The sequence below is a fragment of the Notolepis coatsorum genome (genome assembly GCF_963971535.1).
Source record: "Notolepis coatsorum genome assembly, chromosome: 15".
NCBI classification, from domain to species: domain Eukaryota; kingdom Metazoa; phylum Chordata; class Actinopteri; order Aulopiformes; family Paralepididae; genus Notolepis; species Notolepis coatsorum.
Genome location: NC_140179.1, coordinates 82,736,052 through 82,788,512, shown reverse-complemented (window position 1 = coordinate 82,788,512; position 52,461 = coordinate 82,736,052). Strand labels below are relative to the sequence as shown.

At 43.2% G+C, this 52,461-nt stretch overlaps 1 protein-coding gene across 1 annotated transcript; it reads right to left on the bottom strand.

The window, feature by feature from the left end:
* Positions 1-3,399: 3,399 nt before the first annotated feature.
* Positions 3,400-46,123, bottom strand: LOC311241898 (uncharacterized protein). The gene is made up of 9 exons (XM_084330843.1): positions 45,955-46,123; positions 32,364-32,566; positions 31,254-31,358; positions 29,087-29,179; positions 28,571-28,681; positions 24,759-24,879; positions 22,435-22,539; positions 15,154-15,393; positions 3,400-8,389 (listed from the first exon to the last, which is right to left on the bottom strand). The coding sequence occupies exons 1-9, from the start codon at positions 45,962-45,964 to the stop codon at positions 7,521-7,523; spliced, it is 1,857 nt and encodes a 618-aa protein (XP_084186969.1). The 5' UTR covers positions 45,965-46,123; the 3' UTR covers positions 3,400-7,520.
* Positions 46,124-52,461: the final 6,338 nt, after the last annotated feature.

Genomic DNA, 52,461 nt, shown 5'->3' with positions numbered 1-52,461 from the left:
GGTGGGTTCTAGGAGTCAGGTCAAGCAGTAGTCTGACTAGTTTGTTTTGAGATGTTTGTAATTTGGTTTTTAGTGTCTTTGAGGTGCTTTGGTACCATGAGGTGCAAGCATAGTCGTAGTACCCTTGAATGAGTGCTCCTGCCAGAGTCTTCAGGGTATTCTTGTTTACCAGGGAGGAGATCCGGTACAAGAATCGAGTTCGTTGATTGACTTTTTTTATTACATTGGATGCCATTTTGTCACAGGAAAGATTAGCCTCTAGGATGGAACCCAGGTAGGTAATTTCATCTTTCCTTGTGACAATATTGTCACCCACTGTAACTGAGAAGCCGTCTGTTTTGCTGAGTTTGTTATTTGAACCAAAGAGAATGGACTCTGTTTTGCCCATGTGTAATGATAGTTTGTTGTCGGCGAGCCATATGCAGATTTTGCCTAGTTCCGAGCTGAGGGTTTTTTCAACCTGTAACTTGTTCTTGTCAGAGACCAGCAGGGCTGAGTCGTCCGCAAACAGGAACAAGTTGCAGTCACAAGCTGACGACATGTCATTTGCATAAATTAGGAACAGTAGTGGTCCTAGTATGCTTCCTTGTGGAACACCACAGTTCACTGTGAGGGGGGGGGATAGGGTACCGTTTACCTCCACCATCTGTTCTCTCCCCTCCAGGTAGGATTGTATCCAGCTCACTGATAAACTATCAAAACCAATTGCTTTTAGCTTGTCAATCAGAATGGTGTGATTGACAGTGTCGAAGGCCTTTTGTAGGTCTAGCATGACCATGCCGCAGTATTTGCCCGCGTCCACCTCTTGCTTGATGTGGTCGTTCAAATAAGAAGAAAGGGAATGGGTCAGTGGAGTGGGATGTTCTGAAGCCAGATTGGAATTCGTAGATTAGATTTTTATCCGTAAGGTACTTTTCGACCTGTTCGTATACTATTTTTTCCATGACTTTCGAGATGGATGTAAGGATAGAAACAGGGCGGTAGTTGCCTGGGTCTAATTTGCTGCCCTTTTTGTGCAGGGGTGTTACTCTCGCTATTTTGAAGTCCTTGGGGACGTGTCCCTGTTTTATGGAGAGGTTTATTATGTGTGTGATGACTGGGGTGATGGCGGCTGCTGAGTCTCTGAGGAATTTGGAGGGGATGTTGTCATGGCCAGTGGCCTTGTTCGGTTGGAGGGCGCTCAGTTTATTGAGTACCTCATCTGTAGTTACCATTTCCAGTTTGAAATCGTCTTTGTGGACGCCTAGGTTCTTGTAGTATGCTACTATGTGTTCTACCCCATACTGCCCTGAGTGGGAGGGTAGTTTGTTTACCAGTGTTGTGGCTATGTTTGTGAAGAAAGTGTTTAAGTAATTGGCTACATCCAGTTTGTCTGTGATGAGCGTGTTGTCCGTCTTTATGTTTATGTTTGAGAACCTGGTTAAGTTTTTTACTGCAGCCTAGTTGATTATTGAGTAATTTCCAAAGTTCCCGTGGTTTATTTTTGTTTTCCTCAGTTTTGTCATTGATGAAATTTTTTTTTGCAGTTTTTATCATGGAGTTTACGTCATTTCTTAGTCTGTTTCTTTCTAGTTTGAGTTCAGTCACGTGGGCTTGGAGTTCACTGCTCGTGCTTTTGGTAAGCTTTGACTGACTTTTATGAAATTCAGAGAATTTTTTGTCTCTGGCTTTCATAGCGGTCAGTATTTCAGTGTGCATCCACGGCTCAGCGCGATTTTTTACCCTGGTGGTTCTTAGGGGGGCCATGTTGTTTAGTATTGTTGAGAATTTGGTTTTGAAGCCAAGCCAGGTTTCTTCAACCAGTGTACCATTGAGTTCATCTGACCAGTCCAGGCTCTTCAGTTCAAGGTTAATAAAGGCCTCGCTAGAGTACGTTTTGAGTTAGTTAGTTATATGATTAGTACTAAAAGGGGGACCCTGATGTAAACAAGACAAAAGTCTTTCTCTGGTCTGCATCCCCTTAACAATTGTATGTATTGAGCTGTACTGTACTGTACCCATTCTGCAATCTGTTAATAAACTTTTCAATCAATCAATCAATCAATCAATGGCAAGCGTCTTGCTCTGCCTACTGAACAGCTCGTTCATACCTAATCATGTCATACATTAAAAGTATTTCTCATGCACAAGCATCCAGCCACGCCCACTCCCGGTCACAACCCTGTGGCGTGGCTGTGCTCCTCCTTCTGAGTCTGAATTTAATTCGAAAGACAGTCAGGGGTCCTCAGGGCCGCAAAGCAAGACGCTTGCCAGTAATCATATGATATAACTAGGGTTATAGGATCACCTTTGTTCCTTGTGACAGTGCATGAGCAAGTATTGCCACCTTGTGTCTACTTGTTGTGATTACACATTGTATGCATTCGTTATATTTCTTACTGGTCACGCGTCTTGCTCTGCCTACTGGACCCCCTAGCTCCGCCCCTGGTACTAGGGGGCCCTCAAGCTGGCAGATTCCTTAGCAAGAGCAGAGCTCGACTGCCGCCTGGCGGAGACGTACTCCCTCCTGTCTGACCACATACACGCTGTTATGCTGTTCGGACAGACCAGAGCGTGCCGCTCCCCAAGACAACGTGTGTATTTATTCCTCGTCACCCAGCCTATGGTGATTGCTTTGCTTTGTATTAATCTTTTGTTTTGCACACAGGGACATTGAGGACAGGAAGATACCCTGGGTCTACATTTTGCATCACGTAGGTGACCTACTGTTAAAGACACCAGCTTTAGAAGTGAGCACCACCACCTGTACTTTGGGGCGTCCGCGCCTGTAAGGGGGGGTGGGCTTTTATTTCTTTTTGATATTTCATTTGGTGCTCACTGGTAAGTCCTCTTTGCTCTCTGTGTTGCCAAGTTTTGTGTTTGTAAAATAAATATTATTATTTTGCAATTTGTCTCTTGCGTTTTGTGTCACTGCACCCTCACCTACCCTGTCTGTGGCCTTGTGTTGCGTATCCCCACTGGGGTACGTAACAGTTACCATTTGTAATAATTACATTACCTCCACTCTGTCTGCAGCAGGTCTCTCCACTCATTTCTTGAGAACGTGTTATGGTACAGGATGTGTTCTTTGGGTTTGGGTCCATGTACTGTAGCACAACTAACATTAACGGTTAAGCTAGTCACAACTTCAGCGCGTCCATATTAATGGTATATGAACACTACGCAAAGTGGGTGACATGTTGTTGGCACAATTTGGAAATGCACAAACATTTGATCTTTTAGATATGGTAACGTTACTCGTTTCCAACTCTGTCTTCCTGCAACAACTCACACCTTGCAGGATTTCAGAGTGAGATTTCTGTTTCAGTGGCAAAAACAAGCACTTTTAGTGGTAACCAACTTAAAAATACAAAAAAGGACAGTTAAAAGTAGAGGTAGAATCTTTATTAGAGTACCTTTTACATATACCTGAAGTTTGTCCTCTGCATTCAACCATCCTAACTACTTACTAACTAGCAGTGGGCAGCCACAGTCTGGCACCCGGGGACCAACTCCAGATCTAATACCCAGCATGCATGTCTTTACATTGTTTTACACTGTGATCTGAAACTTATAATTCTACACTACAACCACTTTTTATACTCAAAAGGGCCATAAGGATAGTTTACATTGCAGGTTATCGTGATCACACAAACATATTATTTTTAAAGTAAAAAACATTAAGGTTAAATGATCTTGTGGAATTTAAAACGGCACAATGTATAAAGCAAAAGGTAATGTACTTCCAGGAAACATTCAAGAACTGTTCTTTGATAGAGAGGGGGAGAGAGGGGGGTTATAATCTGAGGGGAGAACTCAATTTAAAAGTTCTTAGTGTACGCACTACCATGAGAAGACACTGCATCTCAATATGTGGAGTGAAACTGTGGAACAGTCTGAATGTGGTGCTAAAACAATGTCCAAATATGAGACAATTCAAACTGATTTATAAGGAAATGATGTTCACGAGGTACAGGGATGAGGAAGGGACTTGATATTCATGGGTGTTTAAAATTTTATTTTATTTCTTATATATAGTTTTTGGTTTTTTTGTTTTGCATACATTTGTTTTGAAATGTTTTAAATTAGTACACTCATTTGAGTAGTGGAAAAGGGGTAGGATTAAATAAGTGTATACTTCTTCCTACTCCTTTTCGAACATGTAAATTGAGTTATGTTTTACTTTTGTTTAGATATTTATTTTGTTTGTATTTGTATTTATTTACATATTCGATATAAAGATTTCAAATCAATCAAATCAAACTTCCTCCACAGTAAACACTAAATTAGCTTGTCCCCATTAGTTTGTGGCTAACTAAGTTATCCAGTGTGAAGAACAGGATTGTGCTGAGAAAGGACTCTATTGACAACATTATTGGCTACTGGGCTAGGGTTCCAAAACTGTAAACTATGCCTTTAACACTTTCCGTGCCAGCCATGCGGTGCCTAGGAACCCCGTTGCGTGCCACCACCCACTTCAATGACAGAGCTCTCATATATGCATAAACTATATCTTAAATTATGGCTATGTATCTAATATGGCCGCCGCTTATCAATGACTTGTTTGCAGTCAACATTGTCGAAACGGATTGTTTTTTTTAATCGGTTCATTTCCGTTTTATACCATTTTGGATACATTTTGATAAACGCCCTTTAATGGAATACACAAAACATGTTGTCATTTTTCAGCCTATTTATGAATCGTTTTCTAATAAACGCTAGATTATCGATAGTATATGTGTACTTATGCACGCGGGGGGGGGAGAAGAACACATCCCATCAGAATGGAAGGAGTGCCAACCTCGTCAAAATACCAAACAAAGGAGATATGAGCCAATGTGCAAACTACAGAGGGATCACACTACTCTCCATCCCAGGAAAAGTATTCAACAGGATTATACTGGACAGGATGAAGGACGCCGTCGACCCACAGCTACGAGACCACCAGGCGGGCTTCCGCAAAAACAGATCCTGCACAGACCAGATTGCAACACTGCGGATAATACTGGAGCACCATTAGAGTGGAATTCACCCCTATTCATTAATTTAATTGACTACGAAAAGGCTTTCGACAGCGTGAATAGAGAGACCCTCTGGAAGCTACTCAGACACTACGGAGTGCCAGAGAAGTACAGAAATATCATCAGGAACTCCTATAAGGGGATGACCTGCAGGGTGATTCATGGCGGTCAACCCACCGACGCCTTCCAGGTAAAAACTGGAGTGAGACAGGGCTGTTTGTTGTCACCATTTCTGTTTCTGCTGGCAATAGACTGGGTCGCGTGAATACTTTCCCTAAGCCAGTTGTACTTCCGCGTTCGGTTTGCGCGATCTGATAGGCCACTGACTCCTAACAATCGCGCCTAGCTTTCAGTTCCACAGCCCAAGTCCTTCAGTCCGACATCACATCAATATAAATAACGTATTGTTTTCATCTTTATATTAACGTAACTAGCTATTCATATCAATCGAAATAACGTATTGTATTGTTTTCATCTCTCTATATTAACGTGATTCCATTAACACAACATAAATGTTCAAAACACAACTTCATTATTGCTTATCTCTGCAAAAGCGACTTCATTATTGCTTGTCTCTGCTCTGTTTACGTTGGGTGGACGAGCAGTGAGTTTTAATATTGAGCACGGCATAAGAAGTAGGTAATATGCTCTTGCGCGTGACGCGACTTTGGGCTTCATTATTCAGCCACAGGCAGGAGTTTTTAGATCACAGGCTGGTCATGCATAATCTCGCCCACCACTCTTCTATCGAATTGACTAGGTAGCGCAAATAGATGCACGGCGGTAGCAGTATCGCGATGCACGGCGGTAGCAGTATATTGATGCACGCCGTATAATGATGCGCGGCGGTAGCGCGTTAGTTAGTATATTGATGTGCTAGTTAGTTAGTATATTGATGCACGGCGGTAGCGAGTTAGTTGATAGTTAGTAGTATATTGATGCAGGTAGGTAGCTGATGCAGGTAGGTAGCTGATGCGACGGACGTGTGGAACTGAAAGTTCTGAAAGTTAGGCCGCGATTGGGCGCTGAGAGAAACGTCAGTGGCCAATCAGATCGCGCAAACCGAACGCGGAAGTACAACTGGCTTAGGGAAAGTATTCACGTGACTGGGTCATCAAGCAATCCACAGCAGAGAAACGAAATGGCATACAATGGACATTATGGACGCAGTTAGAAAACCTCAACTTTGCAGAAGACCTGGCCCTTCTCTCTCACACCCAGCAGCAGATGCAGGAAAAGACAAGTACCATCGCTGACAACTCTACTCGGCTTGGGCTTAACATCCACAGAGGGAAGAGCAAGGTCATGAGAATCAATGCTGACAACACATCACCCATCATTATGGAAGGAGAAGCGTTGGAAGAGGTAGACAACTTCACCTACCTGGGCAGCATGGTTAATAAGCAAGGTGGAACAGATGCTGATGTGAGAGCCAGGATTGGCAAGGCCAGAGAAGCCTTTCTCCAACTAAAAAACATCTGGAGCTCAAGAGACATTTCCATCACAACCAAGATCAGGATCTTTAACACCAACGTGAAGTCAGTCCTACTCTATGGCGCTGAGACCTGGAGGACCACTGTCACCACAACCAATAAACTACAAGTTTTCCTAAACACCTGTGTGCGCCGAATCCTCCAGATTCGCTGGCCTAACACCATCAGCAACAAAGACCTGTGGCAACGAACACAACAACAGCCAGCAGAGAAAGAGATTCTCCAACGGCGTTGGAGATGGATTGGCCATACACTCCGTAAACCATCCCTGAGCATCACAAGACAATCTCTCAGGTGGAACCCCCAAGGGAAAAGAAAAGAGAGGCCGACCACGGAACACCTGGCGCCGAGACTTGGAAGATGATGCCAAGAAGATGGGACACACCTGGGTCCAGCTTGAGAGGTTGGCTCAGGATCGGGATGCTTGGAGAACCCTTGTTGACGGCCTATGCCCCAAACGGGGTAAAAGGCGTAAGTAAGTATGCACGCTATAGAAGCGGGCTGAAAAATCGATTATCTTATTTCCTGATCACACACACGTCACACACACATGGCACACGCTGATATATAGGTGAAAATAGCTCTGATTATCCCGAGACTGGTAAAATAGATTCCTTACCTCAGATCAGATGTTCTCCAAAAAGATTATTCCAATTCCTGATCGCCATTCCAAATATCGATCGCGTTTATTGATCCAATGCTGGGTACTGGAAACACATATTCTCAGCTGTTCTGGTGGTGGGCAATGACTTGGATCGTCTCCGGTTACTTGTCTGACAAGTAAAATGTTTCATTCAATCCAAAGGGGTGCAGTACCATCCGGAGAGACTATAGGGGGCGGTATTTTCCCTGTTCGAGTTCAGACCGATCCCTACTGGTAACGTGAGGCTAGATTGATGAAAAATGAATGGAAATTGATAAAAAAAAATAATAACGATTAAAAACGAGATCTCTGTCGGCTGGCACTCAACGGTTGGAATGAACTAACGAGAAATCTCGTTGTTGGCACTGAAAGTGTTAATGCTGGTTATCTGTGACTGTGCAAATGGACTCTCATGTTATCCTTTCGTGCAAATCTCTTGTTGCACTTAAGACACTGGAAGGGTTTCTCTCCCGTGTGAGTTAGACTGTGGCCTTTCAGCCCACTCTGACTATGGAAGCATTTCTCACAGTCAGGACAGGGGTACGGACGTTCTCTGGCTGTGTGATATCGCTGATGTGTTTTCAGTCTATGTGATGTTATGCAACGCTTTCCACAAACATCACAATGATAAGGCCGCTCCCCTGTGTGCTGGCGTGAGTGAACCAACAAGGCCCCGGCGTGACTGAAGCCCTTCCCACAGTCACTACACAGATATGGTCTCTCTCCTTTATGCATCCTGAGGTGCATTTGTAATGTGCTATTAACTGTAAACTTCTTTTCACATAATGTACAGGCATATGGACACTCCCCAGTGTGAGTGCGTTCATGAACTTTTACATTAGCTTTAGTTCTAAAGGCTTTGCCACAATAGGAGCAGAGATGAGGCTTATGGCCAGTATGAATCTGGAGATGAATCTTAAGATAATAAGATGATTTGAATTTCTCCTCACACTGGTCACACTTGAACTTCACCAAGCTGTGAACAGTCTTTTCATGTTTTTTCATATTCGATCTGCTTCCAAAACTCTTCCCACACTGAGGACAGGAGTGTTTCTTGGTTATCTTGGTAGAACAGCTGTTGGGTCTACAGGATGGTAGGAGGTCTTCAGCTCCATCTCCTGTAGAGTCCTGGATCCTTTCAGACCCTGGATTTCTGTCCTTTCTCCTGAGGTGGCATTTCACCTTCCTCTCATTATTAATAACTGGGACCTCCGAGCAGATGTTCTCCAGGACGAGAAGGTCCACTGGCATTTCTAAAGACAGACAACACCACAAGAGAAACAGGGTTACTTATTGTTTCTCCAGTGTCATGTACAGACTAACAGTGTCATGTACAGACTAAAACAGAAATGCTCCATCTTGTTGATCCTGGGACCTAAACAGAGCTAACTTGAGTTCACTAGCCCTCTTGTCATGAGGGAGGAACCTACCAGAAAAAAGACCTGCTACTGTACACATTTTCTGTCTGGATCATAGAGATATATAGAGTGTGCACTTCTAGAAAATCCTCTTCTTCAATGAGGATTATTTGTGCCAATGTTTTTATGGTGGTAAGGCTTGGCATTGCCTTCCATCAAGCCAAACCACATGCAAATGTAGGCATTTATGACCAATGTAAATGGATGTTATCTCTGGCATTTTTTTTAACTGGTCTGCAAACTTATGGTGTCCTTGTACCCGTCTAACAGCTGGTATATCAGCTGGTCTATCAGCTGGTCTATCATCATGCTAACAAATAAACAAACAAATAAAAAGTGACCCATGCATTGGGGTAAATGTGGCGGAAGCTGAAAACCAACAGTTTATAATAAATATATTATTCTCACCAGTGTAATAATAAATAGTTATTCTGTATTATAATAATATGAAGTGTTATTATGTATAATAATAATAATAATAATAATAATAATAATAATAATAATAATAATAATAATAATAATAATACATTTGTTATTATGTATTATTATAATGATTAAAGGTGGCATTCTGTATTATAATAACTAATGTGTTATTCGCAGGGGTGTCAAACTCATTTTCACAGAGGGCCACATCAGCATTATGGTTGCCCTCAAAGGGCCAAAGACCGTATAAATGTTAATGTAATGTCAAATAAATGTAGCTACTCGTTTACATATTGTTAAACATGTTGTTTCTGTATTTATTACTTATTCAAGTTATACATATTGCATATGCATAGATGTAAAAATATGTTAGCTTATGTTATTTTAACAAATACTTTTAGTTTATCAGAACCCCATATTACTCCATCAATCAATGATCAAACCATTCAAGTAAATAACAAAGAAGAATATCATCAAATACAAGCTATGACATTAAGTTTGTTCAAAACCTTTTTGTCACAGTCAAGAGGGGCAAAACTAACAACTGTGAGCTGCCAAGAACACGTGGGACAGATGTAGCAGATGTTACAAAAACAAATGGCTGCACACAACCTTGCAGAGGCCATACATCCAACTAATGGAAGATAGTTTAATTAACTTTAATTAACAGATTGCAGAATGGGTACAGTACAGTACGGCTCAATACACACAATTGTTAAGGGGATGCAGACCAGAGAAAGACTTTCGACTTGTTTACATCAGGGTCCCCCATTTTCAATTCGTAATGAAATTGCTATTATGTGTCTGCATGAACACACAACTGTAACTGTACTCAAAAATAACAAAATAAGGGTTGTCTCAGTTCACAACTATATTGGTCAAGTTTTGGGTGGGACTTGTTTGCGTCCCTACAGCTTCTTATTCAATTGAGCGAGATGCTCGGTTATGTCACACAGCCAGTTTGCATCTGACAGTTCAGACAATATTTCTTCAACCCTTTGTTACCTATTCCGCCTGGATCTTTTTTGTATTTTGGGCTGTAAAATTGTCAAAGAATGTCTGAGGAGTAAGTGCTTTTGGCTTTTTTCCTTTGTTACTTCATCAATACCTCAGATGTTCAACATACATGTATGTGTAAGAATGTGTAATAACTAAGGCTGTCAAAGTTAAAGCTTTATTACCGCATTAACCCACAATTATTTTAACGCCGCAATTTTTTAACCCAAGATTAATGTTTAAAAAAAAAAAAAATTATTTGCCAGAGCTCTTGGGGGCCACATCAAATTTGGCCCGCGGGCCATGAGTTTGACACCTATGTGTTATTGTGTATTATTACTAGGGATGCACGATATTGATTTTTTGACACCGATAACTTTATGCTCCTCAAGCCGATACCGATACCGATAACCGATATTTATTGTATTATAATATTTTTTTTAACTGTATATATATATATATATATTTTTTTATCAATTTTTTTTTTTTTAGTATTTATAAGCTCCGACGTCATCGGTACTGCTATCGGTACTCGAGAAATTATAGAGTTTTTTTTTGAGGAATTTAAACGTCGCAAACTAATCTTGTTGGCAGTTGTCTATATCTCTCCTGCCTCTGTGTCTCTGCCTGCGCGGGGAGCTCTGTGCTCTCTGCCTGCTGTGCTCTCTCCTCTCTTCCCCTCCCACACACACACACACTCACTCACTCACACACACACACACACATACACGGGTGCTGCGCTGCCGAGTACAGACAGCTCTGCTGTCATAATGGCGGACAGAACGAAATGTTCAAAAGTCTGGGTCTATTTTACTAAAGTCGATGCTGACAACGCTCGTTGCCACAAGTGCAACAAGACATTTGCAAGTAAGCGCTGGTACTTGTCAATGTGGCTGGCGGGGAGATAACGTTAGCTCCGAGTAGAGTAATGGCTGACAATCCGGAGGTAAATAAACGAACGAGAGCTTCTGATTGGTGGTAAGAAGAAGAGGTGGGTGCAAGCCGTGGGACGTAATTGGCAGATCGACTGTCTGTCTCCGAATGTAACGTGACTACGTCACAGCCAAGAAAGGGAGCGCTGGATTTGTGAAAAACTCCCTGTTCCTAAACCACACGCTATCAGTTTTACCACAGTAATGGCAAAACGGGAGGAGGCTATAATAAAAACAAGCGCCCTTCATCCAAATCCACCCACACCGGATTTCTTTTAACCAAAAAATGTATTATATGTTATCGGAGCTATCAATAACGTTATCGAGTTTATCGGGATGACGTCATAATTGCTGATATCGGCCCGATAATTATCGGCCCGATAATTATCGTGCATCCCTAATTATTACATGGCGTTTTCACATTCGCCGAAATGCTTGCTTGTGATTGGTCAATAGCGCGCGTCAGAGGTCAGTTATCAGACAATAATGACCGCTGTGGGACAATAATGACCGCTGTGCGCAGCTGTTCGCAATCAAGCCCACTGACACACACTGTTTCAGTGCAATTAGACACTGCCGGTGTTCTGCTGCCGGGGAAGCTGCCGGCGATGACAGGGGGCGGAGCGACGAGCGGAGCCAGAACCAGTGTTGCGAGTCGATGTAAAATGAATTAGGTATATTGTTAGTAAGTTAGCCATGTAATAAGCGGGATAATGTATAGCTATACTCGATCATTGTCGCAAAATAATTGACCTTCACTGACGTTTAAAACACCTCGCCGAGGCGGCTCGGTATTTTAAACTCTGTGTCGGTAAATTATTTTGCGACAATGACCTCGTAGGCGTAGCTATACATTATCCCTTACTTATAATAATAATAATGGTAATAATAATAAAAAATGTGTTATGCATTATTATTATTATTATTATTTATATATATTTTTTTGATATTTCCCCCCCTCCTTTTTCCTCCGTTTTTCTCCCATCCCAATGTTAGTCGTTATGCCAATTTCCAATCCCCTTCCTGGTCGCTGCGCACCTACCCCCTACAGTCGGTCTGGGAGAGTGGAGGCTATCACATGCTTCCTCCGACACATGTGTAGCCAATCAACCGCTTCTTTTCACCTGGCAGCGCGGACTCTCACTGAGAGGGTGTAACATGTGGAAGGATCACACTACCCCCCTTAGATCCTTTCCTCGCTGAGCAGGCGCCCCGACCGAACTGTAGGAGTCGCTGTTTACAACGACCAGGACCCACCCACCGGCTTTCCCACCCTTTAACACTGCCAATTGTGTTAGTACGACGACCGGCCAAGCCGGAAGCAACGCAGAGAGCTGGGCTCGATACCAGTATCTCCTGCGTTGGTGGCGAGCGCATTGCCCACTGCGCCACCCGGCCGCCCGTTATGCATTATTATAATGATTAACACATAAAGTGTGCATGAAATAATAGGGGAAAGAAAACGTTAGGAACTCGTTACATTCACCCACACAAGGGCTGATTAATCACACACCCCCCCCTCTCTCTCACACACACTCTCCCAGCTCTCTCTCTTGCCCCTTCCTCATCTCTCTCACCCCCCTCTTTCTATATATATATATATCACACACACACACACTTCAGAAACAAACATAGTATCAATGAGAGCATCAATAATCAAAAAAAAAAAAAAAAAAAGTAAAAAAATGATTTATATATTTAAAAAAAAAAAAGATTTAAAGTTAATCGTGAGTTAAAAGAAATAGTGGCGTTAATAGAATCGGGCGATAACGCGTTAATACTGCGTTAACTTTGACAGCCTTAAATAATACATGTGTTATTATTAGGGGTGTAACGGTACACAGAAGCCACGGTTCGGTACGTACCTCGGTATTGCAGTCACTGTTCGGTACAAGTTCGGTACAACAGAATTCTTTTTTATAATTATTATATATTTATGATAATTATTATAATTATTATTATTAAATAGAATAATTTTCTATAGGCTTGCCGTGGTAGTCAGTGATACTGGTGGCATTCTGTGTTCAGGCATCCACTGAGTAAATTAATTGCCTACTGCCCCTTTAACAACTTATCCTTGTTAACATTTACATTTACATTTAGTCATTTAGCTGACGCTTTTATCCAAAGCGACTTACAAGTTCTGTACGACAAGCCATCAGGAAGAGCACAACTCTATCAGCTGAGTAACAATGTTCATCAAAGTGTTGAGTGCTACAGTGTAGGTTAGTTTATTAGGACAAGTGCATGACAGTATGGTTAGTTAGGGTTAGATTTTTTTTTTCTTTTTTTTTAATTCAGATAATGGTTGAAGAAGTGAGTCTTTAGTCGACGGCGAAAGATTGGACGTGTTTCGGCTGTCCTAACTGGGGTGGGTAGTTCATTCCACCATTGTGGGGCAAGGACTGAGAATAGGCGACTTCTCTTTGATGACCCTCCCGGAGCTTGGATAGGAGTAGGTCTGAGGCGGCCAGAAGATGCAGAGTGTAGGGGTCTTGAGGGTGTGTAGTTAGAGACCATTGACCGGAGGTAGGCGGGAGCAGTTCCCTTTGCCGCACGGTATGCTAGGTCAAGGGCCTTGAAGCGGATTCGTGCAGCAATGGGGAGCCAGTGCAGGTCCCTAAGAAGTGGGGTGACATGGGCCGACTTCGGTAGGTTTGAGATCAGGCGGGCCGCTGCGTTCTGAATGAGTTGAAGAGGCTTAGTGGCAGTGGCCGGGAGGCCAGCGAGCAGTGCGTTGCAGTAGTCGAGGCGGGAGATGACTGTTGATTGGACGAGGAGTTGGGTGGCTTCTTTTGTCAGGAAGGGGCGTATCCTTCTGACGTTGCTCAGGAGGAATCGGCAGGTTCTGGTTGTCGCTGCGATGTGAGCAGAGAAGTTCAACTGGTCGTCGAGGACAACACCAAGGTTCTTGGCGGTCGGGGACGCGGTCACAGCTGCATTCTCGACTGTGATGGAAAGGTCGGTCAGGGGGGAGGATTTGGCCGGCAGGTGGAGCAATTCTGTTTTGCTTAGGTTCAGTTTGAGGTGGTTGGTCGTCATCCAGGCGGAGATGTCGGACAGACAGGCCGAGATCCGCTCATTGTTGCGTAATGTTAAGTTTCAGTTTCACTTGTAGAGAGGATTTAACTTCACGAGACTGAATACTAGAGAACAGATGACATGTTACAACAATGGCAGAGGATTATTTGGATATAAACACAGTAGCAGTTCAACTGGAGAGGAGCTCAGATGATCAGTCCGGAAAAGTACGTTTTTTTTTTTTTTTTCTGTTAGAGTCCGGCGGGGGAGAATGTTGGTGTGTGTGTTGGCGACGCGTGTGTGTGACTTTCCATTGGTTTCATTTGGTTAACATTATTGGGCGAACAAGAAAACGAAAGAAAACTGTACAATTGTAATGACCCTGCAGCTGTTCCAATGTAAATGTGCCTTCCTCCATGCACTTTCGCCCGCTCTGAAGTTGGACTCGGTGTGCCCGGCCACGCGTGCTGTTCTCGCACGGAACCCGCGAGTGCCTGCATGCGCGACTGGTGTGTTTGCGCTGTGAGGCGTATTCATCGTATGGCTGCACGTACCGCACCGTGACGGCCGTACCGTAAATTTGCGGGACGAATACACGTACCGTTACACCCCTAGTTATTATGTATTATTAAAGGTGATATTTTGTATTATTATTATTTTTTTTTATTGGTCTTTTTCCCCCTCCATTTTTTCCTCCGATTTTCTCCCATCCCAATGTTAGTCGTATGCCAATTCCCAGTCCCTTCCTGGTCGCTGCGCTTTACCCCCCACAGTCAGATCATTTTGGGAGAGTGGAGGCTACCACGTGCTTCCTCCGACACACGTCCAGCCAATCACCGCTTCTTTTCACCTGACAGCGCGGATTCTCATTGAGAGGGCGTAGCGTGTGGGAGGACCACACTATCCCCCTCACGTCCAATCCGCGCTTAGCAGGCGCCCCGACCGAACTGTAGGAGTCGCTGTTTACAACGACCCGGACCCACCCCGCCAGCTTCTCCCACCCTCTGATACAGCCAATTGTATCAGTGCAGACGGCCAGCCAAGCTGGTGACAACCCCGGAGCTGTGAGCTGGATTCGAACAGGCGAACCAAGCTCACAGCTCCGGGGCTGGTGACGAACGCAATCTCCGCTCGACCACCTAACCGCCTATTTTGTATTATTATTAATAATACATGTGTTATTATTATTAAGTATTATAAAAATAATAATAAATGTGTTATTCTCACCAGTGTCAGTTTCTGGAGAAGACAGAGGTGCCCTCAGTGGAGACGGTTCTTCCTCCTGCTGTTGCTGGAAGTTTGATCCCACAGCCTCATTAGACCCTTCATCAGTCCCCTCCTCCTCTTCTTCATGGGTATCTCTCTCAGACGGCTTGTTTTCTTCCTGCCACGTCTTTCTCTCTTCCTTCTCTCTCCGTCTTTGCAATGATCCCTCAGCTCCCTCATTTAGCTGGTTTTCCTCTAGAGCTGTGGGATATAGAAGAAATGTAATCAGAATCATAATCATAAGCTATTTTAGTTAATGTTCAAATGCCCAACCTCTTTAACATCAGGTCTATTAGAGCACTTCAACACATACTGTAAGAGGCTGGTTTTCCAGGAATTCCAGCACTTTAACTTGAAATGTTAAGCACTTTGTTCTTTAAAGCCACAATTGGCTACATCATAAAGTCATTTTAGGAAGCTTACTACAACAACATGAACGTAAAAATTACAAAATTGTTGTTATGGTTTGGTCTATTGGGGCACTGCCCCTCGCTCACTGAAAGCTAGAGAGGACAAAGTTAATTTTGGAGTTCTAAACTAGCTAGCTTGATTAGCGTAATGACTTTCCTAGGGTTAAAGTTAATTTCAGAGTTGTAAGCATTGACTAGCTAGCTTACCTAGCTTGATTAGCATAATTACTTACCTAAGGTTAGGGTTACGGTTAGGGTTAGAATTAGCTCTGGTTGAGCTAGCTCGCCTAGCGCAGCGAAGTAGCCAAGTGCGGCTTTAAGAATCTTCAATGAACCCTGTATTTACTTAGACTTGGGTCATACATTTTGGGTCACTGGACAAAAACTATTGACATGTAAATTAATAAATTGTTCTCATTCTAAATGCATAAAATGAAGATACTTTTGTTCAAGTTCAAGTTCTTTATTTGTCAAATACACAACAATACAGGGGGCATTGCAGGCAATGAAATTCTTCATGTAAATTATTTACAGAAAGTGTCTTGCATGTATGGTAAGGTGCAGTGCAGTGCAGGGTGCGTGTGTGTCCAATAACAATAAGTAGTACGATAAATAAAATATAAAAATGATAGGATAAAATAAAATACTACATTTCTACAGAAAGGGTCTTGCATAAAAGTGTATGTGCATCTTAACTCATTGGGTGCCATACCCGAGATAAGTCGGGTTATCTCGCCATGCGTTGAGTGCCAAAACCCGAGATTTCTCGGGTTTTGATCCTTTGATATTTTTCCTTTGATCCCTGTTCTATACGGTCAGCCGGAGCCCTCTAGGTCTCCCTGGCTCATCTGCCTACGTTGGAATTGCAATGACAATCAAATCTCACCAGGTGGCAGTATCGCCTACCTTTTGAACTGGAATGGCTTGGTGTGGATACACCTATTCTCTTTTAATTTTTTTTGCAAGGGCCTCTCCTCCTCGGAGCGACAGAGCAAGCTATAACACTGAAGAAGGAATATGTAATTCCGAAACATGTTTGTTTCAGGCTGCCATTAAATTTTGAACCTGAGAGTGCTGGTCTGGCTTCACTGCTTCTTTTATATAATACTTAATGGGATTTCAGCACCCAGTGTTGTATCTTGAGAGCGCGGTCTAACTTGACATTTAATATAAAGTTTGCCAATAGGGATGTATAAGTAGTATTGGCAGTGGTAGTAGTCGTAATAGTAATCCAGTATATTTTTTTATTTTCTAAAAAATAAACCAGTTCAACACAGGTAACCACTTTTGCTTCAATTCAAGTCAAGTCAAGTCAAGAGTTTTAATTGTCACGGCATACAAGTATACCTTTGTATTCTTTGATGGCTCAAAAGTATGCTCTAGTCCAGTGGTTCCCAATCCTCTCCTCGAGGCACCCCAGCCGTTCAATGTATTTGTTAAATTCCACCACCAGTACCACACCTGATTCAACTAATAAAGGGCTAGTTATGTTGGTGTGCTGGTGGTGGAATTTAACAAATACATTGAACGGCTGGGGTGCTTCGAGGACAGTACCAAACCTGAAACATGTTTTTGTAACGATCACAGTGTCGTGTTTTACCGGACGTAAAACATGCTCGACAAACGCGATCACAGTTTCTAGTTAGAACGACCCCCCCCCCTCCTTGATGATTTTGTGAAGACACATGTGTACATGGTATATACCTTTGATTTGGGAGTATTTGGGGTTTCAGGCGATCAACCACAACGATTTGGGCTTATTGCATATAACGCGTCATATCTCACAATCTATGAAAAAAGACTGGATTATTTTGGAAACGGGCGATGTTTAGCATGTAATAGTCACACAAACTACATTGTGTAGAAATGAACTGATTAGTCAGTAATGGACTGTGAACAATGCCTGTCAAATGAGCCATACTATTGTCTCCATAGCTATAATACAGAAGACATGATGGGTCTGCAAATATCACTAAAATGGTCAATAACGCTGGCGCCAGGCAGTACAGATATGGAAAGGGCGTGGCACTCAAAGAGTTAAGGTGCAGTGCAGGGTGCATGTGTCTTATATGCGTGTGTGTGTGTGTTCAATCGTTTTTTTTTTTAAGATGTGTGTGTTCAAGAGTTTTTTTTAATAGGGCCATCTCCTGTTCTTGTCCTTGTTCAGGAGTCTTGTGGCTTGTGGGAAAAAGCTGTCCCTGAACCTGCTGGTTCTTGTGCAGATGCTCCGGTACCATTTGCCAGTAGCAGAGTGAAACGTTTGTGACTGGGGTGACTGTGGTCTCTGAGAATGTTCCGGGTTTTCCTTCTGCACCTCTGTGTGTAAGGGTCGTCCATGGCTGGCAGCTCAGTCCTTGTGATGTGTTGTGCTGACTTCACCACCCTTTGCAAAGCCTTAGGTGGCTGAGTAGTTGCCATACCAAGCAGTGATGCAGCTAGTCAGGATACTCTATGGTGCACCGGTAAAAGTTGCACAGTATCCTGGAGTCCATGCCGAATCTCCTCAGCCTACGGAGGAAGAAGAGCCGTTGTCTCGCTGTCTTGACAATGATGCCGGTGTGATGAGACCAGGACAGGTCCTCGCTGATGTTGACCCAGAGGAACCTGAAGCTGCTGACTCTCTCCACCGCTGTCCCGCCGATGAATGGGGCCGTGCTCTCCCCCCTGAGACTTCCTGTAGTCCGCGATGAGCTCCCTCGTTTTGCTGACGTTGAGGTGGAGGTTGTTATCCTCATAGATATATATAGATCACTAGATAGCTTACCCGCGCTGCCGGCCAATGGAGAGCGACGTCGTCGTAGGGCGGCCATCTTGCTCCAGGCAGCTCAGCTACTGATAACATTAATGTCTACTTTTTTACTTAAAGGCCGTTTTTTTACAAACCGCTTGAATCATAGCCACGTTAATACTGCTTGTAATAAACCAAACCGTTTGTAAATCCGTCAATATTTCAGCGAGTTATGAGTATTTTTGTCTGTGCAGCTCACTCACCCTCACTCAAGGCTGACTGGAGCAAGATGGCGGCGGTTCAGCGACGCTGGTGACTCCGCCTTAAGCTATCTAGTGTTCTATATATATCTATGGTTATCCTGGCACCATGCTGCCAGTGCACTCACTTCCTCTCTGTACTTCGACTTGTCATTGCCGGTGATCAGGCCAGCAAACTTGATGCGTCGTCGTGTCGTCAGCAAACTTGATGATGGTGTTGGAGCTCTGTGTGACCACACAGTCCCTCTGGTCCAGGTGGGAGAGGGCAGTGTGGAGGGTGAGGGCGATGGTGTCGTCTGTAGACCCGTTTGGTCTGTAGGCAAACTGTAGTGGGTCCAATGTGTCCGGTAGTGAGGAGGTGATGTGGGTTTTGACCATCCGCTCAAAGCACTTCATGAGGGTGGAAGTGAGAGCTACAGGGCGGTAGTCATTCAGGCAGAGGGCTTTTGCTTTCTTGGGGACAGGGACAATGGTGGTCTTCTTGAAATATGTGGAGACTATGGACAGTAGCAGGGATGTGTTGAAGATGTCCGTGAAGACATCTGCCTGCTCGTCTGCACATGTCCGGAGTTCTGCCAGGGTTACCATCCGGGCCAGGACCTTTTAAAGGTTTTACACACCTGTGCCCTAGCTAGTTCCAGTGGGCAGGAGTCCTGGGCCCTGTTCCTGAGTTAGCCGGATAATTTTCAGGATAACTTGACTTAAACTAGACCTTTCGGTTCCCTGACGTGCGATTTTCTAAATCACTATGGCAACAGATCAAAAAGTTTGAACCTGGTCTAGTTTAGTTTAGGTTTAGTTCAGTTAGCTGGATAAACCATGGCCACGCCCCCTCGCAAAGAAATTCCAGCTCCCTTCCTGAAATAATTCTCACAGTCTAGAACCCATTATACCATTCTGAATTATGTTTGTGCTTCGTTTTTCTAGAGGGGGCTTTTGAAATGTAAAATAATATACCTAAAATGCTGATAATAAATCATATTCAGCCTATGGATTTACTTTGTTCTAAATAATGCACGTCATATATACGGCGCTCGCGAGGTGCGATATACACACTATGTGGTTATTTTAATAACGTCGGAGCATTGCAAATGTGAATCCCACAGGGATGTTTTTAATGAATGAAACCTATCGGGCATTTGGCTCTGATTAGTTTCATATTCTCGGCTGTGGATGTATTTGCGCCCGGATTGTGTTTCATTAAAGCAAAAATTGAAGCGTCTTCATGCGTGGATTGAATTACGACTAATCTGAATATGTGGATTGTTGAATTGTGTCACGCACACGTTATTGTGATATTGTAACTGGGATTAAAATGTTTGAGGAGATGCGCTGTTTGACGGATTTGATGACGTGGATGTGACTTGAGAAAATGAATGAGCAATTGCAAGCCTTTGACGTTTTGATGAATGCATTTGAGAAAATGCATTTATCTGTTCAAGCACTGTTAGTGTTATCTGATGATGAACAAGAAGGTGATTAACATGACTGGTGTCACTGGTATAAACCAAAGGTTAATCAATTCAATGCATGTATGGATGATGTCCGAAACAGATTAAAACCTGATTAATAGTGAAACTGTATAGCCTCCAAGCCTCTGACACGTTATTTCGGGGGTCGCGCCTTGAAAACTTTGGGAACCATGTATTTATATAGTACATGATACCTAAGCACATACAGTACAGATATCCTCATAAGTATCTATTAATTCGTATCAATTAGATACTCTTTGGCTTATTTTTGTCTACTTATTCTGAAAGACGTTGAGACGTTTTTTCGCTAGCAAGATCTCATTCAATTATTCATTCCATTAAGCCTACTGCCAGCAGGCACATTTAAAGAAATATAATCTGATTGATTGGGGTAATGAGGGACTTAAAATTAGCCTATAGATTATGCATTTTAACTCGTCGGCGAGGTTATTGAGCCGTACTGTATTGTACCCATTCTGCAATCTGTTAATAAAGTTTTCAATCAATCAATCAATCAATCAATGCCGTTAGGATTTCAGCGATCGACACCTGTTGTCTTTTCAGGTGAGGCGGCCACGCGCAATTATCCTGAGTATCAAGTCTGGTTAGAATTAACGAGACTGAATCAGCGTTCGAGGAACAGGGAAAGCCTGGATTCAAACATCGGGTTAATTGAATCTGGATAATGGGACTTTTGACCGACTTAGTTGAACCAGGTACGGGGAATAGGGCCCTGGTCTGGTGTGATATCCACAGCAGGGGTGTTGTCCTCAAACCGCGCATAGAAGGTGTTAAGCTGCGGCTGGGTGGCGCAGCGGACATTGCGCTCGTCACCAACGCAAGAGACACTGGGTTCGACTCCGGCTGTCGGCGTTGCGTCCGGCTTGGGCCAGCCGTCATACTAATTCAATTGGCAGAATTAGCGGGTGGAAGTCGATGGGTGGTAATCTGGACGTTGTGGACAGCGACTCCTACAGGTCGGTTGGGGACGCCTGCACAGCAGAGACAGGAAATGGCGGGGGTAGTGTGAGCCTCCCACACGTTACACCTCGCCAATGAGAGTCCACGCTGGCAGGTGAAAAGATGCCACAGGCTGCCTCCTCGTGTACCGGAGGGGACACGTGATGCAAGGCTTCTATCCTCCCTACAACCGGCCAGTGGGGGGCATATGCGAGCAACGTTCAAGACAGGGGAGGGAAAAATTGGCACAGTGGAATTGGGATAGGAGAAAAATAGAAAAATAGGAGAAAGAGTGGATCAAAAAAAGAAGGTGTTAAGCTCCTCTGGGAAGGAAGCAGACACCTCGACGGAACTGTTATTTTCATATTTCATTTATAGTCTGTGGTTGTTTTTAGTCCAGACCACATGTTTCTAGTGTTAGAGCCATGGTAGTTTGACTCTACCTTGTCCCTGTATTGTCTCTTTGCAGCCTTGATTGCCTTTTGGAGCTGTGATTATTATTATTATTATTATTATTATTATTATTATTATTATTATTATTATTATTATTATTATTATTATTATTATTATTATTATTATTATTATAATAATTGGGGTTTAGTATTATATTATTATTATTATTATTGGGGTTTAGTATTACATTATTATTAATTATTATTATTATTGGGGTTTAGTATTACATTATTATTATTATTAGGGTTTAGTATTATATTATTATTATTATTATTGAGGTTTAGTATTTTATTATTATTATTATTATTGGGGTTTAGTATTACATTATTATTATTATTATTATTTGGGTTTAGTATTATAATTATTATTATTATTATTATTGTTGAGGTTTAGTATTTTAATATTATTATTATTATTGAGGTTTAGTATTTTATTATTATTATTATTATTATTATTATTATTATTATTATTATTATTATTATTGGGGTTTAGTATTACATTATTATTATTATTATTATTGGGGTTTAGTATTATATTATTATTATTATTATTATTGAGGTTTAGTATTATATTATTTTTATTGTTATTATTATTATTATTATTATTATTATTATTATTATTATTATTATTATTATTATTATTATTATATTGGGGAAATTCTCCTAGAGTAATCCTATGTTAGCCTGCATCAGTATTGTTCAATGCAATACTACATCAATGCATGACACATGTTAAATGATCCATGGAACCCGAACTGCATTGTAATATGGTCCTTTTCAAATAATATTCCCCCAAATAATTAGGTGATAAATGCATATTTGATGTCGTCATTCATTTAGACAACACACTTGTGTATCACATTGTCACAACACATTTAAAAAACATTTCATCTCTATATAATCCCATGGAAATACAATTACATAGAATATTGGCTTATTGTCCAACTCCATCCTTCATACCTGTTGTATTCTCCATAGTGTGTTCATCTTGATCTTTACACATATCTGAAGTCAGTTTAGATGCAAGTGTTGACAGGATGGTGTCTGACTGGAAGGAGAACTGATCTGATGAACAGAAAGCTGTGGTGTTAGTAACACAATTCTGTTTAAGAGAACTAATAGTTACGCATACTTAAGTCCTGTGCCAACCAGCTAGCCCCTGTGTTCACCGCCATATTTAATCAATCCCTGGCGGAGTCAGTGGTCCCCGCCTGCTTCAAGATGTCTACCATCATCCCTGTACCGAAGAAACCCTCCCCAACATGTCACAATGACTACAGACCGGTGGCACTCACCTCTGTGGTCATGAAATGTTTCGAGAGGCTGGTCGAGGATCACATTTGTGCCTCCCTCCCCAGTGATATGGACCCTATGCAATTTGCATAAAGGACAAACAGGTCCACCGACGACGCGGTCTCCCAGGTACTGCACAGCACCCTCTCTCACCTTGACCGCCAGAAGGGGGGCTATGTGAGACTGTTGTTCATTGACTACAGCTCAGCGTTCAACACCATAGTCCCCACCAGACTGGTGGACAAGCTGATCGAGCTGGGTCTGAGCTCCGCCCTGAGCGCCTGGACTTTCTGAGTGAAAGACCCCAGGCGGTCAGGGTGGGGGGTCAGACCTCCAACACCATCACCCTGAGCATCGGGTCCCCCCAGGGCTGTGTTCTGAGCCCCCTGCTGTACTCACTCTACACACACGATTGTGTGGCCAAGTTCAGCTCCAACTCCATAGTGAAGTTTGCAGACGACACGGTGGTGGTGGGGCTGATCTCGGACAACGACGAGAAGGCCTACCGGGAGGAGGTTGAGGTACTGGAACGCTGGTGCCAGGACAACAGCCTGCTCCTGAACATTGGTAAAACCAAGGAGCTGATCGTGGATTATAGGAGAGGACAGCAGGAGACACACACACCACTGATGATAAACGGGGCTACCGTGGACAGGGTGAGCAGCTTTAAGTACCTGGGGGTCCACATCTCAGAGGATCTGACATGGTCAACACACATAGACACAGTCGTAAAAAAGGCGAAGCAGCGCCTCTACCACCTGAGACAGTTAAGGAAGTTCAGAGTATCGGGGAAGATACTCCAGTCCTTCTACTCCGGAGCTGTAGAGAGCATCTTGACTGGAAACATCACTGCCTGGTATAGAAACAGCACGGCACAGGACAAGAAGGCCCTACAGAGAGTGGTGCGCTCAGCCGAGCGTACCACGGGTATTGCACTACAGGTTCTATACAACAAGAGGTGCAAAGCCAGAGCCTGCAGAATAATGAAAGACCCTTACCACCCCAATAACAGCCTGTTCCAGCTGCTGAGGTCAGGCAGACGCCTGCGCACCCCAGCTACTAGGACAGAGAGGCTTCGGCTCAGCTTCTTCCCCCAGGCCATCAGAGCCTTGAACACTGAACACTGAGTGCCACAGAACACTGAACTCTCCACACACAAGCACACATGAGCACACACACGACATGCACGCTGTGCACGCTCGCACACTAGCAGCCACTTTAACATGAGCAGGCACACACTCATGCTGCACACGCCCACACTTATGGCCACAAAGGAAAGGTCACTTTAAAAATAGTATAGCAACAGTAACAGTGTATTGCACTACCAAAGGACCTTGCATGTCCTACATGCTCTGTAAATAACTATGTACAGATAGCGAGATGTCCCACTATGTTACCTGTTTATTGCACAATGTTGTTTTTATTGGATTCTATTATATGTTGTACTACTGTATTGCACATCTTTGCGGGCAAGACCACCCGCATTTCATTGTATACTTGTATGCCGTGACAAATAAAACTCTTGACTCGACTTGAATAGTACTGGTGTTGCTTCTGAATGAAAGACAGTTCAGTTCAGTTCATTTTTATTTTGGATATTGGACAGATAACAATGGTCATTCCATAAATCGCCAACGTTTTACCAGCTGCTATTCATATTGTCACAATATGAAACAATGTTATATCCTATAGTGATATATGGATAGTCATTGAATTGACTACACATTAATGAAAAGTTATCACTATATTCTGTAGTTGCCCCCAGAGTCAGCAGGCAGTGAGTGGGCTGAGAGCTGACCATTCCTGGCTACAGTATCACTCTCACACAGAGGAGGAAGCAAGAGGTGCAGGAGCCAGTGAGACAAAAGCCTGGTGAGGCTGGATTTCTGCCAACCCTGCAACCTATACAGCAACATTAAGTTTTTAGCTGCATGTGTTAATTTCCTCCAGGTAAGAGTTATTTTTAAATTAAACAGGGAAAAGGTTCTTACTTTTTTTCAGCTTTTTATGTCGTCTATGATCCTGCAAAATCATCTTCAGATCTTCAGGGTCTGAGAAACATTGCTCAACTTCATCGGATTCGAGAAGAACGGGGGAGGAACTGGACACTATCTGAAAAAGATGGAATGATGTTATTAATATAATTCTGGGATGGCCGAAAGGCTGCGCTGATGTTATTAATATAATCCTGGGACGGCCGAAAAACTGTGCTGATGTTATTAATATTGTAGCGACCCTGGTTGGGACCAACTGTTCACTGAGTGGGGGTGTTTAACTGTCAATCTCAAACATCTCAAAACAAGCTAGTCAGACTACTGCTTGACCTGACTCCTAGAACCCACCTCACCCCTGCCCACTTTGACAACCTAGGATGGCTTAGAGTAGACGACAGAGTACAGCAACTTGCAATGGGCCTGGTCTACAAGATACACTACGCGACCAAGGTACCCATGTACATGTCAAAATACTTCCCAAAGGTCAGTGAATACCACGATCACAACACCAGAGGGAGCTCCACAAATCATGTTAAACCCAGATTCGGCTCAAACAAGGGACTAAACACGTTTCGCAATTATGCCACATCAATGTGAAACGTGCTACCCAAAGCTGTAAAGGAATGTGAATCACTACCCACTTTCAAAAACACTCTGAAAGAACACCTACGGGAGACTGCAATTCAAAACTGGCCCCTTCAAATGTCCTAACCCAGTTGTACAGTAAATTACCAAGTATGGCTTTGTCAGTATTCCAATGTACAGTGTACAGTGTCCCACAACCCCCCTACCCAACAAACAGTACTGTATCACAGTATCAGTACTGTGTATCACAAACAGTACTGTATTTGCAAATCTGATATGTCATAAATGTATAGATGTAGCAGTACTGTCTATCTGTATGTCATGTATGTCATATATGTTATGATGAATTGAAAATGGGGGACCCTGATGTAAACAAGACGAAAGTCTTTCTCTGGTCTGCATCCCCTTAACAATTGTATGTATTGAGCTGTACTGTACTGTACCCATTCTGCAATCTGTTAATAAACTTTTCAATCAATCAATCAATCAATCAATCAATCAATCAATCACTCATGGCCCACTAAGCTTGGGGCTGCTTGTGGTCAAGTCCAAGGTGCCCTGGGGTTGGCGGGTCCATGGGTGAAGGGCAGGGGCTAAGGGTATAAGAGAGTGGTACACTTGAGAGCGTGGTCTCTTGGTGGGAATGGCGTCTCTTGGTGTCGGACTGTGAACGGAGCAACACGTCTCTTGGTGTCGGACGGAGGAAAGAAGCAACACTTCTCTTGGTGGTTGGCGTCTCTTGGTGTCGGACTGTTAAACAGGGCCTGACAGAGAGCGAAGCAACCAACGGAGCAACATGTAGCTTCGCATAGCTAACCGTAGCCTAGCGTAGCTAACCGGTATGGTGTTACTGGAGAACGGAGTACATGCTAACTGTAGCTTAGTGTAGTAATATAATCCTAGGATGGCCGAAAGGCTGCACTGATGTTATTAATAATCCTGGGACGGCCAAAAAACTGTGCTGATGTTATTAATATAATCCTGGGACGGCCACAAAGCTGATGTTATTAGGAAAAAGAGTGGAGGAGAGGAGAGGAGAGAAACTAGCGTGACCGTAAATTACAGAAGACGCAGTAGAGACTCTTCATTTTCACACTGAGATGAAATTAAACAAATGCACATAAATTAGGAAAATAACAAATAAAATATTTATGGCGTGGTGTCCCATTGGGGGGGGCGGGCAATGGTAGGGAAAACACCGGGTCTACCTTTCAGCCCTACAATGTGCAATCAGTAAGACATTTTTATTATGACATTGTTCTATACACAACTTGCAACTTGTGATATGTATATTTTCAACTAGTGTCCTGGTTCCACTCATCTTTCAACTGCACAATTCTGATGTATTTTAAACACAGCTCACAGGAATTGAGTGACCTCAGTTCCTTTGGTTCGTTACCTGTGAAATGTCTGGTCTTTGTGAAACCGGTCTTATTTGACATGCCCTGAGTGGGAGTCGAACCTCGGTCTCCCGCGCCGCGGGCGACATCGCAGACCACTATACCAAGAGGTGAATTCACTTCTTGGTAATGTGTCTGTATGCCTTTTAACAGCTTCAGTGCCAGCCTCCGTGTCCTATTTACCCCCTTGAGTGCCACCACCCACTTCAATGATAGCGCTCTCATTTGCGAACGCATAAACTACATCTTAAATTATGTGTCTAATCTGGCCGTCGCTTATCAATGACTTGTTTGCAGTCAACATTGTCGAAACGGATTGTTTTTTTAATCTGTTCATTTCCGTTTTATACCATTTTGAAAAACGCTCGTTTCTTGAAACTTCCAGAAGATTTCAGAAGATTCTGTGATAAACGCCCTTTACTGTAATACACAAAACACGTTGTCATTTTTCGGCCTATTTATGAATCGTTTTCAAATAAACGCTAGATTATCGATAGTATATGTGTACTTATGCACGCTATAGAAGCGGGCTGAAAAATCGATTCTCTTATTTCCTGATCAGCACACACACACACACATAGGGCCCACGTTGATATCTGTGAAAAAAGCTCTGATTATCCTAAGGGCCCGGGTCCACCTATCTCATATTTATGGGCGCAAGCGTCTTTTTTCAATGTATCCCAATGGGGAGGGAGCATATGCGGCCGCATGCGCCGCCTATAGGAAATGCGCTGCAGTCGGCTTCTTTTTTCAGCTTTTTTGTGCGGCCACACACAGCGTTTAAAGTTGAAACTTTCTGAACTTTCTGAGCTCATTTTCAGACAACCAATCACAGCCATTCATATCTACCACTCTGTTTGTAACCTGACACCGGAGTTGCCTGCCTGTCTTGGCTGTCTACCCACAAGAGACAGGCCATTGAGATTCGCGACAAAGCACAAATACACTAATAATAATAACTACACGAATACACTACTAAAAAGCTAATAAAAAGCAAAGGGCGAACTGTGGTGTCAGGCAATAACTATATATAATTAATATACAATAAAGTGTATTAAAATATGCTACATGTGCAAAACCGCGGCAGGAAAAAACGATAAAAATATGGCTGTAGATTTCTTTCTGTCATCTACAAGATGCGCTTCATGCCAGCACTACCGGCGCACTGCCAGCGTTTTTGTGAGAAAGGTGGACGCATGCCCTTAGACTGGTAAAATAGATTCCTTACCTCAGATCAGATGTTCTCCAAAAAGATTATTCCAATTCCTGATCGCCATTCCAAATATCGATCGTGTTTATTGATCCAACGCTGGGTGGTCGAAACACTGATTCCACGCTGTTCTGATGGTCCAGAATGAATCCGATCGTCTCGGGTGACTTGCCTGAGAAGTAAAATGAGGAAGCAGGATTTTTTTCCCCCATGCTTTTCATTCAGTCTAATCCAATGGGGTGCAGTACCACAGGGAGAGACGATAGGGGGCGGTATTTCCCCAATGCAGCTCAGAGAGAGTTCCAGTGGTAACGGGAGGCTAGATTGATGAAATATGAATGGAAATCGCTAATAAAAAATAAAACGATTAAAAACTAGATCTCTCGTCTATCTGGCACTCAACGGTTGGCATGAACTAACGAGATATCTCGTCGTTGGCACTGAACGTGTTATGGGGGAGTGAGTTTACTTGCAGTACCGCTACGTACCACAGTCACTTCACAACACTTGAAGTCCATCGTGACTGTGGATATACTCACGGACCTCCGTTACATTTGGTTCCTGCATAACGTTACCTGTGAAACATCTGGTCTTTGGTTCCTGTAGAACGTTACCTGTGAAAAACTTGGCACTGGCAGGAACTCCTCTAGTCTGGAGAGGAACTCCCACACCAGGATTTGTAATGTTGTGTCAAAACAGGCACCATACTGGACTGGGAACACATCCTTCATAGAAAAAAAACAAAACATATACTGTATATTATTATTAACAATAATAATGATTACTGTACTTATTATTATTATGATGATAATATAGTTTGTCTTCTTCTGGGGCAACAGTGGCTCAGGAGGTAAAGCGGCCGTCTGGTAGTCAGAAGATTCCCTGTTCGATTCCCACTCCTCCCAGGCAGCGTGTCGAAGTGTCCTTGAGCAGGACACTTAACCCCTAACTGGTCCTGATGAGCAGGTTGGCACCTTGCATGGTTGCCTCCGCCATCGGTGTGTGAATGTGTGAGTGAATGGGTGAATGTGAGGAACACATTTTTTAAAGCGCTATATAAATGCACCATTTACCATTTGACACAGAATATACAATCGTGGATAGTGGGAATACTTTAGAGTAAATCTTACCTCAAAAAAGTGCTTCCTCTCAGACGAGTCAGAAAGCAGTGTTTGGACCAAATCCAGAAAGTTCATCTTAGAAACTTCAACCTCCTCTCCACCCTAACGACACAGAAGAACATTCATTAAAGCATTACATCACGCGCAGGAGTGGGTTATAGCAGGGGTTCCCAAAGTGGGGATCGCGAGCCGCCGCGGGGGGGTCGCCAGATGATTAAAAAATATATATATATCCAAAAGATTTTTTTTCTTTTTTTAATGCAGTCAGGCCACTGAACTTAGAAGCAGGCCAGGCCAGTGTTTCTAGTTGCAGCAGCGCAATAGTTAGATAACCTAGGTGGGGAACAACCAGGAGATCACTGCAACTCACACAAGTTGGAGAACTATCTCTCTCTCTCTCTCTCTTGCTCTCACACACACACACACAAAGGGAGCCGCATGTGATTGGTGGAGGCGGGACCCTTACAAAAAACTGTTGTTGCTAATCATTGACACATGCTAGCCTGTAATAATCCCCCCCAGAGAAATCTACTTTGCATTTGATATATTGTAAATATATGCCATCACACACACTGGCATTTAAAGGGTTAGAATTATAAAATGAATATGTGGTGTTATGATCAGGGCTGAAGTTGAATAAAAGATTGTATTTTTTTTCAATCTGACATTACAAAAAAACAGAAAATCCATCAAAATCAGTGCTGTTGCTAATCATACATATGCTAGCCTGTTTTTTAACAATAATTTGTGATGCCATCACAAACACTGGCATTTAAAGGGTACAAATAAAAAAAAATCCTGCACCAGAATGCAGGAAATGAAGTCTTTGTAACAAGAAAATTCCTGGTGGGGGACCCCCAGACCCCCTGCTTAAAAAGTGGCCTGACTGGGGCTATATTTTGCACTATATTTCCTAGCCTGAATGATTTCCCCAGTCCTGCCCTGGTTAAAAGCCTCCAATGCTTATTAGTGTGTGTGCGTTTGAACCATACATTTCCATTTATAAAAATAAAAATAAAAATAAAAGATTATATATATATATTTTTTTTTATTTGTATTTTACCTCCTATAATAGTGGGGGTCGCGGCTCTCTGACACCGTTATTTGGGGGTTGCGGCCTGAAAAGTTTGGGAACCTCTGTTCTATAGAAGCAGCTGGGAGGTGCGCTGTTTTAAGTGAGCGTGGATTATTGAATTGATTGCTAATTTTATTACTGTCCGCCTTGTTTCCAACTGGTTAAGCTCTTTCGAAGTCGCTCTCTTTCGAAGTTGGTTAAGGTTAGAGTTTGGAATCAGGGCTGGTGGTCTATCGCCCTGCTCTAAAGACAAACTCTAACCTTAACCAACTTCGAAAGAGAGCAACTTCGAAAGAGTCGCCAAGCTTAACCAGTTGGAAACAAGGCGGACAGTAATAAAATGTGCAATTAATCAATCAATCAATCAATTCGCGCGATTTTTATTTTGTTCCACAATGACTCATGACCCACTAATTACATAATCCAACATTGTGTAAGAAACTAACACATTCGCCGTGACAGAATCGTTTTTCCTTTAGTCTTTATGACCCTATCAACATATCCTTTCGTAACGTTTACTGTCCGCCATCTTGCTTTCACTTCTAAAAACTTGCACGGCGGATTGATAGTAATTCGGTTGTGGGCGGGTCCTGGGACCAAGAGCGTGGGGTTATGACAAATACCCATGTGTAACTTGACTGTTTCAGCCAATCAGAATCGAGAAATTTGCATGCCATTGTATAAATTGAAACATCCACCTCTTCCTCTCCACCCTGAAGACACAGAAAAACATTACTATCATGCACTTTGCCACTAAATAATCTTCCCTGCCTATATTACTACCTACTATGCTAATTATGTCTTCACTACTATGCACTCAAGACTGTAGCACCAAAGTTTCAACACTGTTTGATAAACATCGTTACTCAGCTGAAAGAGTTGTACCCTTCCTGCTGACCTGACCTGTGTACATAACTTGTAAGTCTGGAGTAAATGAAAAAACTGAAGAAGGTTCTCTAAAATCTCTAAATATTTACAATATTTCATATCTACATTTTGCTACATTTAGTACAATTTATACAGGCTGACCAACAGATATAGAATGTATGAATGAATGGCAGCAAGACAGACAGACGCTGTAATCTACAGATGTTAAACTACCTCTTCTTGCATGCAGTTTGTTGTCCACTGACGGAGAGTGTTTATGTTGTCCTGGATGGCCTGAGGGTCAAATGTCTCCACTCTCTGCAACAACTCCAGGGTGAGCTGAGGAACACAAACCATTAGATGAACCATTCGCTTTTGGCTAGTTATTATCCTTCACTGAACACTTATCACAATGTGTGTGGGTGTGTGTGTGGGAGAGTAGATTTAGTTAAAGGTCCCGTGTCTTATAAATGGCCGTTTCCAGTGTTTAGCATTGTTTCCTAGCAATGGGGGATTATATCAATGTGGTCTGTGTCGCTAATCCTCATTTTGACTCATCAGTCTAGTCTCGAGTTCACGAGATCCTCCCTCACTCAACTAAGCCGGTCTGATTTGCTGACGTGAATAAGGCACTGGTTGTAGTCACCGCCCACATCGCTCAACAACAGAGCGAGTGGAATTACTTCCTCAAACGGGTTGCGCGGGTGCCGAGGGAGAGAGGCATACGGAGCAACGGGAGCATTTACTAGCATTTACCTCTCTCTCCGTCACTCGTCTCGGAGCCATTTACACACAAACCCAACTGTGTGTGTGTTTTCGGGACGCATCTCTCCTCTCTCTCCGTCACTCGTCTCAGAGCCATTTACACACAAACGCAACTGTGTCTGTGTGTTTTGTGTGTGACGCATCTCTCCTCTCTCTCCCTCTCTCTCGCTCGCTCGTTCTCTCACTCTGTCTCGTATGTATCACGCTGTGTGGGTGACTGTCACTCAAAGCACTTATGCAGCCTGAAATCCGGAGGTAGAAAAATGATGCTTTTGAGTACTTCATTAGAAATACAAAACAATGAATTCTTTTGAAAAAAAACTTTACAGATGTGTTCCATAGACTCACAGGAATTGTGTAAAGTTGCCTAAATAGTGCAAGGAATAGCAAGACATGGGACCTTTAAACTACGATCCAACTACTGCAAGTATTGCAACATGGCAGCAGCTAGTAAGGGAGTAAACATCCCTATAATATCATGGAACTACACGTATATAACCAATATACACCCCTAGTCTAAAACCAGGTTGGTCTAAAGTTCAGACGTTTAGACTCCAAACGTCCCCTCTGTTGTCTTACCCGTGCTCTCAGTCCCAGGATGAGCTGAGCTCTCTGCCTGAAACTCAGAAGCTCTGGAACCATCTGTGTCACCAAACTGATGAACTCTGCCAGTTTTCCATACTGGTCTACACAGCGCTGCTGGGCCACCTGCCACATATATGCAGACTTCAGGCGTACTGGTGTAACCAGGAGACGCATGGACGACAGCGGGAGATTAAGACCTGCAAATAAACAGAGACTGCAGTCAAACTCAATCCAAAGACTAATTAAACTGGAATAGTAGACTGTGGTTCAAGAATGAGATTTGTAGCTAAGTGATCTCATGTCCAGACCGGATGACTTTAATCTAACAGAGATGACTAGGAGGGCTCAGGGGTGGAATCAACTGCACTTGAACACACATATAGTAGACGTTGTGGCTGTCCTGGACTCCAGTTCATTATTAACTCATTCAGCGCCATCGCTTAACACTTTCAGTGCCGTTCATGTAGAACTACGTTTCTGTCGTCCAATCGTTGAGTGCCGGAAACGTAGATCTACGTTTCTGTCACGGACTCACGGTATTTATTTTATTATCTTTTTGTATTTTATTTTTTTTATTATTTTTTAAACAAACACATAAACAAACATGACAACACACGATAAGATATACAAGCATTAGTTGTCAGTGCACATCCAATGAGATCACAATTTAGTTAATTGTCTTATATAGGATATACCCTTAATACCTGTTATCTAAAAACCTACACACATATGCTCCAGCTCGTACCCCCCCCTTCCGGACCCCCCATTGGATAATCCATCCATTTTCCCTCGCTCCTAACCAGACATTACCATTATATGCTAGCTTTTATTTTCTCCACCACTTCTAACCACAATGTCATTTTGGATTCATTTTATTTTATTTTATTATCTATATCCATTCATAATTCAGCGGGGCACCTTGTGCATACTGTTCTGAGTGTGTCTGAGCTGGCAGACGGTATTATACCGCCCTCTAACGCCTTCGGCCAGTAATGCACCCGGTTAGAAACGTATTTGTTTATTTTCTATACTGAGCTGCGGTGTGGGGGCGGGTCCTAAACACTCCGGGCAAAACAGATGCTTCTAGGGATGGCTTGGACAACTGACCCCGCCCGCCCGTTGAAGAGCAATGCCCAATAACGTCGGAGGCACGATCGCTGTGGATAACTGGAATGGCGATGAGATTTTTTTCCCATTACTTCAGAGACCAGGTAAGGACACCATATATGAAAGCTTGCGTTGATCTGATATTTATTTCTACTGCGATTGAAGCTATATGTGTTTATGTGTCTAGCTGTTCTGCCGTTGGGTTGCAGGAGAGGGGGGGGGGGGGCACCGGTCTAAGCCACATTGCATGCATGCACGACAAAGCATAATAGTGATGATCTAGCGTTGATTTCAGGAAGATCCGATAATCAGGCGAAAAATGACAACGTGTTTATTGAATTACACAAAAACGCTGTTTTCGTGTCTTTTCCCTGGAATTGCTCAGAAGCGGCCGAACTATGTTCATATTCAAAACGGTATAAAATGGAAATGTACGGATGAAAAAATAATCTGTTTTTTGCACGTTGACCAGAAGCAGCTCAATGAGACTTGAGGGCGTTATTAGCCCCATAGCGATACTATAAAATATAGGTTTAGTTCTACAAACTACAACTACGTTTACATGGGGTTAATGGGCGGCACGGAAGTGATCACTTCCCGGAAGGGGCGTGACACTCAATGTGTTAATGAGTCAGGGGGCGCTAGAACGCCATTGCTTTAATCAATGGGGAGACTGCGAGATTTGCGAGTGCTTAAAATATATCTTATATTATAGCTATGGGTCTAATACACCCGTCGATTGTCAGTGAGTTGCTTCCAGTCAACATGCACAAAACAGATTGTTTTTTCATCCGTCCATTTCCGTTTTATACCGTTTTGAATACGAGTATAGTTTTGGTGAGTCTTAGTAATCCCAGGAAAAGACGCGATAATAGCCCTTTAGTGGAATACACTAAACACGGTCATTTTTTGCCTGATTATCGAATCTTCCTGAAATCAACACTAAGTTATCATTATTATCCTTCCTCGTGCATACATGAAATGGCCCTCGTAGCGCGGCGCTCCCCTCGCCACCTCCTGCTCTCAACGGTAAACAGCCACACACACAGCTTCGATCGCGGTAGAAAGAAATATCAGATCAACGCAAGATTTTATATAGAGTCCTTACCTGGTCTCTGATGTAATGCAAAAGAAAGAATCCAATTATCTGATCGCCATTCCAAATACTGCTTGTGGAGGTCCGTCCCACATTGCCCGGCATTGCATATGAAGGGGGGGGGGGGGGGCAGCATCGCAGATGTAACGTTGTAAACGCTAGTCATGCCGGATTATTTAAACCCCGCCCGCACGGCTCAGATCGGCCCAGAAAATAAACGACACCATTTCTAATAGAGTGCAATACCGGCTGGAAGGCGTAGGCGGCGGTATTTTCCCTTTTGCTAGCTCAGACCCATTCCCAATGATAACATCAGGCTGGATGGATGAAAAATGAATGGATATGGCTAATAAAAGAAATAACGATTAAAACCCGAGTTTTCTCGTGACTGCCGCTGAATGATTTAATATTATTAGTTAGCTATTATTATTATTATTATTATTATTATTATTATTATTATTATTATTGTTATTGTTGTTGTTGTTGTTGTTGTTGTTGTTGTTGTTGTTGTTGTTGTTGTTGTTGTTGTTGTTGTTGTTGTTGTTGTTGTTGTTGTTGTTGTTGTTGCTATAAGCCATTTATTATGCTGATGTTGGCTAATATTTGGAGAAGTAAAAAAAATATGTTTTATTAATAAAGTGATTTTGTCCTGGATAACCATGGCAGTGACTGAAGCTTGGAAGTATTCTGGTCAGTCCTACATGTCTGTTTGGGTCTTCCCTGGCTTGTACGACTGTTCTGCCCCTTGGGTGACTGCTCTGGAAGGACGGCTACACAAAGATTAAATATCCGCCAATAAACTGGCAGATGATAAATGTCATTATTCAACCAAATTAGTCGCCTTGAGTTCATTTAGTTGAGAACAGGGGAGGGGGGTCTGTTATATTTGAAATAAAGAGGTTAGATGCTTACAGTCTACATATCCTAATAGACCTGTCTCGAAGGAGGGGAAAATATGGGGGGAAAAACTCTGTTAATTGAAAACTGTTGTAAAACTAACAAATGCAAATACAAATATTGGAATAATTTCTTTAGTTGAGGACAGTTTAATTTTTTTTTGCCTGTATCCCATCACCCATGTTACATTTCTGCCCTTTGCATTTACATTTACTGTCTGTAATAGTAATATAGCTGACAATTTTATCCAAAGTGACTAACAAATTGTGTACAACAAGTACACAACTTTGGCATTCTACATCAAGAGGTTTAGACCGCCTGCTGTACAGTATATTAGCTATTATTCTCCAACAATACCCTTGGCCTGTGCATTTAGGGCTCCATGATGTAAAACCGTTTGGTGGCATCTGCTATATTAACATGGCCTCCATTGAGCCAGACTGGCAGTGGCAAGTGATTGATTTTTGACATTTGTGACATACAAGATATGTAAATATACAGTATATAGTAAATATATACATACTAGGGGGAGGGAAATGTACATTAGGAGGGGGTGGGTGGGTGAGTGGGTGGGTGTTCGGACATTTACGGGGGCCAGTTTCGAATTGCAGTTTTGAAGGTGGGTAGGGAATAGGGATTGACATTTTTTTATGGCTGTGGGTAGGGCGTTCCACATTGATGTGGCATATTGCGAAAACGTGTTTAGTCCCTTGTTTGAGCCAAATCTGGGTTGCACATGATTTGTGGAACTCCCTCTGGTGTTGTGGTCGTGGTATTCACTGACCTTTGGGAAGTACCTCGACATGTACATGGTTACCTTAGTGGTGTAGTGTATCTTGTAGACCAGGCCCATTGCAAGTTGCTGTACTCTGTCGTCTACTCTAAGCCATCCTAGGTTGTCAAAATAGGCTGGGGTGAGGTGTTTTAGGAGTAAGGTCAAGCAGCAGTCAGTTTGTTTTGTGATGTTTGTAGTCTTGTTTTTAGTGCCTTTGAGGTGCTTTAGTACCATGAGGTGCAAGCCTAGTCATAGTACCCTTGAATGAGTGCTCCTGCTAGAGTCTTCAGGGTATTCTTGTTTACCAAAGAGGAGATCTGGTACAAGAATCTTGTTCGTTGGTTGACTTTTTTTATTACATCGTTTGCCATTTTGTCACAGGAAAGATTTGCCTCTAGGATGGACCCCAGGTATGTAATTTCATCTTTCCTTGTGACAATATTGTCACCCACTGTAACAGAGAAGCTGTTTGTCTTGCTGAGTTTGTTATTTGATCCGAAGAGAATGGACTTGATCCGAAGAGTTTGTTATCTGCGAGCCAGGTGCAGATTCTGCCAAGTTCCGAGCTGAGGGCTTTTTCTACCTGCAACTTGTCCTTGTCAGAGACCAGCAGGGCTGAGTCATCCGCGAACAGGAACAAGTTGCAGTCACAAGCTGACGACATGTCATTTGCATAAATTAGTAACAGTAACGGTCCTAGTATGCTTCCTTGTGGAACACCACAGCTCACTGGGAGGGGGGTAATGTACCGTTGACCTCCATCTGTTCTCTCCCCTCCAGGTAGGATTGCATCCAGCTCACTGATAAACTATCAAAACATATTGCTTTTAGCTTGTCAATCAAAAAGGATTATAATGAGTAAGTAACCAGTCCAATCCAAATGAGTGACATAAACAACTCTTTCCTTAACACTTTGATTGCCTAAGGCTAAATTCATGATATACCATAGGTTGCCAGCTCTATTTGTCTATGGAGAAGTTCCCCTTCTTTGCAGGGCTATAACTTTTTAAATTCTATTGCTAAATTGCCATTATTAGGGCCCATTCAATGTCCTATATGTATTGTTCAGGGTGTATGAACGTTAAACTTTTTCATTCACATATTCATACTAAAATATGATCTAAAGTATAAGTATGTTTTCATCTCTTTCTGCAGCTTTCTCCAGAACGAGATTTATAGCCCCAAATGCATTATATTGATGATCAAATACAGTTTGATAGCAATCAGCACGGTATAAAAAAAATCCAACTGGACGGACTTCTGGAAGTTACTACACGTCATCTGATGTTAACCGGATGGGCGAGGGGGCGTTTATAATTCCGTGGGCAGCGTTATACCATTCATCTAATGTGGGTAAAATGTTCATCATAGCAGTTAGTGTCGAACACGGAAATATTACACGCTAAAACTCACCCCAGTCTCCGCGGGCCGTTGGGCGATCAGCGTGGGGTAGACAGTTTTCCATTATGGGATGTAAAAATATCCGGTCCATTTCCAGCTTGTATAATAGTATATACGTCCAAATCATGTTGTTTATCGAGTTATTGGCAACGGATCGCTATGTATTGTGACGAGCTAGAGTGCCGGAACCTATACCGAGTGCCCGGAAGTAATATGGGTGAACAGCACATCGTCCAAGTAACTTCCTGTTAGGCGATTGCGCCGATCGGCCACCAGATGGCGCTCTTGAACCGCTAGAGGGTTCAGTGGGGCTTTTTGGTGGGTCTCAGGCCAGCGGATGGGAAATATGAATCCGATCACAGATTTTAAATATTGATATCAAAGACGAGTTACGGCGTCTTTGGCAACTTGAGCATGGCGGGGAAGGACGCCTAAACTCGTCTTCTGGCAGTTAAAGTGTTAAAGCCAGAAACCAGCGCAACAAATACAGTGTATGTGTGTGAAATACTTGTGACGTTATCAGGTATGAAGCTGCATCATTGGCAGTGATGGGAGACTGATCTTGTGGATCCACTGAATGACTGAGTTTGTACCAAAATTTGCTTAAATCATAGTAGTAGTAGTAGTAGTAGTAGTAGTAGTAGTAGTAGTAGTAGTAGTAGTAGTAGTAGTAGTAGTAGTAGTTGTAAAAGGCCTGTTGTCACTCAGGACTGGTCTACTCTATACTAGTAGTATAATCAGGTCTGTCTGAAACAGAACATGTACCAGACGTTATGCCTGATGACATATTGCGGACGACTCAGCCCTGCTGGTCTCTGACAAGAACAAGTTACAGGTTGAAAAAACCCTCAGCTCGGAACTAGGCAAAATCTGCATATGGCTCGCTGATAACAAACTATTATTACACATGGTCAAAACAGAGTCCATTCTCTTCGTTTCAAATAACAAACTCAGCAAGGCCGACGGCTTCTCAGTTACAGTGGGCCATTGGGCTTGGTCTACAAGATACACTACACGACCAAGGTACCCAAATTGTGTGTATTGAGCTGTACTGTATTGTACCCATTCTGCAATCTGTTAATAACGTTTTCAATCAATCAATCAATCAATCACTACACGACCAAGGTACCCATGTACATGTCAAAATACTTCCCAAAGGTCAGTGAATACCACGATCACAACACCAGCTCCACAAATCATGTTAAACCCAGATTCGGCTCAAACAAGGGATTGATTGATTGATTGAAAACTTTATTAACAGATTGCAGAATGGGTACAGTACAGTACAGCTCAATACATACAATTGTTAAGGGGATGCAGACCAGAGAAAGACTTTCGTCTTGTTTACATCAGGGTCCCAGGGTCATCAGGATAATGACGCCGCGCGCACGCGCATATGTTCCCTCGCGCACATGTATAATAATACACTTTGTTTGTATAGCCTTTCATACAGAAACTGCAGCTCAAAGTGCTTCACAACAGAAGAAAGACAGGCATAAAATGAGCACATAAAGTGCAGACATATAAAATCAGTTTTTCACATTAGGATCTAACATCCCAACAGGCAACCTTGTTTATGGTTTGATTCAGTTTTAATATAAATAATAAAAATAAAGAGAAGATTAATTAATTATCTACTCAGTCCCAAAGTTTGTGATGTAAATATGGAATGTCCCAAGTTGCTGCTGTTTACAGAGTGTATTGTTGTCCAAAGGTGAATGATGGTGAATGAAGGGTTAAATCAAAACAGTTGTCAATTCCAAACGGTGAGACACGTAGGAAAATGTATCCTCATACAGATGCATGGGATTATGGCCATAATGGAGGCGGTGAGCCCCCTAGTGTTCAAACATAAATAAGACACTATTACTTTACAGTAAAATAGTGCAATGCAATACAATTGTTATATATATATTTTACAGTGCAATAAAATATGTAGCCTTCAATATATAAAGAAATTATATTGTCAACAGATATGGTGAAAAAAACAATGTTTTAAATGTAATTGTTGTTACATTTAGTTTGTATTTAATTTTCTAGTTTAAGTTAATTCAATTAAAGAAATAGTTTTACACAAACTTAAAATAATCAGACAACTTGTGTTTACGTGAACTTATTTTGAGAAGGGGAAAAAATCAAATCACCATTTTTATCATACAGTGGTGGCGATCGTGGCAGCCAATCCACTGGCAGTGACTGTGTACTTGTTGTAGGTAGACCCGTTTCATGCTGAATAAACAAAACAAAACAAAAACATTAGATGCTGCCTCTAGGAATGTAATGTAACAGTTTATTCAGAGTATACAGTAGGTTGTGTGACTGGTCCATCTGCTGAACAATTAGTCAAGAGTACAAACAACCCCCCCGCCCCCCACTCTCCAACCTCAGCATGCCTAGACGAGACCACACTACAGTAAAATACTTATTCTGAAGACATTATTGTTACTTACAGAATTGAGTGGTGGCGATCGTAGCAGCCGATCCACTGGCAGTGACTGTGTACTTGTTGCAGGTAGACCCGTTTCATGCTGAATAAACAAAACAAAACAAAAACATTAGATGCTGCCTCTAGGAATGTAATGTAACAGTTTATTCAGAGTATACAGTAGGTTGTGTGACTGGTCCATCTGCTGAACAATTAGTCAAGAGTACAAACAACCCCCCCGCCCCCCAATCTCCAACCTCAGCATGCATAGACGAGACCACACTACAGTAAAATACTTATTCTGAAGACATTATTGTTACTTACAGAATTGAGTGGTGGCGATCGTGGCAGCCGATCCACTGCCAGTGACTGTGTACTTGTTGTAGGTAGACCCGTTTCATGCTGAATAAACAAAACAAAAACATTAGATGCTGCCTCTAGGAATGGAATGTAACAGTTTATTCACAGCAGGTTGTGAATCTAACAATACTGTTACTTGCCTGTTTGCGTTTCTTCAAATCACCATTTTTATCATACAGTGGTGGTGGGAGCTGCTGTGTATCTGGCAGTGGTGTAACACCACTGCCAGCAGTTTGTTCATCTCCCTGCTGAAAAAACACAAACAGAGAGGGAAATATTAGAACACATATCCTAGTTCCCATTAGTCATTACTGCATGATTTGTTTCTTGTCTAGCTAATTCAACAGATTTAAGCATCATGTTATTATTATGAACAGCAAGGCCTATGTCAAAGCATGCTTTCATGGTTTTGCATGGTCTACATCATTGATTCACTATATTCCAACCACATAGCCTACACAGTAGATTACAAACAAAAACGAATTCGTATTTTTATTTTATTATTATTCTTCCAATGTGATCGCGTGGCAAATACATTTTTCTTTGGCTGGCCTTGTTATGATAGCAGAATAATATATCTGCATTTCTGTCAGTACAAGATTAAGCAGTGAATCACATTGAATAATAACATGATTATGTCTTGATGTCTGATGGACTCTGTAAGACTGTAAACACGCATTTGTCATGTCCAGTGGTGCAATGGCAAATTGACAGTAGGTCAAACGCTCCACGCGCGTGCACGCGCATGTGCACGCGCGCGCGCATGCACAGTTTTTTTTGGCACACAGATCTCTGGAGGTGGCCCGTTGATCTTAATGAACATCAAAGATGCTACCCGTGAAATCATTAACCTTGTGCGTGTTGGGGTGATAATTTGATTCATGGCACTGAATCCCCTTTCACATTCTGCAGTGCTACATGGAATTACTTTTGTGCAATTCAATAAAGGAATAAGCTCATCGGGTATCATTTCTCCATTGCTCTCAACAAAGTCCCTGAATCCATCAATAGTACTGTTAAGGGGCAGCTTGAATCTTTTGCACAGATGCCTTATATCCACCTCGCCAAATCCTAGTGGCATTTCTTTTGGCCAGCTTTTACACTCAACAACTTGGAGTTGTGCAAGCAATTGAACATACTGTGCTTCAGACTCTTTCTGTGCCACTAATGATGACCCCTTAAAAGATGCAGTGGTGAACAACCGATTAGTTAGATTATCACTCAGACTTCTGATAAACTGTTTCCGGTTGATGGAAAAAAATTTCGGTCTGTCTGTCAGATCAACTGTGCCAAATTTACCTGCTTTTATTGCAGTTTCAGCTTCAAGGACTTTGTTGCCTTGTTTTTCTCCCATTACATCAATGAATTTAATGCAACGCCTCATACGTTTGTCTGCAGAGGTTAGTGTCATTTGGCGGTTTTGCAGAGCTTCTGAAAGAATGCTTAACTCACTTAGGGTGTCGTACAGCAGTGCTAAATCTAGCAAAAACTGATATGAAGTCATTTTCCTGAATAGACCTTCATATGTTTTCCTATCAGCGCTCTGTCGTCCCCTGTCTGTCATTGCCATGCTGAAGTGAGCACAAAGTGCATCATAACCATCCCACACTGCAGACACTGTGCGGAAAGAACTGGATACCCATCTTGTGTCTAGCAAACGGCCAATTTTTCTCACTTGTTTTTCCAGGCCGGCTGCACACTCGTTCAGTTGCACTCGGTTTAGTGGTGATCTACTGTACACAGTATACAATTTATCCATAAACATCTGGAAATGGTTCATAGCTGTGATATCATTAACTGTGTCACCTACAGCAAGTTCCAGCCGGTGATTTAAGCAATGCCAGGTCAATATTTAAGCATTACATCACACGCAGGAGTGGTTTGTGACCAATAAACCATGCCTAGGGGTGGTTGTTAGGCCCGAGGCGCAGCCGAGGGTCGTTAGACCCCCCTAGGCATGGTTTATTGGTCACAAATCATGACTGCACGTGGTGTAAAGCTTTTATACAACTGCCAGATTCATCCAACCTTATTTCTATACAATAAACACACATTAATCGAAGATTTATTGAAAAAACCATCCGCCAGAAAAAGTAGTTCCCACAACTCCATGTGGAAGCAGCTTGAAGTGCATCCAACCAAACTAACACATCCAACTGTGTATTATTGGAATGATTGAGAGAAGTTGCCTCATGTGGAAGCAGCTTGAAGTGCATCCAACCAACTAACACATCCAACTGTGTATTATTGGAATGATTGATTGAAAATTTTATTACCAGATGCAGAATATAAAGTAGGTAAAACAAATTAAAACGTTTTCTTTCTTCGCCCTATTTTTTTATTTATTTCTTTTAGCCTAAACTTAACCAGTTGGAAACCAGGGGTACAGTAATAAAATTAGCAATCAACCAATCAATCAATTCAATAGACCATGCTCACTTAAAACAGCGCTGCTTCTCTCTCAGTCTGACTCCCCCGCTGTTGCAGACAGGAGTGTGTGTGTGTGTGTGCGTGTGTGTGTGTGTGTGTGTGTGTCACAGTGTGTGTGTGCGTGTGTGTGTGTATGTGTGTGTGTGTGTGTGTGTGTATGTGTGTGTGTGTGTTTGTGGGTACGCCAGCGTCGGACAGTGTGTGAGAGAGAACGCTGCAGTCAGTAGAAAGTAGGAAGGAAGAAATTTAAATCAATCAATTAATCTATCAATCAATCCGCGATTTTTCTTTTGTTCTAGATTGAGTCAAGACCCATCAATTACATCATCCAACATTGTTTAAAGGACTAACACATTCCCCTTGACAGAATCGCTTCATATTTAGTCGTTATGGTGCTTTCAACATAACCATTTGTTGTCCGCGATCTTGTTTTCTCCCGGAGTGAGCCGGGGAGGGTTATGTGATTCGGTTGTGGGCGGGTCCTGAGCCCAGGACCGTGGATTGTTGCCAATAAAGACGTGTGAATGGCCAATCAGAATCGAGAAATTTGCATGCCGTTGTATAAGTTAGGATACAGTTCAGTCAGTTTTGCAGCTATACCAGCTTTGCGTCCCAACATGACACTGGCTCCATCACTTGCAAATGCAACCAAGTGCTTCTTCAAATATGCATCATCAAAGCCATGTTCACTGAGGCATTTCAACAGATGGTGCATAATCGTTTCTGCTTTTTGGTTGGGAAGTTCAATCAGATCTAAAAATAAGAACTGTGGGTCCAGGTGCTTGTAAATTTCAGTTTTGAGGTACACAATCAGTGTAGTTTTATCTGCAAGGGTAGTTGACTCATCAATCAGAACTGAAATTTTACCTTCTATGGATTGGATTTGTTTGCAAAAAATTTTGCGCATTTCTGTACCTATATGCGTGGTGATGTTTGCTGCACTCTCTCTTGAGTGCAAGCTGAAGCCAGTGTCAGACCCAGTTCTCGCTAGTAAAGCCAGCAGATCAACACTATCTGAAAACGGCTTGTCCCCCTCTGCTAAATAGTACACAGAATGGAAAACATTATTTGTAGCCGTCAGTTCTGATACGAGCATGGTGTCAGTGGATTTCTCAATTCTCTGTTTTTTTGCGTCATTGAGAATACGTACTGCTTGGAGATGCGCATTTGAGTTGTTGTGGATCCGCACCTTTCTCCTGAGACTCATCAGCATAGCAGATTTTACTGTTCCACTGTGTGTGATCTCGTAGTTAGTCCATTCTGCTGCAAATCGTTGACCTCTGCTTTTCTGAGCGTCTGCGGCTGAGCACACTTTACAGCCGAACTTCCCATCTTTACAATCCAGCCACGGGTATTTGGCCTGTCGTTCTTCCCACATCTTGTCTGACCATAGGTCAGGTATCGGTGAGGATGTACTGGAATCAGGTTGAACAATTCCATCTCCCTGCTGAAAAAACAACAAAGACAGAAAAAAACATGAGAACATCATTCCCAGCATATGAAAGACAATGACACTGTCACTAATGGCCTCTATGGATGGAATGGCATTCCATGGCAATCACAGACACAGCCCATCGTTCACACCAAACTTGATAAGGGGGGGCAGGGAATCAGGGATTCAATGTGGAACGCTCTACCCAAAGCTGTAAAGGAATGTGAATCACTACCCACTTTCAAAAACACTCAAAAAACAGTAAATTACCAAGTATGGCTTTGTCAGTATTCCAATGTACAGTGTCCCCCCCCCCCCCCCCCACCTCCAATGTACAGCCCCCCATCCATCCACCCACCCACCCAACCTCCTCCAATGTACAGTTTCTATGTCAAATGTATATACACTTTTTCTGGACACTTTTTGTATCAAACAGTACTGTATTTGCAAATCTGGTATGTCATAAATGTATAGATGTAGGTGTAGCAGTACTGTCTATCTGTATGTTGTGTATGTCATATGATGAATTGAAAATGGGGGACCCTGATGTAAACAAGACGAAAGTCTTTCTCTGGTCTGCATCCCCTTAACAATTGTATGCATGTATTGAGCTGTACTGTACTGTACCATTCTGCAATCTGTTAATAAACGTTTCAATCAATCACTTACATTATTCGTTTCATTCAGTGATGGTGGCATGGTACTTTTTGTACAAGTGGTGGGCACCGTTTCATGGTCCTGTTGATGAATGTCTCATCAATCATGAACCACGATTATTTTCAAGAGAAACAAAACAGGCAAATAACCTAGCTAGTCAATCTGGACAAAAGCCTATATTAAAAAATTAAAGCTGTTCAAATGCTTTTGCTGTTAGGTTAGTGTTACTTGCCTTCCTGCTCCTGGCGTCCACCCCTGGTTTAGCAAAACTAAGTTTGCTTTGAACGAGTGTCGCACTCGTCCTCATCTTCTTCTTGGATGGCATCCTTGCAGTTGTGATGGTGAATGAAGACAGGTAGTCAGATACTGTTAACTTATACATTGTATGTGCGGACGTGGTTGAAGACACCGGCCTAGCGGCTATTGTTATGATAATGCGAGGTAGCGCCGGGAGGCAGGTAAACACAACGAGCCGAGTCGAGCGCAGCGCGTTCTCGCAGCGCGTGCACGCGATTCTGCTCAAATCTTTAATACTCAGTGAGCTTGCACACCGTGCTACCCCGTCCCATGAACAACGCATGCTGAAATGAACTAAACACATTTCGCAAATCGCAATTATGCCACATCAATGTGGAATGCCCTACCCACAGCTGTAAAGGAATGTGAATCACTACCCACTTTCAAAACCACTCTCAAAGAGCACATACGGGAGGCTGCAATTCGAAACTGGCCCCTGTAAATGTCCAAACCCAACCCCCTCCAATGTACAGTAAATGACCACGTATGGCTTTGTCAATATTCCAATGTACAGTGTACAGTACATTTCGAATGGCTTTGAGAGCGAAGCCTGTGTTTACACAAATTTGTATAATAGGTCATGTAAATAACAAACATTATCATAGTGTCCTCGGCCATGGTAACATGGTATTTGAGTGGTGTTCCCCACAACCCAGGCACACGTCGCGCGTCATAGACCTATTTGTTGTTGTTGTTGTTATTACTCACCTTTCCTCATCGTGACAGAAAACACATTACAGTCAAAAGCAACACGCCAAGCTGCCGTCAGGCCTCCAGCTTTTTAGCTCAACTGAAACTCTGCTCTGGATCCTATAATGTTTTTAAATGTCCCTGTTATTAACTAACAGCAACTTGATCAAATCTAGCAACAATAACTGTAACAATGGCCCGTATCATTTCCCCATGTTGCGTAGCACAATCACTTCCGGATCGTCTTTACAAAATAAAAGTCGCTGTGTGCATAAAGTAATACATGATGTGCATACACTGCTATTAGAACAATAATTAGAACTGATACCTGACACAAATATCAAGAATGAAATCAATGTCTAGATGAGTTCCCACGTGAAGAACAAGATTAAATAAGCAGCTTTCTCTTGTTATCTTCCTTCTTGGCGTCAAACAATGGTGTCCTTTGAGTGCAGCCGTTTATAAGAATAAACAGTGACGAACGCATACAAGGTGTAATCACAACAAGTAGACACAAGGTGGCAGTACTTGCTCATGCACTGTCACAAGGAACGAAGGTTATCCTATAACCCTAGTTATAAAATTATGATAGTACTAAAAGGCCGGGGGACCCTGATGTAAACAAGACAAAAGTCTTTCTCTGGTCTGCATTCCCTTAACAATTGTATGTATTGAGCTGTACTGTACTGTACCCATTCTGCAATCTGTTAATAAACTTTTCAATCAATCAATCAATGGCAAGCGTCTTGCTCTGCCTACTGAACAGCTCGTTCATACCTAATCATGTATACATTGAAAGTATTTCTCATGCACAAGCATCCAGCCACGCCCACTCCTGGTCACAACCCTGTGGCGTGGCTGTGCTCCTCCTTCTGAGTCTGAATTTAATTCGAAAGACAGTCAGGGGTCCTCAGGGCCGCAAAGCAAGACGCTTGCCAGTAATCATATGATATAACTAGGGTTATAGGATCACCTTTGTTCCTTGTGACAGTGCATGAGCAAGTATTGCCACCTTGTGTCTACGTGTTGTGATTACACATTGTATGCATTCGTTATATTTCTTACTGGTCACGCGTCTTGCTCTGCCTACTGGACAAATGGCGGAACAAGGCACGTAGACCCGATAAATTTACCCGCGCTGGCCCTCACACTCGTCCTAACGAGGAGCGAAGGAATAGAACACAGACAATGTGAAAAAAGGGTGCAGTACCCCAAAAACGCACAAAGTGAGTAGGCCGCGTGAAAAAACCCACGTCTACCTCACCACGCATCCCGCCTGTTACCTAGCAACGGGATGCAGGGGAGGTTCCAGCCTCATGGACCGCACGAGAAACAGGGCTCTCTGTCGGGTCCAGAACCTGACCAAAGGGACCTGGTGAGTGTTATGTTTGTTGTTTCCAGTATTCCTAACTAGGAATAAACAGACTAGGCTAGGGTTTCTTTACTGGCTTTTATTTACGTTGTCTATCCGTACATCAAGGCACTGTCTCCCTTGTGCATCCGTACATCCAGCTCTCTTCCTGTACCCCGGTCCTCGGTCCGGGTACTACCACAACATGGCGGAACCAATCTTATGTATTATAATATCAACACATCTTCCCTTCTTTTAAACAGAAACAACTTGTTCTTTTCCTGTAGTCGTCTATAACAAAACGTTCGTTTCCGACTGTTCTTAAACCTGTACATTCCAATAATAAACATAAATTTTAAACATGAACGTATGCATTCAAACAATAAGCATATGCATCAAATCTTTCTTTACAATCCTTTTTTTTTTTTTTTTTTTTTTACATTTTCTTTTTCATTTAACCTTCATCATCAAGTGTCCTCTTTTCTTTACCCTATCCACGTCCACAGTCCACATGCCTTTCAGCACTGTGCAATAAGTCTCTCAGGAGGTTTAACAGTCCTTTTAGGCCTGCATCAGGTCTCAGAGGGCGTACTGCCCCCTTTTGGCATGACAGAGTCACTGCGGTCTGGGGAACTCTGACAAAACTGCTCACTCCTGGGAGCATCTAACACCTCTGCAGTGCTTCGTTGTTGAGAGTCTGTCTCTGGGACTGTCACCTGTGGTCTCAAATCCACACGGTTTCGTCTCAGAGAAGCACCATGGTCTGTCTGGATCTGGTATGAGCGTGGTGAAACTTCTCTTTGCACGCGTCCTCCTTGTCTCCATGTGCCTGTTGTGTGATCCAGGATACGGACTGTATCGCCTGGCTTGAGGCTTGGTAAGTGTTTTGCCTTCTTGTCATGTTGCAATTTGTGTTTCTCTTTTTGTTCTTGTTTCCTTGAGCTGATTTTGTGCGCTCCTTCTGGTGTCAACAGGTTCTCATGGATAGGAAGGTTAGTGCGTAAGCGCCTTCCCATCAGCATCTGGGCTGGGGACAAACCATTTTCCAATGGGGCACTCCTGTATATCATCAGACTCCTCTGGAACTCCTCCTGTCCATCTTGAGCCTTCTTCATGAGGGCCTTGACGATCTTGACTGAACTCTCTGCGAGCCCATTGGATCTCGGGTAGTTCGGGCTTGAGGTGGCGTGGTGAAAACCCCAGTCCTCTGCAAACGAAGCAAACTCGCTGCTGGAAAACTGTGGCCCATTATCTGAAAACAGCTCACAGGGAACTCCATGTCTCGCGAAGACTGTTTTCAGGTAGGCTATGACTGTTTTGCTGGATGTTGACTGCAGTGTTACAACTTCCGGGTAGTTGGAGTAGTAATCTGTGACTACAATGTTGCTTTTACCGTTACAGTCAAACAAATCGACTCCGACCTTCTGGTATGGGCGATCAGGTACAGGGTGGGGCATGAGCGGCTCTGCTTGTTGTTTAGACCTGTAGGTGAGACATATTTCACATGCAGCTGTGGTGTGGCTGATGTCTTGGTTGAGTCTTGGCCAGTACATTACTTCATGCGCTCTACGTTTAAATTTGTCCTCACCCAAATGTCCCTCATGCACTTTCTGCAGCATTTCCTTGCGCATGGATGCCGGGATGACAAACTTGCTTCCTTTGAAAACAATTTCATTAGCAACTGAGAGCTCTGATCTGCATGCCCAGTAATCTTGGATCTGACGCGGGCATTCACGCTTTTGCTCAGGCCACCCTTTCAGTATGGTCTTCTTGAGCTCTTTCATTGTGTCATCTAGTTCAGTTGCTTTCCTGATCTTCTCTGTTCGCTCAGCAGACACAGGAAGTGATGTGACAATCATGTCAACATAGGCTTGTATTTCTATGCTTTTCTGTTCATTTGGACTTTCCATTTTGTTGACTGCGCGTGAGAGCGTGTCAGCAGTAAACATGAATTTTCCTGGTGTATAGACCATGTTCACATCATATTTCTGCAGTCTGATTGACAGTCGCTGAATCCTCAGAGGACAATCATTGAGGGGCTTGGCCATTATTGATACTAGGGGCTTGTGGTCTGTTTCCACTTCAAAAGCCTTTCCGTATATGTACTGATGGAAACGTTCACATGCATATGTGCTGGCTAAAAGTTCCTTTTCTATTTGTGCATATCTAACTTCAGCACTTGTCAATGCACGAGATGCGTAGGCTACGGGCTGCCAGCTGTTGTCATACATCTGTAGCAGTACTGCTCCTAGGCCGTACTGAGAAACATCTGCTGATATCCTAGTGCTCCGTTCTGGGTCATAAAACTTGAGCACTGGTTCCTTGGTTAAGATCTCTTTTAGCATTTTGAAGCATTCTTCCTGCTCATGAGACCATTCCCACTCGTTCTTCTGCTCTAGAAGCCCTCTGAGTGGTGCTGACTGGGCAGACAACTGGGGGATAAACTTAGCCAAGTATGTGACCATTCCCAGAAATCTCCTCACATCTTCTTTGCTCTGTGGACGTTCCATGTTCACTATGGCCGACGTCTTCCTTGGATCCGGCTTGACACCTTGCTCTGAAATCACATCTCCCACAAAGGTAAGGCTTTTCACTGCAAACTCACACTTGTCTCGGTTTAATTTCAGATTGGACTTGCGTGTCAGATCCAGTACTTCCCTCAGCCGTGCATCATGTTCTTCTCTTGTGGATCCCCACACGATGATGTCATCCATCATGGTCTCCACTCCCTCTATGTGCTCATAGATCATATGGATTGTCTTGTGGTAAACTTCAGGCGCAGACAGAATACCGTAAGGTAAACGCAGAAAGCGAAACCTTCCTTCTGGTGTATTGAACGTGCACAGTTTTGAGCTTGCCTCATCCAGCTTCATCTGCCAGAAGCCTGTTGACGCATCCAGCTTGCTAAACCATTTAGCACCGGCAAACTGTGACATGATCTCTTCTCTTGTTGGAAGCTTGAAATGCTCACGCTTTATAGCCCTGTTTAGATCCCGTGGATCGAGACAGGGGCGTAGAGATCCATTTGTCTTCGTCAATACTACTAGTGAGCTCACCCAATCTGTTGGCTCATCTATTTTCTTTATGACGCCCATCTTCTCCATGCGGGCTAACTCCTTTTTGAGTTTGTCTCTCAGTGCAAATGGAATCTTTCTGCACGCATGCACTACAGGAGTCACTGTGTCATCCACACATATCTTGTGCTCACCAGGCAAGCATCCTAGTCCTTCAAAGACATCGCTGTACTCCTGCATGACTGCTTTGTGGTCTGTGCTAGTCTGGGAATTCACTACAAACACCCTCCTCACTAAGTCAAGCTTTTCACAAGTACTCAGACCTAGGATTGGCTGTACGCTCTTCTCTACTATGAGCACCTGTGCCCTTAACTGCTGTCCCTTGTGCTTTAGAGTCACTACACAACACCCCTTAACTGGAACAGTCTCTCCTGTATAACCAGTCACTTTTACTTTCACAGGGTGTATTTTGCTCTTAACTGTGAGGGTCCTGTAATCGTCTATGGACAACAGGTTGACCTGTGCACCAGTGTCTATCTTAAATGGAATTATGGTCTCATTCACAGTTAATGGGACTATCCATTCTGCCGCCTCTGCCGTGCTAGACTGTACTACTGAGTCCACAAAGAACTCCTCTGGCTCTTCTTCCACTGTGTTCACTTTCATCCCTGAAGCCTCAGCTCTGCAATACTTCGCAAAGTGGTTATCCTTCCCACACTTGTGGCAGACTTTCCCGCTTCTGACACCATGTTATGTTTGTTGTTTCCAGTATTCCTAACTAGGAATAAACAGGCTAGGCTAGGGTTTCTTTACTGGCTTTTATTTACGTTGTCTATCCGTACATCAAGGCACTGTCTCCCTTGTGCATCCGTACATCCAGCTCTCTTCCTGTACCCCGGTCCTCGGTCCGGGTACTACCACAACATGGCGGAACCAATCTTATGTATTATAATACATCAGGAATGCCCTGTTATTTCCTCCCGGAAAAGCACAGGGCCTTCAGGCTGACAGGTTCCTTAGTAAGAGCAGAGCTCGACCATCGCCTGGCGGACACCGGGCTAGACTGATCCGGTGCGACCAGAGTGAGTCCTGGGTCCCCAACGCTACCACTCCGCTTTTAAAACCAGTATACCAGGCGGGGGGGGGGGGGGGGTGCACGTTTGACCGTAAACCACAGCGGGCGCTACCGGGACTGACTGCTCAAAAGCAGCTCCGCGGTGGCCCCCCTCTGATCCTCGATCTGCCCCGTCATTTCCAACCGGAAATGTAGGGGGCCCTCAAGCTGGCAGATTCCTTAGCAAGAGCAGAGCTCGACTGCCGCCTGGCGGAGACGTACTCCCTCCTGTCTGACCACATACACGCTGTTATGCTGTTCGGACAGACCAGGGCGTGCCGCTCCCCAAGACAGCGTTAAAATGCCCGGGACCAGGCACTGACTTCCCTTCCCCAGTACGTTAATTGTATCAAAAAACAGGGGACAGACCCTTACATTTATAACCCATACATTGGGGCTGTAACTGTCCTGCTTCGCCAAAAGAAAGGACTCGATTCAAAATCGGCCTCTGTTTGGCCAGGGCTGTCATAGCTGCGGGCTCTGATAACAGAGCTAGGTCCGTAAAACCTGAGAACGGCTTTGGGGGTATTGATAAGACAAGCCCCAACCCATCGTTTCTCCCCCATCTGCAGATAGGAGAGACCCGGCCCCTCGTAGAGGCCCTTGGCACGGGATTTCCATACAGAACCTGGGAAAAAACACCTGCCGCTACATTCACCTATTTGAGAGGGAGACGACGCTAGTTTATCCCAGAGAGCCAGATACATTTGACAGTGTGAGCTGGGATCTTAGCTGAGCCGCCCGACAATTTACCAGTATAACCTCCTCTCGAATTAATTCAGAACTGGGACGACATTTAGACGGGACCCACACACAACCCCACTCATTTTGAGTCGGCGGGTATGGGGGACCCTCCCCTCTGCGACGAGCAGGATATGTTAATATCTGCTCTGACGCCGAGGACGTCAGTCTGTCCGGACAGGGGGGGGATGCCTCACGCACATACGTCATTATGTCGACGCGTAAGGGGATTCCCCTTAGTGATGAGCGCACCTGCCAAGGCTCACGCTTATTACACGCACTCAGAATTTCAGATATTTTTTTTT

What these genes read in the sequence shown, in the direction of transcription:
- LOC311241898 (XM_084330843.1), bottom strand. An exon ending in AGAGGAAGCACTTTTTTGAG is followed by an intron (nt 28,682 to 29,086) that starts GTAAGATTTACT and finishes TTTTCTATGAAG; the next exon opens with GATGTGTTCCCAGTCCAGTA. An exon ending in TTCTCCAGAAACTGACACTG is followed by an intron (nt 8,390 to 15,153) that starts GTGAGAATAACA and finishes GTCTGTCTTTAG; the next exon opens with AAATGCCAGTGGACCTTCTC.